Source organism: Ascaphus truei, chromosome 1 (genome assembly GCF_040206685.1).
Source record: "Ascaphus truei isolate aAscTru1 chromosome 1, aAscTru1.hap1, whole genome shotgun sequence".
In the NCBI taxonomy this organism is placed as follows: Eukaryota; Metazoa; Chordata; class Amphibia; order Anura; family Ascaphidae; genus Ascaphus; species Ascaphus truei.
This window is the reverse complement of record NC_134483.1, coordinates 455,331,869-455,403,957: the sequence shown is the minus strand read 5'-3', so window position 1 is coordinate 455,403,957 and position 72,089 is coordinate 455,331,869. Positions and strand designations below refer to the sequence as shown.

The 72,089-nt window shown below is 41.5% G+C and overlaps 2 protein-coding genes across 8 annotated transcripts; both read right to left on the bottom strand.

Annotated features, from left to right (window-relative positions):
* Window positions 1-11,464: 11,464 nt before the first annotated feature.
* Window positions 11,465-23,685, bottom strand: ODAM (odontogenic, ameloblast associated). Of its 4 annotated transcripts, XM_075578297.1 has the most exons (11): window positions 23,274-23,682; window positions 22,273-22,338; window positions 21,229-21,298; window positions 21,103-21,144; window positions 18,645-18,680; window positions 16,909-17,154; window positions 15,954-16,001; window positions 15,283-15,360; window positions 12,981-13,133; window positions 12,532-12,584; window positions 11,465-11,699 (listed from the first exon to the last, which is right to left on the bottom strand). In XM_075578297.1, exons 3-10 carry the CDS (start codon window positions 21,280-21,282, stop codon window positions 12,555-12,557), a joined length of 687 nt encoding a protein of 228 aa, XP_075434412.1. In that variant the 5' UTR covers window positions 21,283-21,298; window positions 22,273-22,338; window positions 23,274-23,682; the 3' UTR covers window positions 11,465-11,699; window positions 12,532-12,554. The 4 variants fall into 4 exon arrangements, with proteins under 4 accessions (XP_075434412.1, XP_075434402.1, XP_075434420.1 ...); XM_075578287.1 differs by lacking the exon at window positions 22,273-22,338; XM_075578305.1 differs by lacking the exon at window positions 22,273-22,338 and having other exon boundaries at window positions 21,229-21,293.
* Window positions 23,686-28,595: 4,910 nt separating this feature from the next.
* Window positions 28,596-71,691, bottom strand: LOC142462929 (uncharacterized). Of its 4 annotated transcripts, none has more exons than XM_075565148.1 (11): window positions 71,573-71,691; window positions 44,272-44,336; window positions 43,844-43,897; window positions 39,493-40,611; window positions 39,259-39,328; window positions 38,089-38,207; window positions 35,183-35,303; window positions 32,833-32,969; window positions 31,659-31,810; window positions 29,745-29,893; window positions 28,596-28,744 (listed from the first exon to the last, which is right to left on the bottom strand). In XM_075565148.1, exons 2-11 carry the CDS (start codon window positions 44,323-44,325, stop codon window positions 28,716-28,718), a joined length of 2,004 nt encoding a protein of 667 aa, XP_075421263.1. In that variant the 5' UTR covers window positions 44,326-44,336; window positions 71,573-71,691; the 3' UTR covers window positions 28,596-28,715. The 4 variants fall into 4 exon arrangements, with proteins under 4 accessions (XP_075421263.1, XP_075421269.1, XP_075421281.1 ...); XM_075565154.1 differs by lacking the exon at window positions 71,573-71,691 and adding an exon at window positions 52,689-52,845; XM_075565166.1 differs by lacking the exon at window positions 44,272-44,336.
* Window positions 71,692-72,089: the final 398 nt, after the last annotated feature.

Genomic DNA, 72,089 nt, shown 5'->3' with positions numbered 1-72,089 from the left:
GCACAACGCTATCAGGACTGTGCACAATGCTATCAGGACTGTGCACAATGCTATCAGGACTGTGCACGACGCTATCAGGACTGTGCACAACGCTATCAGGACTGTGCACAACGCTATCAGGACTGTGCACGACGCTATCAGGACTGTACACAACGCTATCAGGACTGTGTACGACGCTATCAGGACTGTACACAACGCTATCAGGACTGTGTACGATGCTATCAGGACTGTGTATGATGTACGACTCTATCAGAACTGTGTACAACAATATCAGGACTGTGTACAACAATATCAGGACTGTGCACAACGCTATCAGGACTGTGCACAACGCTATCAGGACTGTGCACAATGCTATCAGGACTGTGCACAATGCTATCAGGACTGTGCACGACGCTATCAGGACTGTGCACGACGCTATCAGGACTGTGCACGACGCTATCAGGACTGTGCACAATGCTATCAGGACTGTGCACAATGCTATCAGGACTGTGCACAACGCTATCAGGACTGTGCACAACGCTATCAGGACTGTGCACAACGCTATCAGGACTGTGCACAACGCTATCAGGACTGTGCACAACGCTATCAGGACTGTGCACGACGCTATAGAACACATTTTTTATGTTATTTACAACCACTCTTAAAAGCCTAATTTTAATGGTCTGCCTAATAAAATTTTACATTTTAAATCATTCATCACATCATGACTATTGTGCACTGATAAGGGATTTCTTTTTCTCAGTACCTCTGTGTTGTTTTTTGCTGTTCATATCATCTCCCAGGTAGCACACAGTGTATATGTATGTGTATATATTAGTAACATTATCGGGTTTAAGCGAGGTACCTCTATCTACAGTAGCTGCCATATTCAATACATTATCATTGAACTGTTGGCCATGTCCCTGGAGTCTCCTGTGGAGCCTCATGAAGGAAATGGCACGGCTGGCAGATCAGAAGTTGGACTCCTGTGCAGGTGCTCCCCCCCTGTCAGCGACCCTGGACAAAAAATCAACATCCTGCCAGGTAGCAAATTAATAAGGGGAATATTGCTTTAACGTGCCATTTTCCTTATTCATTACCTGCTGGGGGTTTGTGACAATAGGACAATAGTGCTTTATTGCAGGGGTGCAGAAATGTTTTTCAGTCTGCGCCCACTGTCTGCTCTCCCCCCTGCTCGCGCCCCCCCCCCTCCTTACCTTGTGGTTGCCATGACAACGTGACTTCACTACTCATTTGAGGCTGCATTGCCATGGCGACGCATCACCGGAGACAAGGTAAGGGAAGTTGCAGAGGCCTTGCGCGATCCCCCGGCATTTAATTTAAATGCCTTGGGGAAGAGCGCGGGACCTCTGTAACCGCCACGCCCCCCCTTGGAAAATCTTGCGCCTCCCTGTTTGCGCACCCCTGTTCTAGTGGGGAATATAAAGTTCCAGGAAATATTATAGTTTGTAAAAATAAAAAAATTATAAGTGAGAGGAATGACAAAGCATAACATTTTAATATTGGTGTTGTAATAGTATGGGTTATTGGCTCTGGGGGTAGCTTTGTGGTAGGAACACTGCCTTTGAACCAGGTAAACTTAATCCGAATCATAGTATCGGCTCTCTTATTGACCTTGGGCAAATCTTCTTCCTATACCTCAAAATATCTGATTGTCAGCCCTCCATGTCAGGTGTGATGATGGGAGGATTTCAAGTCTGCACAACAGAGACGCCATATTGTCTGTATTCACACTAACTGCATAGCTAGCACCTAAATAGTTAACTCTAGGAATAGCAGAGCATTTATGTCAGAAAGTACAAGGTCATAATACAAAGGGGCCTTAGAACAATAATGAGACGGTGAGAGAATGTTGGGGAGTACAGGGTGGGTTTTAATGAGCATACTGATAAGAGCAAAGCTAGAGAGAGATGGTTGAAATAGGGGCCAGCCTCTATTTAGGCAAGTCTGGATGTCTGTGGATGAGGTATAAATGTTTTATCTGAATGTATTAAGATAAGGTTGGTCCCAGAGGGGCCAGAAAGATCCCATATAGTGCACTCGCTGTGGAAAAATCTATATCAAGGACGGGTAGTGCAAAAGAGTCAATCTCTCTACAAGGGGGGTTACTATCCACACGCTGCTCCTGTACGTGGACGTATCCACAACTTGTCTACATAGGGACTAAAATTAAAAATAACAGCATTTTAATAACATCAAATAATAAATATAATTAACTATATACAGTGAACAAGGTAAAAATGCTCCATGGGGTGGCGGATATAGTGAGGGATAGTGCTAGGAGACTACTCGAGTAGGTAGAGGATATATTCTGAGCCTGAGATGAGTGTAGGTAAAATATAGCAATGTAGTAACTCTCTCTCCAAAAATAAATCTATGCAAAACACCTAGCGAAGCACATATCCAACAAATACTGGTACTAAGTATAGGACATTAAAAGAAACCACTGGTTCATGAGGGTTGAACCCAGAGTGGTGTAGTATACAAAGTAACACAGATAGTAATATACGTTGTTACTGGTGCATGTGTGGAAAAATATAAGCACCTATGTTACTACACGATAAGCAGTGTGATCACTGGTCCTTAGTATTGACATAATATATACTACAGATATGCACCAAATGATTGAGGAGGTGTAGAGCAGTCAAGTACAGACAAATATCGTAGTAGTCTCATGAATTGAAATGACATTCATGAGTCAATGCAACAGTGTACAGGCATACCCTGGTTTAAGGACACTCGCTTTAAGTACACTCGTGCATAAGGACATATCGCCCAATAGGCAAATGGCAGCTCACGCATGCGCCTGTCAGCACGTCCTGAACAGCAATACCATCTCCCTACCTGTACCGAAGCTGTGCGCAAGCGGGGAGACTATAGAGCCTGTTACACATGCGTTATTTACATCAGTTATGCACGTATATGACGATTGCAGTACAGTACATGCATCGATAAGTGGGAAAATGGTAGTGCTTCACTTTAAGTACATTTTCGCTTTACATACATGCTCTGGACCCATTGCGTACGTTATTGCAGCGTATGCCTGTATACAGCACCGACAAAGTTTATTGCAGCAAATGCCGCCGGTTCACCGGGATTTACTCCGGCTGGTGCTGAGGAAAGTCAGCACATCAGCCGCATCCAGCCGCGTCCCCTCCGTTCCCCCCCCCCTCCAATCCGCGCGCAATTTAAACATCTTCCCGACCCTCTAGCGGCGCCTGCTGTGCCCCTCTGCTTCCCCGCTCCCCCGCTTACCTCACTTCAAACCTTCAGGGGAGTCAGGGAAGCCGGGGAAGCCGGGGAAGCCGGGCGCTCGCTTGACTGTGACGTCACCGACGTCACGCGAACGAGCCGCTTCCCAACGCTTCTCCACGCTGCCGCCACGCATCCTGCCGAGCGGCATTTGCTCGAATAAACTTTGTCGCTACTGTATACTGGGAAAGGAAACGGCGAAGCAGCCGAATAAGCCATGATACAAGCCGTGCAACTCTTTCCAGATGGCGTCGCCACGTCCCACGGACATCACCGCCGTGACGTTGGCAGAATCCCGTCTATATTTTTCCACACACGCACCAGCAACAAAGTATACTTGTGTGATATATTGTACATTGCTAGGTTTGATTTGAGTTTTATTCTTCTCACACATGGAGGGGGAAGTGATTCGTATAGACAAACATTGATCTTAATTGAGGCTGAACCTAGTAGGTCTACGTAACTAAGATAAACCATGTTGTAGTAGCTGTCACCTTGTGTGTAGAATTTAAAATACTCAGAAAACAGTGTGAGGCAATTAGTCCATATTTTAGAAAAACATATTTACAGTTTTTAGAAATATGTGATTATTTTAAAGGGCTGTACCAGTAAGCCTCATAGTGAAGATTACTGGTTAAATTGCATCCCATATTGTCTATAAAACAAAAAAGTGAAAACCACTTTTAAAAAAATCCCAAAAATATAATGAAAAAATGAATTGCTGGTCAAGAAGTTTCAAAGGGGTGAAGTCGCCATCCATGTTAGAGACTTCAGTATTAAGAAGTGTGCTATTGAGTTTACAAACAAGTTTAGTAAGGATGTTAATAACCGTACACTACTGGGCATTTGGGCAACAAAACATCTTCTACCGTCTGCCTTCTTGGAACACCACAGATAGTTACATTTTCAAGGTTCCAGAGTGATATGTTTCAGGACGAAGCAATTTGCTCCTTGATATGCTGCTACATTTTCTATTGCATTCATTTTCTTTGGTTCAAAATGATAAAACCTGTTGTATGTAGTTATTGAGGTCAACCATCTAAAGCATAGATTACGTAACTGGAGCTAAGAAAACTTCTGCAGTTACTGACACAAACTTTGATACATCCCATTATAGTAAAGGCACAGAGGAACTCCGACCCAACTGCTCCAAGAACACGCCACCAATTTGCCCCCTTATGCAAGTTGATGCAAAGCACCATGATATACACTATATAGTATAGGTGCAACGGGTTGTAACATTAAAGTGATGTTCTTAAGTATTTTTCGGCGATAATATAGACAATAGGGCTTTCTGTGTGATAATATCACCGTTAACAGAATAAGAGCCTCAGAATCAACTCTCTCTCATAATGTCTATAGTTACTTCATATCCAGATTTCCCTGACAGACCATGCCACTTTACTTTCCAATGACATATTCTAGCAGGTCAAGCCAACTCCTGCCATGGTGACCCTATGGCAAACTAAAATACATGAGTTTGTCCAGGATGCCTTCTGCAAGTAAAAGGCAACAACACAATAAATTATATTTCTTCTAATCTTTCCTGCGCTTTCTTTAGTTTGGTTTCCAGTATGTCAAAGACTTTGCTACAGAGTACAAATAGTATTTTGTTTCTTCACTGGTTAATAATGGCAACAAATTCAAAGTGCAAACTGAACTCAAGGTGCATATAAGAAAATCAGAAAAAATAAACAGTGCAACAAAGCTAAATGTAGGTGATAAAATGATAAATGATCCAAAAACTGTACATTTCCCATTCACGTGGTGTGAGCAAAAAGCAGGCGTTTTTTACAACACATGTGGACTCCAATAGTGCCGGTAAGGTGTACTGTGATGAAGTATAGGCTTCCGTTGACTATATGAAGGAAAGAGAAATGGAGAACATAGTGCAAACATAGCTTTACTGTATATAGTTAAAAAAGGACTGGTAGAGCAGTGGAAATACACTAACATACTCCCAATCAGAAAATGCATTTAGACCACTCTGGGTGTGAAGGTACGCTGACCAGAGGCTCCACTCCTCCAAACACCGGCTCTCTGATCCTTCCATCTGCGCACGCAGCTGCGCTTCCAGATCGAACATGTCACAGAGGGAGGCAGGACGAGTCACGTTCTCGTACCGTTGCAAGGTTAGAGAATAGAAGTTGACACCTCTTGGTGGTTCAGTCCACCCTTCAAACAATTTTTTCGCTATTGTGACAAACTGCTTCCTTGCGTTGCTCTGCCATCTGTCTGGGTTCTTTATGACACAGTCTTTTAGGGTAAACAAATAAATAACACATAGCACAATATTGTATTATTCAGGCTTCTGACAGCTTTATTTCATCCCAGCAGGGGACTGCAACACTAACTGAAATACATTTGGGGCACTCCGACGTCTGCCTGTTTTATTCCGTCCCAGCAGGGCACTGCAATATTTTCATTGAAATACAACAAAGATAAACCCTGCTCAATCGAAGCACTTCATATACAGAGATTTCCTTCTCTAGGGTTGGGCGGCTTATCCACTTTCCAACTATACAAAATACAGAACATTAATAATCAGTTTCTAAATTCATAAGAAGGGTTTTTGTTACCTTGCAGGGGACGTCCTCCCCTATCTGGCTGCTGGAAGCAGCGGTGGCCCAGCCACCAGGCTCTAGGAGAGAGGCAGAGGCAGAGGCAGCAAACCAAACTGCCGTAGGCCTGTAATATAGTGCGCGCACCAATGATAATTGTGTGGGCCTCCTGTTGATATAGTTGAGACGTGCATGCACACGGCCATGAGCGTTGGCACGGCAGATCTGAAGAAAGACATGAAACTTGTCTTTTCGTGCTGCTAGCGTGCCACGTGACACTGTGAGCCAATCACAGTACGGCCTAACGCTGTGACGTCATGGCCATGTCCCCTAGCCGTCACCGTTTGCACTATAGGTACAAAACGCACGCATCATGTGCACCTCAGTGCGTGCGGCCGCACAAGCACCAGCGGTTACTATAAAACCTGCCTTAGGTACCTGTTCTTCAATTAAGGAAATTAGAACATGGTGGCTGCAATTTCTGATCTAAATAGCACAGAAAGCTGCCTAATATCCTGGGACAATGTCACACTATATAAAGCTATATTTGCACTATGTTCTCCATTTCTCTTTCCTTCATATATTCAACGGAAGCCTATACTGCATCACAGTACACCTCACAGACCATATGTGTTGGAAAAACGCCTGATTTTTCCTCACACCACCTGAGAGGGAATTTTATACTTCTTGCAACAGTTTATCACTTACTTTTAGCTTTGTTGCACTCTGTTTACTTTTTCTGCTTTTTTATATGCAACTTGAGTGAAGTTTGCACTTTGGATTTGTTGCTGTTCTGTCTTGCTGAACCTTTTCCAAGGTTGATAGTATTTTCAAGTTACATTTTTTTTTTACACTTTAGCCATTACATCTTCACTTGTTTGTCCTATTGGGGACTTTATTCACTAGCACAGAAGTGCCTACAGTACATGTATCACTTGTTCACACTTTAAGTTTTCTATTTTTCACCATTAGTGATTGCTTTGCGCTTGCCCTTATTTGCTCTGCACTGGTTAACAATGACATCAAACATCTAGATAAACATTTTACAATGTATCTATACAGTAAATAAAGAGATAGATACAAGAGAAACTGTAAATGTACTTACATTACCACAGTGTGGCACTATTGCCATATTTTAACAAATTAATTCCTGTAAGATTATAGCTTGTAAAGATTCTTTTAAAATATTGCCCTATGCTATACAATTATACAAACGTGTATTTTTAGATCAATTCAAGGCCCACCCAAAATGGAGATAGCGCTAGCCTGTGGAGTGTTAGTGCACTTAGTTGGGTACCTGCCCAGGGCTCCAGCACCTGTATATTGCAGAATGACAAAGAGGATCCATCTGATCCAACATTGTCATCCACGAAGGCGTCCGCCTCCACGTGGGGGTGAATTCCGGCGTGGACAATATCACCTTACCATCTTTCTGGTCTGGTCTTGTCCCAGTCACTGTGTGGCATCTCGCCGGTGCTTTACCTGACTATAGACAGCTATTGGGAAAGGTCCCTGACTATGGACTTTCCCTATAGCAACTACAAGCTACAGTGAGTCGGGGCCTAACTGGGGCCTAAGGGGGGAGATCTGGCCTTGTCCAGGGGAGCACTGCTCCCTGGACACTACCTACTCCTCAGAGGTCCCTCTTCCGACTGGCATGGTGCAGACGCGCCAAAAGTAACAATCTCCGGGAGCAGGGGATTGCTGCAACCCTATTGGCTGGCTCATGGCAAGGTGGCTGCTGCAACTCCATTTGTTCCTGCACATGCACGAAGCGTTGCGCATGCGCGACCACTTGCAAAATGATGGCGCCCTCCTAAGGGAGCCGCCAGGGTTCCGATCGCTGCTCCAACTGCCCGCAGACCACCCCGCACTCTCCCCCATCCTCCGGTGCCGAATGCAGCAGCAGCAGAAGGTAAGGGGCTGAAGGTGAACCCAGGGGGGACCGCATCACATTCTCCCCCTGGTGAAAAGACCAATGTCCCCAATTGGGAACAGCGTAACACATAACTATACACACAATGAATTATATAATAAAAATATGGTACAGGTATATGACTTAACACATTGCAATACTCTACATTAAATTGTACATTTGAGTGAACATTACAATAATGGAGTGTATTTTACTCCGAGACCACTGCTGAGCCTCATAGTGGGGTGCCCCAAATGAATCGTATACGATCCGGTTGGGAGGGTAGCTCATTCTTTGACTTCGGCGAAGCTCTTGTTCTACTCCCTCTGGAGAGTAATGTACATAGTCCTGAGGCTCAGCCTCTCCCTCGAGGGTATAAATGTCTCTGAAAAGTCTCGTTGTGGCATGAAGCATGGGCTTCTATGATCCAGGGGTTGGCTCGCTGGAGCCGCCCTAGTAGATGTTTTTCATCGGGGCCCTTTACCCGTAGCTCCTCCGGGAGGTGCTCCATGACTTTGGGATCCCCTTTGAGAGGGTCCCTCCATAGGATCCTCTTCAGTCCCGTTGATGGTTTCTTCACCGTCTGTATGATCATTGGTGGCCTCATTTATAGTCTCTTTGTTAGCTTCTGATAGATCCGGCTCACCGTCCAGGGGTGTAGCCGGTATTTCTAGCTCGTCGTCTCCCACTTGCAGAATAGGGAGAAGGTGGTTACGGCGCCAGACCTTTACCCGGCCATCCGCGTCTTTTATGCGGTAGACCGGGAGGCCCGGAAAGAGACATGTAGATAAATAAAATGTTGTGTTTGTAGTAATATTTGCAGAATTTCACTAAAAATTTTGTTGTTCAATAAAAATATACTGTATTTGTATTAAATGTGGCCTTTGTCAGTGGCACTCGCAATTGACACAGCACAGGGCCCCAAAAAGTCTTAAGATGGCTCGGTACGCAGCGCTCTACAACATTACTATAGGAGGTAAATAATGTACATTACAAGCAATGGGAATAAGTGTAACAAGTAAATAACATAAGGCTAAAGGAGACCCTACCCCAAAGAGCTTACAATTTAAGTGTGTGAGATTTCAAAAGCTCTGTGAATTTTTACATTTATGAACAATTCTCATTCTATTCTATTACACAGTATTGTAATCTACAATCTATCCTCCTCTACAAGCTACAGTTTTCCAGGACAAATATGGTTGCTCGAAGGTTCCACTTACTTAAGGATTGCAATGCATGATGTGATATAATGGCACAGGTGAGACATATCACAAACTACTTTTCAAATTCAACAAAAAACAGACAATGATGCCCAAAGCTACTTCCAATGTGACAAAAATACACAGTGCAATATTTATATATTTTCTTGATAAAAGGGTCATTTAGTTTAGTCCTTTGGCCAAAGCGTCTTAAGCCTGCTGCCACTTTCAAGGCAGGTCCTAACACTCACTGGGTTCAAATTCTTATTAACCTGTATAATTACGGGAAGAATGATCACATTGGATCTGTTGTAACCTGGCAAAATGAAACTGACCTGCCAACTTGGAAAGTGGGGAGGGGCAAGCTTAAACCTTGGGGGGGAGGGGCCACTACCCTCCCAAAAGCAGCTGAGACCAGCTGCATATAGTTAATAAACACACAGATACCCAAGAAACTCTGAAAAACCCCTAACATTACCACATTATGTGTGTGTGTGTGTGTGTGTGTGTGTGTGTGTGTGTGTGTGTGTGTGTGTGTGTGTGTGTGTGTGTGTGTGTGTGTGTGTGTGTGTGTGTGTGTGTGTGTGTGTGTGTGTGTGTGTGTGTGTGTGTGTGTGTGTGTGTGTGTGTGTGTGTGTGTGTGTGTGTTTCCAAGTTGGCAGGTCAGTTTCATTTTGCCAGGTTACAACAGATCCAATGTGATCATTCTTCCTGTAATTATACAGGTTAATAAGAATTTTAACCCAGGGAATGTTAGGACCTGCTCAGGTCATGCCTTGAAAGTGGCAGCAGGCTTAAAACTGCAGTTCAGGCAATATCCTGCATGTGTGTTTTTTTTAATAAATCAGTTCTGTAGTAAGAAAAAATACTTTTAGCATTTTCTGTTTTAAAAAAAACAACTTTGAAAGACCAATTTTCTTGTATTCTATTTTAACAAGCATGCTTGTTCCTATAGCAACGATTTACATTCCCCATATTTAAAGATGTCGCCAAACTTTGCCGATCAATAGACAGAGAACGAATTGACCGGCAGCTATGCAGTTCTTTAGGTAATTAGAATTGCCCACATGAAACTATTGAAGTAAAAAAATAAATAAAAATAAAAAAAAGGCTGAACTGCAGCTTTAAGACGCTTTGGCCAAAGGGTTAAACTAAATGACCCCTTTATCAAGAGAATATATAGGTATTGCACTGTGTATTTTTGTCACATTGGAAGTAGCTTTGGGCATCTTTGTCTGTTTTTTGTTGTATATATTTAGCCACGCCCACTAGCACTCCTTTTGACACTTATATACATATGTATATTATGTGGTAATGTTTGGCGTTTCTCAGAGCTTGTTGGGTATCTGTGTGTTTATTACTTTTAAAATTCACACATTTTTTGAGATCCTGTTGAGATCACGTTTTTTTGTTGTTGTCATGGCTCTTGGGCACTACCATGGTATGTTAAAATAACACCATAACAAAATATCACGTATGTTTGTGTTAGGGGCTGATCATGCACTTTGACAGAATTGAAGTGACTTAAAAAGTCAAACTGATACCATGGTTAATAGGTTCAGCAAATCAATACATGAATAAGCTGAGGCTGAACATAAAAATGCATTTTATTGCAAAGCAATGTTCTTCTTATCTCTCTTTTCAAATTGTATCACTGGAATCTCGGTGGTAAAAGGAGATTGTCTGTGTCATTGATATTATGTCTTTAACGTTAAAATCAATGAATAATTTAAGCATTTTATAGTAATGCACAATGTACTGTATGCAGTAATTTTTATTTTAATGCACAACTCACTTAAGTCATAAACTGTTTAATTTTTGGCACTGCCATGGTAATGCTTTTTGTGATGATCATTTAGAGACAACATTTTCCCACTAATGTTTGTCTGCATATATATTGAAACAGTGACATATTGGATACAATTTATATTGCTTGCCACTCTTTTGCCTTCTCATGAGCATTGTTTTTTGATGTCAGACACCAGTTAGTCCAGTGTGGAATATTGATTATTGAATAGCAAGTCATTTTGACTCTTCACGCTTCAATAGCCATGTTACATGTATGGCCTAAGAATTCACTTGAACCTTGCACTTTCTGCACCAACCTTTCTTCTGCTATGGCAAAGGCTTCCACAAAAAGGGGTGCATATGGGTGGAAAATTGCAAGAAGGAAAAGTTGACCATTATCTCATAACATAGCCTATTCATAAGTTTGGGCTTCATATTGAGTTTGTTTCAGTCACACATTCAGACTACAAGCAGCTTGTCATTCTCACCACCAATTTCATATTTGCTACAGTACAGTCCCACTTTCTATGAGGTGTACAACATATGGAAACCTCTAGAAGACAGTGTTTAGATATATACAGTGTGAGAATAGTCTATTAGCTGAATTCCATTCTTACTTTACACCCTTTTAACCTTGTTCATCAACACATACTTTAACCTGCTTCGTTAGCAAGAAAAAAAACACTACAGTTAATGCAACTCTCTTTTGTAAATACAAATTGCAGTAAGTATTTTATTGTATTATTGTATTATTGTGAAGGAGAAGACAAGTCATGCATTTCAAATTGCACAATTGACAACCAACTCCATGCATATGCAAAGTAACTACTATTGTTTGACCAGAGAACTGTGTTCTTCTGTAGATTATAAATATTTTTTTCTAAGAACTATTTTTTAAATGAATATTAGCAAACTAAGCAAAACTTAAATGAAAAGATTGTGTTGCTTGGAAGTGATATGGAAGCATCAGCAATTCTCTTCCCTCTGAAAGAAAAACAAAAGTGTGTAGTTATTTGGGGATATTTGTACACATTTCATGAGTCCTTTGATTAAACCTAATAAAGTCACCTAGAGAAAAAAAATGACAGGCACTGTTTCATATTTTGCTTTGCATCCTGTAATTTATCCTCCAAGGCTGCATACATATGAAATGTTTTGTTTCTCTAACTAAACTACTTTACAAGAGTTGTTGAGTCACTTTCAGATAGAAGAATTGAGAGAAAGGGATACACAGGTCTATGTGGGGGGATAAAAAAAAGCAACCAAATAAATCAGGAACACGTTAGCTGGACTTGTTGAAATAGGGAAGAGCTGAGAAACGGGCATGTAGTCTCTTTGGATGTGGTACTAATAGTATATACTGTAGTACTTTAATGAAAAAGATGTATTGCTTATTGCCCTTCTGCACTTTTCTTGCATCACAAGAGAAAATGCGTTAGTTTTTTATTTGATGATTGCTAGCTTACGTTGTCTTATACTGTATACATTGACTTATTATTCTGGACAGTACATCTACAGTAACTATCTTTGTGTTCAAATACAGCTTCAAGCAACTGACACACATGTAGAGGAATGAGCTTATGTAATTATTGTTTTTTGTGCACTTCATTCAGTCAGCATCCAAATAACAGAGAACAATTGCTACACTTACAACATCATATTTTCTATGCAGAATCCCTATAACACATACAATTCAACTGTTAGTCTGTGGAAGCATTCCTTCATTCTTTATGGGCGCTTACATATAACCCAAGATCATTCAAATGATAGCTATTAGTAATTTCCATAGCAATTTTAACTTGTAATAAATACTTACCAAGGGAATATTGGACCCATTATTTATGGTTCTTTAATATTAGTTGGGTATACCTAAAGCAAAAATAAGAAATACAAACATTTGAAATGACTTGAAGAAAAGGCACACATCAATTGCATGCAAGGGAAAAAAATACACTAGGTTTTACGTAATAATGTTATTTTCTTCATTAGTGTCACAATAATGACGCCATTTACCCCCAAAGATACTACAATGAGTAGTATCAAGTAAGAAAAACATTTTACTTATCTTTTTAGCTACATAAATTATATACATATAATACTGTGTAAAAAGTTAAGAAGACCCCAGGACACATGCTATGTACACAACTGCATACTGTATGACAAATGATGGTAAGAGCTCTCAGTAGGTGAGCAGTCCAAGTTGTCTACCACCTACAGTACACTCATGTTTCTGATGTTAATTGTTGTTGGTGTTAGATGGGATACCTTGTCTTCCTGGGTGTTTGGTTCAAAAGTAGGATTTTCATTCAAAGCCAAAGGATCATTAGGGGTATTAGTTGGAAGCTGAAGAGAACCAGCGGGAACCCTTTCAAAATTCAGCACTTCTCCATTAAACTGTGGAACAAAACATCCAAAAGCCTATGGTGACAAGACAAGATAAACATGTTTACTACATACATTTTTTATCACACAAATATAGCCATGCAATCACCAATAGGAGAGGAAACTTTGCAACACATTTAATTATTGAACGTTTACAACAAGACATAGTTTCAAAAGTTCAAAAGCAAAGGTCATGGAAAGAACAATGCCACTATAGTATAACGTATGGCTCTTCATATAAGTCAGTGATTCCAAGCATGGGGTTCAGGAACTGTCACGGGAGACCAGGGATTTACACCTTTTTACCAGGATCATACATTGAGCAAAACAGGTAAATGAAATAAATTGTAAATGTATTCACAGGAAAGGCATACACACAATGCTACACAAACAACATAAGAAAAGACACACACGTACTGGGGGTCTGGGGGTGAAAACGAGAATTTCCTAAGTGCTGGGGCTTCTAAATCCAAAGTTTACCCTGACAGGGACCTAGCCTGAAATGTCCTGGAACTGAAATCAGCCTGCAATTCCAGACACCACCGCTCCCCTCTCTCCAGAGGACTGGAATTTACTTGCTGGACTTGGTGCTTAGAATCTACAAATCTGATTGGCTCAGGGTTTTATAATACTTCTGAGTTTCATTCACAAAACCCTGCAGCCAATCCGGGCGTGGGAGTTTCCTAACCAGCCAATCAGATCGATAATGTTCTTGTGAAGCCAGGCAAGTGGGGGTGCTGCATCTGCCCAGGGCATGTGCAAGGTTGCCACCTCAGCCACTTGCTATTCAGAAGCCACATGCTGGGTTGGGCTCCTCCAAGGCTGGTGGGGCAAATGGAAATTCAGAGAACTTCCATTCATCCCAGGACGTGGGTACTTGAGCTTTTCCCTTCTGCCCAAATGGCCTTGACACCTCAGACATCCTCTGTGGCTTTCATCTCCGATGTCCTGTCAGACTTACTGGCACCACGTTGGTAGCCCCAGTGGCCTGTCAGAACATTGGTTCTGAAAGTCCCAGCTCATTTACTGTGCACAAAGCTTATCTGTACTTAACACACTTTGCTAATAAAATATACACTTTAACAAAGTATTTCTGGTATGGGAAATAGAATAAAAAGCTGCACTTTATTTTTCACTAGTCATATTCCCCACACACTATTGCATAAACTTAGTGGGGATTCTAAATTCTAAGACTCCCCTCACAACCTTATATGTATGGTTGGAGAACCTCAGAACCCCTATACCGGTTCTGGGTGACCTGGGCATTTACGGGGTATCCCCACTAACCTAGGGACCCCTTGACTGTTTCAGGGACATCTAACATCTCTATGCCCCTTTTACCTTTCTGGTCTGTGCTGAAGCAGGGAACCCCTAGTGGTGAGTCGCGAAAGCGTTTTCAAGGGGAGGTATTGCTGGGACAATGTGCCTACATGTATCCAGGAATCACTCATGATTCCCGGGTACATTTTTGGGGTATGCAGCAACTCTGGACCCCGGCTACCTTGGCACATTCTGACAACAGTTTCTCAGCAAACCCCCCCTTGAAACTCATACCACAGCAATCTCTGCTTGCTGGCACTCCTGGAAAGGTAAAAACACATAAAATACTTTATTACCGCACATTACAGGTTATCCATGTACAAACCCAGGGCTCAAGAACTGATACTCTGGAACCCCAATACATGGATCAGAGGTAACCAAACAGGCTAAACCTTTATTGTGAACTTGGTTACCCTCTCACTGTCAAAGGAACCCCTAAGGGTTTGCGAAGGGTCTCCAAAGCGTTTGGCCGAAAATATGTAATGTCGGATCCCCGGCAGTATAGTGAGTTTCTAAGCCCGTGTGGGGACTGCGCACTTAGTAAGGCCCCAAACTGCACCTTAGTGTGGGTGGTAAAGTTATCAGTTAAAGCAGGGGCTTCCAAAGTGACTCCCCACAATGCTTTGCATTCACAGCAGCAAGGCTTTGTGGGGCATCACTTGCGAAGCTCCCTCTGTAATTGACAGCTACATTACCCATGGTGTCCGCACACACCAGGGTGCAGTTCGGGGCCTTATGTGTGTTCCTCCCACGAGCTCAGGACACTATACTGCCTGAGATCAGCAATAGTCTGATGAGTAGACAATACAATTTATCAATTAGGGGCCTGTGGAAAAAATAGTTTTACAGTAAAACATTATTTTACCGGTTCCTGGGGCTGATGGGGCTGATGGGGCTGATGGGGCTGTTGCTGTGGATTCATCAACAGTGGATAGTATTGCATCTGACAAAAAGAAGGCAAAACCAATAAGTTATTTAAACTCATGAAACAGACTTGTGTCATTTTGGGGCCTAATGCAAACAGTAGTGTTATTACATTTGGTAACCCTGTGCTGCTTTTAAGGAATGGTGCCATATACACTGATACAGGTAGGCACTGAAGTCAGATTAACAACAAATATGTTTCATTTGAATTTGTTTCTTATCCTAATGTAAAAGTTTGAAGTGAGTAAGTGAGCATTAAATCGACGAACGAAATAAAAGTTATCGTTTGTGATGTAAATAACCTGTTATTACCAACCTAAATTAACAACTTTTAATGGACCAACAATACAGTTATTCATTGTTCTTCACATGTTTATACACATGGGAGGTTTCAAAAAGCTCTGTATATGATATTCTCATCTATGAGGAACTTGAATGTTGGTCTGTTAAAAGGTACCAGACCCTGCAACAAATCTACAGCATCTCCATAATCAATAAGGCTGCTAGAAGCTTGAACTAGATAATCAGATGCCATGTTTTTTTATATTATGGCATATTATAGAGCAACCTGGCAAAATGACACAAGCTAAAATAATTACTAGTTGTCATTACCTGTCCTTGTTTTTGAGGTATTCCATATGAAATCATGTAAGGCGTCATCTACCAAAGGAAAGATACGTTTTTAATTTGAAACACTATCTAGATATTTGAAAGAGTATAGACATGTCTTTATTTGAAATTCAGGTGAAATAATTGTTTTTGATTGCTTTCAATATCTGTTAACATATCCAGGATGCTTAAACATAAAGGTAAACTCCTTGGCTTGGCTATCTATCTGTCTGTACAGTATCTATCTATTCATCTACTCTTTCTATTATTTATCTGTGCAAACTTTAAATTGTGTTGGATTGTTATCATTTGTCTTATCCACTTTTCATTACTATGAATTTTAATTATTTTTACTAAGTGCTAAAAGCACCATTGCCATGTTAGATATAACCGTTGAGTGATTATCAGCCATGCACAGAGGAATAGTATGTTGAAGTACGGTTTAACCTTACTCAGTGCTTATACAAGTCTGGCACCCCAGTGGCCCTTATAATTATAACATACAGAAAATGCCATGACACTTTTCCGTGTTTCTTGGGATGATCATGTTCCCCGCATCTTATGGCGCTGTGAATGCGATTTGAACAGAAGAGGACAGGACGTTCTTTGCCTTCATGATGTCAGGGGTGGGTTACAAACCTGTGGTTTCTATACAAGTAATAACTCTACTGACATGGACTTTCCAGAAGGGAAATGGTTAATGGGCCAACAACAAAGTTTTTCATACAGTAATTGTAATAATCTGTAGGGTGCTTTTGAATAACTCAGGTGTCTCCTAACTTTACTATATGTGTAACAGTAGTAACAGTACTCAGTGCTGGATCTATGAGAATTCTCTGGTTTATTAACAGTTCATTACAACCTATACCAAGTCTATGCTTCTTCATAACCAATCTGGAATATTGCATATTTTGCCACACTAATGTGAGAAATACCAGAACAGTTGCACTGTACTTACTTGGTTAGGTCGCTGATGGCTTTGATGAGGCATCTGCAATATAGGATCTAGTAGAACTGACTGCACTGCCAGATTAGGAGGCAGCATTGGCTGAATTTGCCCATGGACAGGCACTTGATTGGGAATTGGAGCAGTTAAGCCTGTGTGTGCTCCAAATGGGACCTGAGACAATCCTATTATCTTCGGCTGAAGAAGCTGCTGCTGCTGCTGAAGGATTCCCGGAAGTAGAATATTCATTGCGCTGCCCTGTGCAACATAGAAGATACGTTCTCATGTCTAGTTTATAGACATGTGAGTTTATTTGATTCTTTCTACTACAGACAAGCAGAATCACATGAATTTATTATCTAGACAAATTGTGTCCTGATGGTGTCAATAGTACAACCAATATAGCCTGTATTGTAAGTGCTTACAAAAAAGATAGGAATTAAGACACTGATTCGTCAGTCCACTGCTCACTTGTATGTGGTATTTTTTTCTAAAAACATACTGACATTTTTTTCTTAACATAAGCAATAGCCGTTTTGATGGAACACTAAATGGTATATTTTTCAATAAACCAACACTTTATTTTTCCATTGTCACTTATCACATATTTACATTGGGATTGCACTAAACCAGGAGTGACCATCCCGTGGCACAAGGGCCACATGTGGCACTTCAGTGCTTCAGGTGTGGCCCCTGAAGGGGGGGAAAATGGGGACTCTGACTGCAGACAGTGCAGAGAGATCATAGAGACATGGAAGAGGAGAAGCCAGATTGCCCCCTAACCAGCGCCTCCCCTGGGCTCCTAGGGACCAGCGACCCCTGGTGGGCTCCCCAGGCAGCACATGGTACAGTGAGTATACACCCTGTCTGCTGATAGCTCAATATTGTGCTGGCTGTGGAAACTGGAGAGTAAGGTAGGGGGCAATCACCCCACTGCCCCCCTTGTCCCTCCTGTCATCACCTTGTTCCCCTGTGCCCCCAACTGCCCCTTGTCTCACACTGCTCCATCTTACCATGTCAACCCCTATTCCCCCTCCCAATGTGTCACCCCCTCTTCCCCCCGCCCAATGTGTCATCCCGCTCCCCCCCCCCCCTGTACTCTGTTTCAGGTTTACCCTGTGTCAATGTATAGTGCTGTCAGGTTATGTCCCGTGTTCGTGTGTTGTGCCACTGGCTACATACTCTGTCAGTGTATGGTATAACAGTCTAGTGCCATCAAGTTATACTCCGCACTATACACAGACACAGAGTATAACCTGACGGCACTATACAATGACACAGAGTACTGTATGTAGCCAGGCGGTACTACACACTGACACAAAGCATAACCTGACGGCACTATACAATGACTCAGAGTACTGAATGTAGCCAGGCGGTACTACACACTGACACAAAGCATAACCTGACGGCACTATACAATGACACAGAGTATGTAGCCAGATGGTACTACACACTGACACAAAGCATAACCTGACAGCACTATACACTGACACGGTCAGGTTACGCTCTGTGTCAGTGTATACAGGTATTCATTTGAATGTTTTTCTTATTGTGGCCCTTTGACAATCAGGCAGGTAAACTCTGTCTCCACCTCTCAGTCAGGTTGGCCACACCTGGTATAGACATATAAAACTACGATGGAACTTTTACATCTACATTTCATCTGAGTTTTTTCCAACTCAAATGCAATGTTGTAAACATAATTTCTGTTCATACTAACATGCTAATTATGACTGGTTTAATATTACCTGAGGTAGATTAGGATTAATCAGTCCCACCAGCAACTAAAAACAATAAAGTTAGGATATTACTGATGCAATGTATAGGTAAAATATGTCATATTTTTTAAAGTTAAATACAACGTAAATATATATATATATATATACTATAGAATACTAAGTGCGCAAAAAGATACAATTTACATCCAAAATATTAACAGTTGCTGCCTAATGTTCAGCTACACACAATAGCATATATATGGGGAAAGGGGGGAAACAACGGCGCAAATGACTGTTAACTGTATAATAAATTTGAGCATAAGTAGAATGGGGGTATGGTTTGCCAATGATTAAAGTAGCAGATGTAAACAAGCATGTAGGATATTATAATCCTCTCCGTCCTGCTGCCTGGAGTTGCTGTATGGATCCTTCACGTGGAACGCCAAGAAGCGCCGTGCTGGTTCTCCTCTGCCTCCTCTGCCTGCAGCCCTTCTCCGTGACTTCCTGGTTGATCCTCTGGTCTCGCGACACTAGCCCGCTGACGTCACTCCGCCGAGATTTTGGCCGAAATTTGGATATAATGTCCAGTAATGAGCAGGGGGTTCTGCTGGCATGTGATGTTGGATAGGGATGCTGAAAGTTTGTCTTAGAGCCTCCTCCCTACTAGTTTCGTCCTGGAACTAGGACTTCATCTGGGGAATGTGTGTGTCTAACTGGTTGTTACTTAAATAGCATATACATGTCCCTGATAGGTTAATTAGATAACCAGTACTAGGATATATATCACAGGTGGACACAATTAGTTCTGATATCAATATACAAAATGCTGAAACCCATCTTTTATACATATTGGTAAATAAAATGACACATGATCATAAAATTTATATTTAAAGACATAAAATAAATAGATTATAATAATATAAAATATATATATATTCTGTATAGATTTATAAAGATTTTTTCAAAAAGATTCTAATAATCTCATAGATGTTAAATTTATCAAAAATGGCAATTGGTAAGATGTTAATTGAATGTGATAGTTTCAAGATACGTTATTTCAATATAAATATATATGATAAAGATACCTTGTTTTAAGGTGATCAATTTCATCAATAGGTTACTATTTTCAAAATATATATATATTAGGTATTGTTAAATTGGAAAGATCCTTGTTAACAAATTGAAAAGATCCTTGTTAACAAATTGAAAAGATCCTTATTAGCATATATGGTATATTAGCAGGTTCAATCTACATCATTTTAACTGGTAATAGACTGATTTTATTAAATGCAGGAATATTTAGCAGAGAAAAGCACCTAAGCCTATGTCTGTATTCAAACCAAGTGGAACTAAGGTTTTAATTGTATGTATCCCCTTGGTTTCCAGTTTGGAGATGGCATTAATATTATCACCTCCTCTCCAATATATATATATATAACTTGTGAGCACATTCACATGTCTTAGACATGTCTGCAACCCTGCTTTTCACCATTATCACCTAGCATACAGTGCTTCCACTGTAGCAAGGGATTCTGCGAAATGACATGCAAATGAGCACACCGTGTCTCCTTTTGCCTGACATCCATTTTTATATGGAACCTTTATAAACTAATGCTCGCTGTTAAAACAGCTTTTAAGCACAGCATGGGAATCAGATGCAAAGCCAGAGAAACCACTCACAGACATGTTTCAACCTTAATGGGTCTCATCAGTGTGAGGCTGGTTGTACTGCTGGCTTTGCAATTTTCAAGGCTTTAGGATTTACCATCACATTTCAAGTTATGGTGGGTGAAAAAGGCAACAAGAAACCGCCACCGTATAGCATATAGCAAATAAAAAGATCACTTGGGAGCACATTCACATGTCTTAGGCAGGTCTGCAACACTGCCTTGAAAATTGCAAAGCCAGTACAACCAACCTCACACTGATGAGACAAATATAACAGGTATTTTAATGCTAAGCATCTCTAAAGCACCAGGTAGGCAGCGTTATTAGGATAGGTAGTAAATAAATTCAACTTGCCATACGGACACCAAGAGCAATAATTAAGTTAAACCTAGAAAAATGTTTTTCAGAGAAAAATGACCACATGATTGTTATTGATGTGCATTTCTTTTAATATGTAAGGTCTTCTTATTAGTGCATGAATCATATAACGCAAGATTTAATTAATGTTCTTGACAGGGATTTGATGCTAAATTACATTGTTATTTTCCAGTATCACATACGTGACATTCATGATGATGATGATGATGATGATGATGATGATGATGATGATGATGATGATGATGATGATGATGATGATGATGATGATGATGATGATGATGATGATGATGCCGATATTAATAATTCGGCAAATGATGAAGATATACATTCAAAAACATTAACAATTCAGTCCAGCCATTCTATACTATTTGTCTAAATAACTTCAAATCTAAAAAGAAAACATAAATATTCCTTTATGATGTGTATAAAATATTTGACAAACCTCGTTGCTGTTGCTTGCAGAAACAATGCGTTGCGGGACGAGCTGAAAGCAATGGGGAACTCAGTGTTAGGAGTTTTGTGTACAATCAGTATTGAATCTACAGAAATCAACATTAAACACACTTACAGGAACTGCACACACTGCACCAACGAGTTGGACAAGGATAGCAAAGGCTTTCATTGTCACAGAACCTATTCTGAAAAAAGAAAGGTACAGTATTTATGTTTTTTATGGATTAAGGAAAATCTGTCTGACCTTGTTATTAAATTGCATTCATTAGAATATCCAGCCATAAAGCTTCTGCACACATATTTCAATTGGCACTAGGAGCTGGGTATCTTTGGAGCTGCTATGGAAAACAATGGGAAACAGCGGGATATGTATGTGCTGTTAGTGTACATGTATGTATATTTTTTATTTTTACAGCGCCAACAATGTACGCATCGCTTTACAAAAGATGTAGATGTTTCAAGATGGCTCAATTAGCTGCAAAACAGGGATCCAACATTTCCATCAGGGTCAATTTGTGACAGTGACATCTGTATGAAGCTTGTTCGTCTGCCCTGGCAGGTTTATGTGAAATTCAGACAAAGGATAACGGCACCAGGTTTAAATGTTAATTTCTGTGGGTACTGTACTTTCCCTCGTGTTTTATATTTTGGATTTGGACATAGTTTTGGTTGTACAAATTTGCCATATTTGGCCTTTGCCAAAACTCTGTTTGTTTGGTTTTGAATTTTTACCAAATTATTGCAAAAACTCATAATACAGTGTAAGCAGTAAAAATGCTAAAGTAACATAATAATGCATGAAACATGCTTATAATAAGAATACAATTATAAAAATTGATTAGGCAACTAATATAATATAACTCAAAAAAGGCAAATAATAAAAAAAGATACGGTCGAGAAAAACGTAGAAATTGGCACTTGGCCCCGGTATGCGGGTTTTGTAATCTTAGGTTCTGGTAGATTCTGATTTAAAACACCCAGTATTGCTTATCTCTCATTTTTATTAATCTTATTATATGTCATGGACTATATCCTCTTCCAACTTCTCCTATAACCATTCCTGAAAACGCTCATTGTCGCACGTGGAGCAAAATTAGGGCAAATGTACCTTGATACACTGACACAAGGGGACTCAGAGTCAAAATGATGCAATTTGTACCTGTTTGCGACACTTGATACATATCTTCCTTACGCTAATATTCTGTAGGGATTCGTTCCAGGGAACCTAATGATGCATTGTGAATAAGGTTAGTATTATTTTTTACGTTGTAAGAACTATTAAGATACAATGTTGGCATTTGTTTTTCATTTAGTTAATTAAAATCTATTTTAGAATTAAATTTTTATTGAGATGTTTATCTAATTTTCCAATATGGGTTGGGTGACAGAAGCATTATATTTAGATAACTGTCTAAACGGTAATTTCCAGGGATTCTATGAAATGTTATAAAATATTGTAAGTTGCCAAGTTCTGGTTCTTTTCATACAAATAGCTTTGTAGGTATTAATTAGTCAAATATTGTTACGTTTATCAGACAATATTCTCCTATACTGTTTCATGGTTGGATAATACATACAGTAGCATAAAACAGCCTCATTACAAAGTCTATTGTTTCATTGTTTAACCCCTTGAGATACGTGAGGACACGCGTATCTCATCCACGTAATCTCTTGGGGTAGTGATTCTGTGGTTGTGGGCAGTGCCCCCAGAATGTGTACTGAAGTGGAGTATACTCCCGTTCTGTTCTGTTCGTGTTCACCACTCCTCTTAGCACCTTTTCAGCCCTGCACATCAAATTACAGTATTTATATTGTTGATATGCTAAGTAAAGAAACATATGTCGCATGAAGAAAATTTCAAAGAGATTCCAGTCTACTGTCAAAGATCAGCAAATTCTCAAATTTGTTGGACTTCTGCAACTTACAGTATTCTTCACTAAGTTTCCATCTGAGGGCCAGCCAATAATTCATCTGCTGGCCCATAACTTGTTGTTATTGTTCTGCAAGTTCCTGATGTCTCTGATTGCTTTCATTTGAGAAAGACAGTCTATTGATGCTGAGTTATTTGCAAATCAAACTGGCACATTTCTACTCTTAAATATAGCTCTACTGGTAAAAACGATGGTTAAATACGAACCATAGAAAAGTTTTACACGTTACCTTAGGATTGCTTCTTGAAACGCGTTGCGACACTGAGCAATGATTTTATTCCTCAATCTCTAGTCCTAATCATTCGGCTCCTTTTATATTGTGGTTCCTGCTCCCATGGACCAATGATCCAACAAATAAAATGACTCAGCTGTTAGGCTATCATTAAGACAACCACCTCTTCTCTTATCATTAAGGTATTTTGTGAATTCCCTTACTTTACCAGAATGCATAATTCAGGCATTTTATAATATTATAGAACATGAATATAAATTAATTGCTATTTTGTGTTTTAAGTTTTTAGCTTTTGTTTTTCCATTTTGAATTACATTGTTTTGAAAAGTTGTAGAGTTTTCATGATGTTAGTGGATGATCCATGATGGTACATTTTCCCAGATTCATCAATTTGCATCCAAACGGGCATTAACTAACAAACTAAAGTTGTCCCACATTTTAATCTGGTCTGTAACCGTTACATACGCCTTTAACATATATTATCTCTTACTGTCCATGCAATGTCTTGTATATAATGTATAACCTTGCTCACTTAATGTAACTATGTATTTGTAACCATGTATTATTTGTCATCATAACTCTATGCCCAGGACATACTTGAAAACAAGAGATAACTCTCAATATATTACGTCCTGATAAAAAACTTTTTAAAATAAATTAATTAAATGAATTCTTATTGACTTGAAAGAGAGGGAACACCCGTTAGAGTGTATTAACCTGTAAAAAAAGCTAGATTAATTGCTCAGTTATACAACGTTTACCACATTCAATGGAGCATGGTGACTTTGCTTTAAGGACTTGGCACTGATCTCTCAAGCTGATTATCTATGTCGTGCCTTAGAAAAACTGATATTTCTATTAGCCAAATCTATACATTTTTTGACTCTGTATATAGTGGAGTACACCTGCACATCTGTGTATATATAGTGGAGTAATAAGAGATACTTACATTCCCGTAATAGTTATGTTTGTTTTTACACACAAAGAAACAAGATTTTTTGCCAAAAAATGTTGTCCCAGAGATGTTTAGGGACATCAGAAGGGAACATTCACCCATTAATAAATATGCATCCCATATGATAGATGAATGGGGCCCTAGATTCACATAAAATTGCACACATATTTCGCCATCTTGCCTTGACATAAGATGGTCTTTCATGAGTTAGTATCATGTAATTGTATCATCTATAAACACAAAATATGTGACTGCATACAGTCGAAAACTGAATTTGCCTGATATGATGGAATTCATTTCAAATCTATTAAGACTGGAAAACTATAGTTTAATAGCTGAATACTATGCCTACCTACAAATGAAAAATATAAACAGGTGAAAGTCACAGTTAGACACTCTGAATTAAAAACACAGTATTTGCACGCACATTACCCACATGATAATGAACAAAAGAATATAATCAAATGTAAACACACTGACGTCATGTACAAAATGTAAGGCCCCTCATATTTATTTTTCTTGCAAATTGTTTTTCAGGTTTGCCTCGGTATAAGAAGACCTGATTTACCATCCGGATTGTGAATAAATCAATCGGAGACGTTTTAGTAATCAGTATTAGGTGATACCTTTTTTATTTAGAGTAACAGTAGTTAGTATAAGACAAACTTTCAGGAGCTCTCCTCTCTTCCTCAGCTCAGCAATACTTGTAGACCACGAAATACCTGTCTGTAAAAAGAAAATCTAAACTCCTCTCTTAACAAGCACAAAAAACCTTCCTAATAAATACTATAAACTGCTCTTAAATGTTCGATCGGGGATAACTCATTAAATGTTCATAAAACACCCCTCCTTTGTTCACTTCCACGTAGTTTAGAAAAATCTGGTGGTCTAAAAATGACAGAAAAACCTTCAGTAAAACCGCGGTGTACAAATGGCAGCAAAATCTTTTGCAATCTTCTGGCGCTTTGAACTTTGCTTCAGTTTGTAATATTGGCTTAATTACGAGCCCCATTTTCTCACCTGGACATTTATACTATAATCCATATTTTTAGAGGACAGCAATTGATACATGGTGGATCGTGGGCTTGTTCTTCCACTTTATTCATAAATAATGGATCCTGAAGATCACAATAACATATCATGTCAGAGGGCTAAAAACGTGGTCTACTGTATTTGGTGTGTGAAATTGGCAATAGTTATAGTTTTAACATACAGTGAACAAATACTGTGTAGGATAGAGCTTCCACATAGCAATTGTTAGACTGCAGTGGTATTGATATTGAGTAATGAAGTATAAGCCACGTCTTACCTTTAATGAAATCAAGTGTCTGAATTTCGATTTACAGTACTCATGCAATTCACATAATCTCCATAATATACACCAGATTACATCATTTGGTTTCAATTTATAGAGCACCGTCTTTCTTTTATGCTAATAATATCAAACAATACATGATTTGTATAGGCATTTGGGGGAGGTGAGTCAAAAAAGTACTTCTTAATAACCAGCAAAAAACTGCTACAAACTTTATGGATTTCAATCTTTACATTAAATGTTTATAAGATAATAAAAAAAAATGTAGATTCAAGTTGTCTGAGACTAGGATAAAGAAATAATTGGCACTTTACCTGTCTACCTAGGCACCTGTTATTAAAATGAGCAGGGTTTTTTTGGTTTAGCGTAAATACATTTAGGACATTAAGAAAAATGTTATGACTGCCTTTTATCGTGGTCTATAGCCCAACGAGTCTGCTCAGTAATTGTGGTATGAAGATAGTTAATTATTTTAGTGGGAAGTGCATTATTGATGTTCAGGGCAAGGCAATTTTGGCGGTTCTAGCCGGAACAGCAAAGTGGTGCATTTAAAAAAAGAGACATTGTAGTATATATTGAATTCATCGTATTTTTTTAATCAAAATTAGAAATCTGTGCAAGGTATGAGTATATGTCTCTAGTAGACATGTACAAATGCTTTGGAAAATGTAAATGCATTTTTTCCTAAATGGCAATTTTTTTCCAACATTTCAGCTGAAATTTGACTTGCTTAGAAATTTGACAATTTCACTAATTTCGCTAAAATGGCACCAGAATTGTATACAAAATATCAGTATATAAAAGGCTGCATGACTTTGCCCATTGACCAAACAGGGCAGATGTTCGTGGGTCTTTCTGCCTTAAGTTTTGTCTTCAGCAAGTGAAATGCATGCTCGACCGGGTTGAGATCAGGTGATTGACTCGGCCATTGCAGAATATTCCACTTCTTTACCTTAAAAAACTCCTGGGTTGCTTTCGCAGTATGTTTTGGGTCATTGTCCATCTGTAAAGTGAAGCACCGTCCAATCAACTTCGCTGAATTTGGCTGAATCTGAGCTGACAATATATCCCTATACACTTCAGAATTCATCCGGCTGCTTCTGTCTTCTGTCACATCATCAATAAACACTAGTGACCCAGTGCCATTGTAAGCCATGCATGCCCATGCCATCACACTGCCTCCACCGTGTTTTACAGATCATGTGGTATGCTTCGGATCATGAGCCGTTCCAAGCCTTCTCCTTACTTTTTTCATCCTATCATTCTGGTACAGGTTGATCTTAGTTTCATCTGTCCAAAGAATGCTGTTCCAGAACTGGGCTGGCTTTTTTAGATATTGTTTGGCAAAGTCTAATCTGGCCTTTCTATTTTTGAGTCTTATGAATGGTTTACACCTTGTGGTGAACCCTCTGTATTTGCTCTCGTGAAGTCTTCTCTTTATGTTAGACTTGGATAATGATATGCCTACCTCCTGGAGAGTGTTCTTCACTTGGCTGGATGTTGTGAAGGGGTTTTTCTTTACCATGGAAAGGATCCTACGATCATCCACTACTGTTGTCTTCCGTGGACGTTCAGGCCTTTTTGTGTTGCAGAGCTCACCAGTGCGTTCTTGTTTTCTCAGAATGTACCAAACTGTTGAATTGGCCACTCCTAATGTTCCTGTTATGTCTCTGATGGATTTTTTTTTCTGCAGCCTAAGGATGCCCTGTTTTACTTGCATTGACAGCTCCTTTGACCGCATTTTGTGGGTTCACAGCAACAGCTTCCAAATGCGAATGCCACACCTGGAATCAACTCCAGACCTTTTACCTGCTTAATTGATGATGAAATAACGAAGGAATAGTCCACACCTGTCCATGAAACCGCTTTTGAGTCAATTGTCCAATAACTTTTGGTCCCTTGAAAAAGAGGGGGCTACATATTAAAGAGATGTAATTCCTAAACCCATCCTCCAATTTGGATGTGAATACCCTCAAATTGAAGCTGCTAGACTGCACTTTAAGCCTATATTCATTATTTAACGGTAACTTGAATTTATTACACAGCCGAAATAACAAAACTTGTATCAGTGTCCAATTATTTCCGGACCTAACTGTATATATCACGAATAGTATCAGTATATAATATGCCTGTGTTTCACCACCATTTCTCTTTTTATTTTCTCACATTGTGGATTGCCCTTGCGCCCTGGAATGTCCAACTTTTCTTTGCCAAGACTTTCTGGGGGATTTGGTAATCCCTCTTGTTTGGACTTTGGCTACAGGACTACCACTTTTGTGCATTTTAGGTTGTGTTATTAACTTGAGTGTCACCTGCTGTTTTGATCTTATACATATCCATACTTGTTAAGGTGTTTTAGCGCTTTCAATTTTTGTTTTACCGGAATTAAAACTTGGATCACCCACTTCAAAGGCAGTATTGTTACCGTTGGACACTCCTTCAGGTCCTATATACACAAACATGGCAGCAATGTATCAATAATGGTTACAAATGGCTGACATGGGTTAGTGCTGTAACTTTATTTAAGTTGCAATTTGGTGTTTAACTCTCATGTTATAGAACTTTGAAACACTTTACATACAGTAACAAAGGATTCAAACTTTATGAATCATTATGGTAACTCTACAGGACTTTAATACATCTAAACACATAGTTTACAATCTAAATGCAATAATGGGAGATTTACAGCAGGACCGGCTTGATGGCAGTGCCATCGATTCAGTCGCATGAGCCCCGCGCTCTCCCTCACATCATTTAAACTGATTGCTGGGGGGAGAATGCAGGGCCTCTGTAAGCTCCGACATGTTCTCCTGCTCCTCATCTCCGGCATCTTCTCCTCGTGACGACGTGTTGCGTCGTCACATGATGCTGCATCGCCATGACAACGTTACATCACATGGCGACGCAACATCATGACAAGGCAACGTAGCTGCAGGAGAAGGTAAGAGGCACCAAGCCCAGCCAAACTTCCAGCCACCCCTGCTTAAAAAATACAATAGGAGCAGGATACAATAGGAAAACATAAAACATATTTAATGGGGCACCAGTGTATTCAATAAGAATTATTTATTCATAAATGGGTAGCAACATTCAATGAAAAGCACATACAAAAATAGTGGTAACTAAATAGCTCTAGCTTTCTGTATCTGTATCATGTGTTTCTTTGGGTTCAGAACAGAAGATCTTCATCTATATCTTCTGCAAAACAAAAATACAAAAGGGAGACAGAAATCAGATTTTAATAAGAGGACAACATTGAAAAAAAGAAGAAAAAAAGAAGAAAAAAAAAGAATTGCTTTAGTGAAAGTTTTAAATGTTAGTTAAGTCTATGTAGACTTTTTTGCATGTTGGATTAATTCCAGCATTGAAGTGGTAACGTTTTTCACCCATTTAATTAATATATACCTTGAGAGCAGTTTAACGTTCAATAGCTGGTATATGTGACTTACCACTAAGGAGCAGGGCTTCTGCAAGCTTTATGTCATTAGAGGGCAGTCTGATAGAAAAGATGTGGTACCTCATGTTCAGGATTTATTTATGCCTACGAAAGGTACCTTAAGAGCCATCTATACTTATATGAAAATGTATTTCTACCATTATCTTCGTAAAGTATATCCCTAGGATTGTTTGCCACTATATGTGAAAAGATAATAATTACAGGCAGTTGAAAGAAGGTACAGTTATCTGTAGCTGTATGCTTAAAGGGGTACATTCCTAGAGTACTTTGGTATAAAATAAAATTCATTATATTCTAATGGTATCACAATGAAAATGTATATCTTGGTTTATAGGCTTGTAGCTTTGATACTGTACTCATTCCACTATCCCATGATAAATTAAGAGCAGGTGACAGGACCAGAGATCAAGGACTCATTTCAGATTTTGTAATCAGTCTTCCAATTTTCCCACAAGTGGGATGGTAACACTGGGTTCCAGCAGGAGATCACTATTACTGGAGACATATTTATGAAACAATTTGTTGTTTTCACACTCAAAATCCACCTTTTCCACCCGTTACTGAGCCTTCTACTACATCGTTTCAAGAAGTTATCTTGATTTTAGTACTATAGGGTACAGTATGTGTTCACCCCACAATCGTGGATTCTGAGATTAAATGTAAAAAAATAGCCTTTTCACCTGATGGTAATGCATTGAAAATCTTGAATTTGCCTGCTAGTTTATTCTATACTCTTCCTACCTTCTCGAATTCCAAAACAATGGCACCACTCCTTCAAAGAGATATGTTTATCCTTGTTAGCATTGCATCCCTGGAAGAATGCTGTTACACAGTGCTCCATTGGAATCAGGGGAGCACGCAGATGTGCAAGCTCTGAGCGTGTGAGCAGCCTGCAACAAAACCAAAGCATTATAAACCATTGTTAACTAAGAAAAAACTGTCACAATGGGGTTAGGTACTAAGGACCAGATACACAAAAGTATGCTAAGGTTTAGCACGCCTTTACTCCCATTCCTCTGGTGCTCTACTGCTAAAACTCTAACACAGGCCCTCATTCTATCCCATCTCAACTATTGTAACCTTCTACTGTCCGGCCCTCCAGCCTTTCACCTGTCTCCCCTGCAATATACCCTCAACCTACAAAAAAAATAGCTACAGTGTTATATTGAACTTAAACATAGTGTGTGTACAGTATATACATATATATGTAATATATATAATAGCTATATTGTGGAGAAGGACATGGCAAGACTTTGCAACAGTGTAATTAAACATATTTTGATACCCCTGTGAGGCGTGAAAGCTTGTAGAAATTAAACTATTGTTGGTCCAATAAAAGGGGCCATACTATCTTTTTTATTTTCATTTTTTTCAAGACAGTGTAAACATTTGAGGTGAACGAGGAGACAAAAGTTTACACTACTTCAGACTTGGTGCACTCATATTTTACACAAATACTGTACAAGATAAAGAATTAATGGACTGAGACATCATTTTATACATATAAATATATTCTGTGCATCATGAACTCTCCCTAATTCCCCCTATTGATACCATGTAAATCGCAAGCTGTAAAAATTCGGGCAAACACCTTGATATGTTGAAGCAAAGAGACTCAAAAGGAAGATGATGCAATTTGAGTACATTTCACTCAGAATATGCTGTGATATATCTCTTACATGGAAGTAGCACAATCTTTTATTATTTTTTTTAAACGTACCTGAAATGGGGGAATCGGCTCAGCTGATCCATTGACCCATGCCAATCCGGGGACCCTCGATTCCTGGTCACCAAATTGTTTTGTATTTTAGCCCGGTGGACACAAATAGATTGTGAGGTCAGTGCTCACTCCTGCAAAATGATGTTGCAACTTTCTATTTGTGACCACACAGACATATTTATCAAAATGGGCATGCAAAAAAACAAAAAATATCTCAGGAACTGGGGATCCCTGGATGAACTTTGAGGAACCCCCTAAATCAGGTGCACATGAAAAAAAATTGGGGTGTTTTCTTTAAGTTTTATTGAATGTTTATGAATGCCCATCCAGCATGATATTGCTCAGAGGCATTTACAAACTTGGATGGGGTGGCAGCTGTACGTTCACAAGGTTACTACATATATTTGAGTGTCTGCTTTGTAATGGTTACACTGTACTGTACTTACAACCAAAGGGAGTTTGGGAGATGACCAAGTGAAATTGTATAGAGAGCGAATAGGAGATAGCCCAGAGGTAAACCCATAGATAGACCCACATGGGGAAAAAATACGCCAAGTGAGTGGGAAATGTGAAAGACGACAGTATGAAAAGCTACAGTACAGAGAGTGCGAGTATAATATGGGAGTAGTGACCTTGTAAATTACCAGTCTGGACATTATGGAATAATTCATCAAAGTAGTCAATACCATCATCACATACAAACAGAATATAGTACTGTAAGTGCTATATAACAGTGCGCATGTATACTGTATGTCAATGATATCAATACACTATATACAATTAATCATACTGTTCCCCTTATCCATAATTATTTCCTACTGACGTTATTTGCAGACATTTTTGTCTAGATTCAGATTATTTACCTGTGGATTTCCAGTTTTATAACAACTACACAACATGCACCTATACACAACATGCACCTATACACAACCTACCTGTCCACTGAATGTTGGTCAAGCTCATTAAACTGCCAGTGAACTGGATAAACATACATGTCATAATTCTTCTCAAAATCTCTTATTAACAAGAGGTCGATGTGGTGATCACCCTCCAGGAAATGTTTCTCATTTTGGTAGAGTTTCTTCACCTGCATCAACAAATAAATGAAGACTTCCTAATCCTTTAAAATGATCATATTGACTGCAGTCATTTCTACCTCTTATATAATGAAAGATAATGGTGTAGCTTTCGAGCCTTTGTGTTTTGTTGCTCTGGTTTTTATAAACATCGGAAATAGACATTTTGTAAAACGAAAGATTAGTAATGCTTAATTTTTCAGAGCCCAGAATAATAGCTCAATGTATGTAAACAGGAGCACAAACGTTTCACTCTTAGCATACACAATAACGTACAATTCGTACTGTATACGCAAACCTATATCTTCACTATATTGACCCCATATCATTTTATCACAAATAAGTTGTTCATTTTTCTAAGATAGGAACAGAAGTGGGAAGGGGGGGGAGGGGTGGAGGAAATTATCTTGGGAAAGTTAGCAACTGAGTTAGTTTGTTCAATGACAGCTAAACCTTACAGTAATAATTAATCAGTAAAGAGCAGTGTGCGGATAAGTTATTAAGGGCCATATGTACTATGGGCTGTAAGATGTTTTCCAGCACAAGAAGTTGCCTTACGGTTGAAGACTGCTTAATAAATATAACTAACCACCCTCCCCTTTTTTGTACAGGAATGGATCCTGGAGGGGGTCCCCTAGAGTTGAACCAGGTACCCCCAGTTCCCGTGATACTGACTCGTGATGTTACCAGTATTATGTCCTGGTTTTTAAATGGGATTTAAATTGGCTGTCTGATAGGAAGCTGCAACTGGTGATGTTGCAGCTTCCTGTTGGCCAGAGATTTGGCAGCCATTTTGTTTCCCCTGGTGGAAGATTTAAACCCAGTAACTTCACCAGTATGTATGTCAAGAATACGGGGAACCAGTTGAAAAAACAAGTAGGGGCCGGGGGGATTACAGTTTTTAAATTTTTTTTTATTAAGCAGAGAAATGCTCCAAACATCAGTATTTCTATATTAAATGAATTTATCATTAGGACATAATGTGTGCATAGAGTCACTGTTATAAACGTGGTGCTATATTTTATTAGCTCACCTTGTTTGTTTGCTTCTCTGATAGAATCCCAGATGTTTCCAAATCCCTCTCATATAATTGCATCAGCACATTTTTTAGCCAGTCTCTCATTCGAAAAGGGAAATGAGCTAGTTCATAGTCAGAGCATGGAGGGATATCTGTTTCAAAAATAGTAACAGAATAATACTCTTTTCAAATAATAATGAGTTATGTCCATAATAAATATGAAAAGGCAATAATGTGGTAAGCTGTATTTTTGTCCCATACATTATTTTAACGTGATCTTGTATTACATTATTAGGTTTATATAACTGTATATTGAGATGTTTACAGCCAGCAGCTCTCCTACTGACAGACCCTTGACTACGGATATAACAGTGCACACGTACTATAGTCCCCTCTTTACTGGCCCACCTTTAATTAAAACACATGTTAAACTACCTCTTAAACTACTGTAGTGCCGACGAGTATTCTAAAACAAATCTGGGGCAATCACCAACAAGACCCAGGTACATGCTGGGTACATGCTGGGTACATGCTGGGTACATGCTGGGTACATGCTGCAACATTTCAGTGAAATTTCTGCAGAGACTAATGGCCCATCGGATTAACAGCGGGGGTCCCTGGCAGTCCCATTCAAACTGAATGGGACTGCCAGGGACCCCTGCTGTGTTAATCCGATGGGCCATTAGTCTCTGCAGAAATATCACTGAAATGTTTACAGTATGTACCCAGCATGTACCCAGCATGTACCCAGCATGTACCTGGGTCTTGTTGGTGATAGCTCCAGATTTTCCAAGGCAAGTTTTAGAATACTCGTCGGTGCACCTGTACATGTCATGTCTATGTTTGGGTTGAAAATCAGCTTCTTTGAACAGATATCTTTATAAAGCACAGTTGCCCTGTTTTTAGTCTTCTGCCGTGTTTAATTTCAAACACTATCAGCTTTATTTCTACTATTAGTAGAGCGAAGGGCAGGAAGGGTGTCCTAGCAAATTATTAATACAGCAGTACTGATTGCAAAGGATTCCAAACTAGGTTCCATTAAGCTGCATGCAAGAGTACTGTAAGCCACCAGCATTATACTTGGAGTCAGAGATAGGAATGGCAGTGACTGTCACTTGAATGGAAAGATCATTCTAAAGTGGACACCTGTGTTGTGGGTTATCAAATGTTCTGTAAGTATTCTTTAAAAAATAAAGTAAATGTAGCTCACAATCTAGACAATCCACATATCTCCACGTGCGTACTGCATGACTAATACAGATCACAGAATACCAACGATATACAAAACATGAGATGCATAACACCAGGCGTCCTCAAGAGCTTAATAAATAGTGCCATTACTTTCCTGGAATATTTGTTTAATACCTTGCCCTAAAATATTAAATATACAGTAGAGTTTTCTGCAATGTGTGGTAGTTTCTGATGTTTCTCTTAAAATAAATATTTACTACCGACTGTCAAAAAAGCAAAATTAAAGGCTTATATTGATCATTCTTTGTGCACATAATTCAGTGGCAAACCCATAAAGAAAGTTTTGGCTTTTTACAATTACTGAAAAAATAGCTAATTCATTATTACGCCCCTAAAAACATTGTCTTCAATACATTGAAAGCATTCAATCTTGATCACTTCTTTTTGTAAACACTGTATGAAAAGCAAAATAAAATAAAATCCTGGTTTTAACCCTAAATGTGGATCTAATTTCACTTAAAATCATACTTCCACAACATTGATTTCTACGCAGTTTGTGATTTTGCCAAAGAAAAAACAATGAGGGCAGTGCAAAGTTCTACCCTTTGTGCATATTTGTTGTACTGTAAGTTGTGAAACAATCTAATGAACCAATGTGAGTCTTTAGCAATGCAATTTTGTTAAACCCTACAAGTGTCTCGAGCACATAACAGTACCTACAGTATGAAGAAGAAGCATGTGAGGTTTTAAAAGGTCTGTACACTACATTTGCACCTACTGTATCAATAATTCTCATTTTGATACTCTTGGAGATGTCACAGCCTGTAACAAATCTGAATCAAACCAAATAAAAGTTTATGCATCTCTACTTGTCATGCTTCATCTTCCCAAATGATGGGTTAGTTATATATAATAGCGACATCCTATGTATAGAGTATCACATTAATCTGTGCTAACTTCAGTATGAAAATGTCCTCCTTTGAACTTTAATGTTGTGTTTTGCATACAGTACATAGCACTCATACATATTTGAAAATTCTCTCCACAATGATGTTGAGCATATGTTAATGGACTTCTGTTCATTTTTTAAACATTTTTTCTAGGTGCCTTTTCAAGTCAGGGCTACGTCAATGGATTGTCTCCATACAACATTCTTTTTTCCAACTTGTCTCACGTTTACAGGGTCCCTGGTAATCGAGGTGGAGGTGACTGCCCTCTTTGGCTCGCTCAAGTTTACACTTAGTACCCAATAGATGACACGGACTGTCATACGTTGTGTTATCAGTGCCGCAAATCTGTACAAAGTAAAAGAAAACACATGGTGGCATTTATGCGACAGTTTGAAGCCCTGAAGACAGTCCACATTGGGACTGAAACATTGGTCCATTTTGTTTATTCTTTCATGCATAATACACTTTTTTGAACATACATTTTTGGGCCTCTGTACCCTTTTTTTCTGTTTTCAATACTTAGTTAGAGAAAGTGGAAAAAAAATTATGTTAATTTTATTTTCTGTAGAATAAAACCCCCACAAGTAAAATGAAATAAACATACACTAAATATTTGCCAAACAAGTCACCCTGTACAGTAATCTACATGGCAAAGCGGGAGATGGGTGAAGATCTAGGTCTATTTTGTATGCGGATGTAGGAAGAAGCGGCCTACAAGGTTGGTGTTATATGAAAACAAAAGAATAGCTAATTCGTAAAGACAAAAATAATAGTTTGTCAAGACAAAGTTAAAGTGAACTGAATTAACTATTGCTTAAGGTGTTAGACTCATAAGGGCTTATTCACTAAACCACGATAAGTGACTTATAGCACTATAAATGCCCTTTTAGTGCGTTATTGCCTGTGTAGCTATTCAGAAAGCCCTGCCAATATCGCACTTAACCGGCTTTTTATATTAGTGTAGCCCTGGGTAGTTTTGGGCTATAGGTCTGCCCTCCTCCTGGAAGTAATACCTAGTAAGGGCAGGTTTGCCAGGACAATCATGGTTTTTTTCCCACACATGCAGTGTAGTGAGTCAGTGAAGTTAGTGTCATCAGGCCTTGTGTCCAATTAGAGACACTGGGGTGGTGGTTACTGGAGCTGTACTTAATGCACTGCACTTCCTGATTTAGTCAGTCTGCCTCTACAGTGAGAGGGGCAAGGTTTACCCTACTAAGATGTCAGGGCTCTGACAGGCTTGAGGCCCTCCCTCCGGGGAGCGGTGAGGAAAACTTGTACCTCCTATCCCACAAGGGGATAGGGGAAGAGCTAGGACCACTCTTGGTGCCCTTTGGCTGGGAGTAGGATCCAGGGACATCCTGAGGGTGAAGACCTTCTAAGAACTGCTGTGATCTGTGGCTGCTGAATCAAGGAAGATTAAATAAAGCATCCTGAGTTTTACCTATACCCTCCTGGCCTAAGACTGAAGTCTATTGGGAGGAGGGGGACGAGAGTTCTTTTGCAGAGACTTCACCCCACACATCTGGGGGCTGCACAAGATGAAGGCGCTGCACCTGTGAGTAGAATTTGGGCAAGACCCCAGAAGCCTGTCCTGTTATTCCCCTACAACACCATGCAGGAAACCCAGGGCCCCTTGTTACCAGCAGGTATGCACCACACAAAGCTATTTATCCGGAGTAGCATTTCCCCTAGGAGACCTTATGTGAGATTGGGTAGGGGAAACAGGGTTACATTTGGAGGCGCTGCTGAGATAAATCAGGACAGGCTTTCAGTGAAGCAGAACTGGAAGAGTAAAGTATACTTCCAGAGCAAGTGATGGAGAGAGAGGGAGTCTAGGTGTAGTCAGGGGGTCCCTGAACCTCGCAAAGCACAACCTAAGACTGGCCTAAAGGGGTGAACAGAGTTGGCGGCTGACCTATAGCTGTTCTAGTCCCTTGATGCGAGTGATCGTAGGATGCCTGAAGGAAGTATACTGGGTAACGTGAGTCAGCAACTTCTGGAGAGGGTCTGCGGTACTGGCAGCTAAAAGTATGTGATGCCCCAGTGCTGCGGGGGGGGGGGGAGAAGAACCCCAAAAGCACTTCTAGCCGGCAGCCAGTCTATCACCACAGAGCACTTGTAATTTAAACATGGCGGAGATACCGGCATCACATAACGGGGCCTGTAACTTGGGAAACACGGGTCCCCGAGACTGAAATTAATGTGGTTCAGACAGGAGACCCCCTGTTCCCATACTCAATATTATTAAAATGCACATTAAAGCAGCTTAATTACCTGAGCGGCTAGCTGCTACGGTAATGAAGCTTTTTTAAATTTATTTTAATAACATTGTATGAAAGCAGGGGGTCTCTAGAGCTGAACCGCATTCATTTCAGGTCTGGGGACCCCTGCTTCCCGAGTTACAGGCCCCGTTATGTGGTGCCGGTATCTCCAGTGTGTTTAAATCTCCTGCGTGACGTGACCGTGGGATTTAAATGCACAGGGGGAAATGGACACCCCATACCGGGGCCTGAAACTCAGGAAGCAGGGGGTCCCCGGACCTGAAATCAATGCGGCTCAGCTCCGGAGACCCCCTGCTTCCGTACATAAAATGTACATTAAAACTGCACGATCGCCTGTAAGAGCTGTGCATGGAGATGCAGCTGTCTGCATGCAGCTCTTCCAGGCTGCAGTTTAAACAAACATTTTCAGTGCGATAACACTTGGGTGGGTTGGGGGGGAAGGAAAAGTAGTGCGATGTTTAATTTTTTTACCGAACTTGAAAGAAATGGTGATTTTTCTTGGTGAATACCGTTTTTACACACATTTTATTATAGTGCTGTAAGACAATGCAAAATCACTCGGCAATACACTGAACTTATGGAAGTTTAGTGAATAAGCCCCATAGCATGTAATTTCTTGGTTACAGTTTGAATATAGATTTCTTTTATTTTTTGTATTCAAGAACTAACAGGGTCCAAAAGGGGCCGTGTTAGAAGTAAAAATATTTAACTTCTATAATACTGCCAGGGGAATTTCATGTATTGTTTTCTGAATATATATTAAAGGATTGTGCTAAATAATCCTGTTTATGACAAATAACAATATTCCCAAGAATCATTCCAGTCTCTTTCTTCCTATTATGACTCACATGATCATTCACAGCAGCAGCAGGGCAGATAGCTGGATCCTGGCAAACACACATAGGGTTTCCTTGTTCATCAATCTCACATGTTTTTCCCCGTTTACAGTGGAAGCTTCTGCAAGGATCTGAAAATGTGTATTAAATCCAGCTATGAACGTCACACTGTTGCCAATTGTAAAACAATGTCATGATAACTCGCTCATCTGCATTAAAAGGACACAAACTGTAGCTGAGGTTTAGTGCAGAGTACCATTCCTATCAATAATATTCACTTAAATGGCTCTACTGAGCTTTAGCACTTAAAGCCCAAAGAATTATATTTTAAACATCTATAATGAAACAATGCTGAGAAATCATTACTGAGAAACGACAGTAATTTAAAAGGATGTAGCCACTAAGATTCATGCCTCGGACATAGTGACTTTTCCCGTGCGGAGGCTGAGGGAAAGCGGGTGCTTTCCCTTGCCATACTAGACGGGCCGTGGGGGGTATACCTGGGGCGTGCCGAGGGGCGTCACGGAGCTAGTTCGTCCTCATTGTTTGAACTGATTTATTGCGCAACGTGCGCCCTCTCCCGCTTCCGCCCGCACGCCGAATGGACACGAACACGGCCTTATGGCAGTCTGTTCGCTCAGTCTGAGGACGCGTCCGCACGGTCTGCAGTACCATGTCCGTGGCCTAAGGCCGCGCTTATAAGCGGGATGACGTCGCTTCAAAACAAATGTATTGAATCCGTCGTGTGCGCTTATAGTAGGAACGGCGCGACTCAGTGACGGCCTGGTTGCAATTGCTGGAAGTAAATTAAATTTGATTTTTCAGCGACTGCAGCGTGACGTCAGCGTCGCCGTAGCAAGGACTATAAGCGCGGCCTAAGGGGCATTTTCAACAACTATTATTATTATTCAATAAGCCGGAAACTTCCATTCAAGCCAATTGCATAAACCCACAACCTGTTGGTGCAGGGTAGAAAGCACTGTTCGCATGGAGTCACACAATAATCGCAGTACTGTTTTGGCCACACTCAAGACACTTCGATAGATACCAGGAATGTACAGCTACAGTTTTCTCACAAGAACAATGCACATACTGTAAATTAATGAACACCCATTCGAAAGATGTTAATGTAATGCAAATAATTAATGCGGAAAAAAGTCAGTTTGTGCAAGAAACACTTACCAGGAAATAATTTCTTCACATTGCTCTTATCAAGACTCTCATTTGCATTGTCCAAAGTGGTATTTGCAGCCTTAACAATAACAAAAAATAACAATAAATAAGACATTTTAATCAATTTAAATCTATTGTATAACAACTTCGTTTTTTGTTTCTGAATTTTCAATGCAAGTTAAGGAACAATGTGGCAAATTTGCCCAGGTCAGATTTAACTTTGTCCAATTTTAATACACTTACATCATCTTTGTGTCCAGTTTGACTTTCACTGTTTTGCTGGAGGCTTGTGTATTTCTCTAGTTTATTAGTAGTTGGACTGTGAGGTCCATAACTCAAGTCCTCAAGGTTAAGCTGTATTTTCTCTCTGCTGCCTTCATTTCTGACAGTATCACCTGTCTCATTGGTATCGGCACCTTTCTCTGCATCACCTCCTATTTTATCATCATCTGTACTAGTAATGTCCTTCTCATCAAGTTCTCGAATTCTCTCCTCTGCTTGCACACTTTCCTCCTGACTCATATTAACATCACTGGCGTGAGTGTTCACTTCAGTATCACGTTTTTCATGACCAAAATACGTATTTTCAGACTTCTGCCCATTGTCACTATAATCACCGTCATCTTTATTATCCCCATTATTTATTTCCGAGGAACTGAAAAAAATAGCATCTTGATGACTTTGTTCTTCAAGTTCCATGTCAATCAGCACTCTATCACTGTCATTTTTGCTCTTTAGTTCATTATCCTTTTCCTGTTGGGTAATATTAAAACTATATTGGAGTACTTTGTCTTCATAGGGCTCTCCAGGCATATTAATGTCATCTTTTTTGTTGTTATCATCCAGTTCTTCACTTTGGATTAGAGTTTTCATTAGAGAATGGTCATATTCCTCTGAAGTTTCATTAGAAGAAAGACTTTCTTCATTTTGTTGTTCATCGCTAACAAACTGTGGATTTTCTTGAATTGAGACACTCGACTCCCGAGTTTGACCAGTTGTGACATTATATTCTCCATTTTCTTCATTCTTTTCTTGTACCTGATTTGGTGTAGTCCCTTGAACGTTTTGATCTTGATCTGCAGTATGGGTATGTTCATTACGTTTTTGGTGTCTTTCCTCAGTATCCAAGGTATGTGTCCCTTTGTTATCACTTTCACCCATGTTCAGATTTAGTGTACGTTGAATGTGAAAGTTGGATCTATCGCCTTCCATTTGGAGATCACCAATGTTAATTTTATGGTTTTCAGTATCAATACTTTGTAGCTCATGGTCAGTGTCAATGGCTCTGTGCTCCTCACTTATATTTTTCTCCCGGTTGCCTCCTTTGTTTATCTTTTGCTGCCACATACTTTCACTGTTGAACTGAAATGAAAGCCTCATCATTATTAAAGAAAGTATGATCATAAACAGTGCTTTTTTTATTTCCTTTTTGTAGTAGTAAAATTGTTATCAGTCTACAAATTATATATGGTATTTGCACCAATTGACACATTAGTATGATGGTTACATAATACAAATAAATTAATAACTAAAAAGCAAAGAGGTAAGTAAATGAGGAATGGCATTACAGTTAAATACAGGAAATAATATAACACGGACAAGAAGAGTTTATTGGAATTAGCTCACTCAGACCGTATAGAGAGTTCCAAAGAGACTAGTAAGAACTGTTGTATGGTCATTATACAGAAGAAACAGAGAAGTGATACACAATAGCAACAGTTTCATTGTGGCAGACATTTTACTTCTCATTTGTATTAATTTTACTCTAATTTGGGGGATTTGTTTGGGATACTTAGTCTGTATTGGCCTGCATTGATACTTTCATTGCTGTTTCCTTTATCTTTTACCCATGTCCATCTAATTTGTTGCAAGCTTTCTATGAGCATGCGGGAAAGAGAGGGTTGGTGACAGGTTTGACATTACCTGTGCCTTGCTCTAACCAAATTGTGGTGTTAAGTAGGGTGTCACAACAAAATCTAGACCAAGCATGAGGATTTCGTTTTGTATTAACTTTCAAGCAGTGTGTGGGGCCTATTGACAAAGCAGTGATAAAATCAGTGCATTGTCGCCCGACTTTGCATTGATTTATTGCGTTGTAAGAGATGTGTGCAGAGGTTAAGGTTAATGGAGACCAATTAGGGTGAAAGTAAAACTTGCTTTATTGAGCCTGTTCCTTTAAACAATGCAAACAAAAATATACAAAAGCAACAAACACCTATCCCTTTGTAAGGGATAACCGACTTCCCCCAGTCCCTCTCTTACAAGACTTGGAGGATAAGCCCCTTTCCAGTCTACAACCCCAAAGTCTCAGTGGTACCTTAAAGCAGGTGGCCCTTCAAGTCAGTGGTGTCCAGTGTGCTTGAGGGTCCAGCCTCAGGCAGGTTACTGGGTCCTCTGCGTCCAGGAAAAGAGGTCTGGTACACTTGTGTCTTGCTGTCAATACACACCCTCTCCTCATGTCAGCACCGTTGTGTGCTAGGGAAAAATCTCTCTCTCTGTTACCCACATGAGGCTTTTTCTCAGAGTCCTAATTAGCCAGGTGGAGTCTGGTTAATTGCCTAGCTTAAATTAACCAGCTCTCTGCTGGATTTAGGGGCAGTTTCTCTTAAACAGGGATAAGTCCCTGTTACACGCGCACTAAAACATGAGGGCAAAATGGTATTTACTAAGAATGAAGGTTATTTTTTTAAAGGCCGATAAAACAAAGCACTATCGGCCAACCAGTTTTTTTTATCAGTGCTATCACGCTATAAATCCTAGCACGCGGCAAAAATTGCAGCCTGGAAGAGCTGCATGGAGATGCTGTGTCTCCATGCACGGCTCTTGCAGGCGATCGTGCAGTAAAAATATTGATTTTGATAATAGTGTGAGGGAGCAGGGGGTCTCCTGAGCTGAACCGCATTGATGTCATCCTCGGGGACACCCTACTTTCCGAGATACAGGTCCCGTTATGGAGTGCCAGTATCCCCTGTACTTTTACATTTCCTGTGTCACGTGACCATGGGATTTAAATCCTGCACTGGGATACTGGCGCCCCATAACTGGACCTGTATCTCGGGAATTAGGGGGTCTCCGAGGCTGAAATCAATGCGGCATACTTAAAGACTGTGCCAATCAATGGGTAGTGGGGGTAGTGTCCCTGGGGTGGGTGGTTAGGCCTCCGGGTGAGTAGTGGGAGAGGGTGGGTTAGCCCCATAATGACTATAGTGCTTACTGACCGCTACGGTGATTAAGGGGTTAGGGGCCATTAGTTTGTATTTTATTATTGTACTGTTGCTGCCCACGGAGGACGACGGTGATGAGGATGAGGACAACCTTCATCATGGCAAGTGCAAGTTTTATTTACTTTGTGCTGGCTGATGTTTTATTTTTAAATGGGCAAATGCACAATTAACCATATCTGGGTAATAGTAATTTTGCCCATTATTGTACTGTATGTATTGGGGGGACCAGGGGTGTATTTATTTCAATGTATTGCACCTTTTTTTTCTGCACCCAAGGACCCCCTTACACCCATGGGGCCCTCGGACACCCATGGGAACCACCCGAGGACCCCCGGACACCCGTGGGGCTCCAAGAAACCCAAGAGGACCACCCAAGGAACCCAAGACACCCGCGGGGACCACCGGAGGCCCCCAGACTCCTGCCGGCCTCAGGCATCAATTCTGTGACGGAAAAAAAATGCTTTTATGCATCTCTCAATATTTTTAGCACCAACCTTCAGCTAGTGCTAAAATATCGAGAGATTTTACTGGCCGATAAGCTTGTCACTGCTTTGTGAATAGCTATTACTGGTTAAAAAAATGAGAGCCTTTGGACGACGCTTTTATCTCTGGCTGTTAATGGGCGTTAAAAAGCCATTGTAGCGCGATACTGCACTATTATCACTGGTTTGTGAATTGCAGCTCAGGCAGTATCGCGCATTCATCGCGCTATAGGACCATTTATCGCCCATTAACCCACTTAATACTGCTTTGTGAATCTAACACTGTGTGTCCTTGTACCGGACTGCCTTTCATTGTATAAGTTGGAGAAACCCATAAACAGAAAAATTATTCTACACTGGGAGAAAAGTTTATGCACCATATTCACGATGTGGTGCTATTTATTTATTTTAAAAACCTCCACTTGAATGGACCATAAGATGTCTTCCAGTACTGGAAGGTGTCTTAAAGAATAGCATCACTTAGTAAATATTGGCTTATATCAACCTTTTAGCCCTCACCTTGATAAAGGCTGCATGATGCAGCGAAAACGACAGATCACTTTGGCTTATTAAATATTCTTTGATTCAGAAGACTGTCTGTACCTTCCTCTGAGAAACCTATATCAACCTACTACCTCTCAAACTAACCACGATCTCAGATTTACAAAGACACTATCCTTTTCAACTGCCCATTGCAAAAAAAAACAACTTGCAACTTGAATGCTATTTGCTGTACCTTTTAGTCAAATAATACATTGCAGGAGTTGTATTTTCTGTCACAAGTGTTTGTTTATTTATTTAGAATAGCATATGAATTGTTATTTGCAAATCTGCATACATTGATCTATCATTGCAAGCGAATTACCAATTAGCTTCTCAAATGCATACCTTTTCTTCTTGCTTCTGTCCATGTCTTCCATGTCTCACTGTGAAAGAACTCACCTGGAAAGAGAAAGTATGCCTTATGTGAAATAATTGGAAAAGACATTCACTATTCCAAACATGTTTTTTAAAAGAATTATACAAGTACATGTAATTACACCTCACATTTTAAAAATTCATCAATAAAGAAAACAAAAATTAAATGTAGCACTCCTTAGAAATCATACAAAACAAATCTAAATGTTTGTAAGTACTTTCAACAGGAGAACACGCTGTGTGTATATGTTTGTGTACATACATAGTATAGTTTAAAGTTTAAATACAATATTTAACAACTAAAATTAAATATCGGTTTCCTATCCAAAAATAGATCATTGCAGATGTACACGATACAGCTATTATCGGTGAAGAAATAGATTGTAAAAATCACTTACTGGCAAAGCAAAATGCACTCCAATAAGCCAAGTTATGAGAAATATTTTGTTCATGATTTCCACACCTGCAATTAAAAGTCAGTACGAGATAATGACACTAGGTTACACAACAAAACCTGTATAATAATCCATATGTGGTAATAGACTAGGTATTCGGATTATCTAATTAACTATACAGGTCACAGAAGAAACCCCTACAATATAAAAGTAATTGAAGTAAGAATAAAGGTACTGTATGTATTTAAAAAAAAAAAAAAAAAAATTTTAGGGGCATCTATCCCGACTGCAGGGGTGATGGTCAATGAATAGATTATAGGTACACATGGAATGATTGGCTAGAAATGGAACGGCAGAATCCGCTTATTCTGAAGGGTACAACAGTAAAAGACTGGTGATCCCACGAGGAGAAGGAGGAATGGAGCACAGCCGTGCAATGGAAAAAGGCAAATCGGGGCTACAGTATGGTGTTTAATGAAAAAATCTTTTAATGGTCAGCAGACAACATGGTGCAGAAGAATTAAAAGCCACTCTTACGCGTTTCACGCTGTAGACAGTGCCTCGTCAGAGAGTATACTATTACACTACTTACTGTAATGCCTGTATGCCCGCAGACCTGGCCAGTCCCCAGTACTGAGGTAGGTAAGGGTATACCACGCACCCAAAGCAGTGAGGGCGTGCCCGGAGTGTGGTAAATTGCGTTGCCGGGACTGGTGAGTAAGTGTTAACATTAAACTTGCTGAGTCCGGGGTGCCAGAGGTCGGAGGGTTAATGTCCAAGAGCCAGAGTTCAGGGGCAGGAGAGAGCAAATATTTTAAAATCTATTTCAGAGACAATTGCTGCTTTAACCACCACTATATAAGAACAAAGATAATGCTATAGATCATTCTGCCTTATTGCTTGCATATCATAAATCGATAACGTCTCTGTATGCCGAGTGAGAATTTGTAGATGTTTTATTAGTGAGATCTTTAGAGCTAAAATAGTGTTTATATAGCCAGTACTGTTTCTCTGGCTACCAGTCTGCCCTCCTGGCAGCAAGCCCTGGTAAGAGCAGGCTGCCAGTAGTAATCCTGGGTTTTCCCCACTCCTTGTAGTGTTCTTAAGTGACAGTAGGAGGCGGTGTCTCTGGGCCCCAGCATACCCAATCAAGGGTCAGACCTAGTGCCCTCCTCCTGACTGTACTTAAGGGGATTGCCGCCCAAACTCTGTAGGTGTTCCTCTCCCCACTGAGAGAGGCAGGTCACACAGCAGAGTGCCTGAGATTGGGGCCTTCTCTGTTCCCCTTGGGGGAGAGTGAGTGTGCACCTATACCCTGGCTCCTGATAGAGGGGTTGGGAAGAGCTAGGACAGCTGCGGTGCCCTTGGCCGTAGTGGTTGTACAGGGACCATCTTCAAGCTGGTTAACTGATCCAGAGGGACTGTATTGGGCAGACTACTGCCGTTCTGTGAGTGCTGACCCAATAAAGACCGTTCCTGTTTGCATATACCTCCTGCCTGGTGTGTGATCTTACTGGGAGGAGAGGGAGTAATTCTACCGTAGGAGATCGCCTCCATTCATCTTGGAGCCTGCGGCAGATGGAGGCGCTGCACTGCTAAAGAACCACGTGGGTAATGTACCCCAGAAACCTGAACCTGTGTCCCCACTACCATCAGCGGACAGCTCAGCCCTCCTGTTACCAGCAGGTATCATGCACCACATACGTAGTAATGGTCAAATCTCCCACAGGTGGGGGAAACACCGTTACATTTACAAGCATTTGAAAAGGAAATATGTTTCTATTGATTGTATAAATAATGAGTGATCTAATACACTCTCACTGTACATGTTATACATTTAAAAAAATCAACTATTCCTATAATATTCACCACTGTTCATTGCTTGTTTTACAATGCCTTTTCACAATCCAATAATGATGATCATTTCACCTATGAGTCATACTGAAATTGGGATAAATATTGATATATTTATGAAAATGTTCTGACACAGAGTCCAGAGCCCATATTGTTGAGTGCCACCAATATTATGCATTATTTAAATCATCAACATGTTTGTTATGTAATGACAATCTTTTTCACTGCAAGCATTGTATACACATTTCTCTCAAAGTTCTTTCCACATTGCTGCTATACCAAGCTTGAATTACAGCCTCATATTCTACTTAAAAACACAGTTATCCACAATTAGCATTGCAACCTTTACAGTTTAGTCAGTGAAGGTTTTCTTTTCACATCATGTGTGAAGCTATGCATGTGAAAGCTCCAATCAAAGGGATGTTAGAGATAAATAAGCGAGACCTCTTCATATTCCATAGAATTCATTGATATAAAATATATTTCTATTTCTGGCCCTTTATCTGATATTCTGTGAAGCCACTACCCTGTGCTGGAGAAGATCTTCATCTCATTAATTTGAGTGTATTGGAGGTAAATCAATTCCCAGCACAAGAAAGTAGCTTCACAGCATCTGGATTCTGGAATTGGGGGTCCGTGAGAGATTCAGTAGAAAGGGATGACAAGGATAAGCATTTTTTTAAGCTATACAGTAAGTTTAATAGTTGAAAGTAGTCATCACTAGATCTGTTATTTACTTTGTGCAATTTATATTTATATAACTATGTATGGATGATTTTTTTTTCTCCCATTGGTCTTTTTATTGACTTTTCTACACTTATTATATTTTTTTTGTTTCAAATGGTTTTATTAGGCAGTAATACAACAATAATTCGTCATACACACTGTACAGCCTAATACAAGAACATTTTTGCATTTTGGGGAAAAAAGATTGACAACCTTGATTGTCGTACAGGGGGGCCTTCAGAGAGAGAAGACAAGAGAGGAGAGGACATGGAGGGGGGAAGAAGGGGGGGAGGAGGGGAGGGTAGCAACTGGGGGACAGGGGTGAGGGAGCCGAGTTCCTGGTTTTATCAGTTGTTAGGCTTAGCCTCGGAGTGTCATGATACTCCTTGTCTGGGTGTACGATTTCCCTTTCTAGTATATGTGGGATGCCTTCATCTTATAAAAAGTAACCAGGGCTCCCATATTCTGTAAAATGTAAATAGGTTTTGCTTAAGGAGAGCCGTCAATTTCTCCATAAGCATCACCTCGTTGATCCTCTTTTTAATAGTTCTTTTGGAGGGAGTGGTTAGTTTCTTCCAGGAGGCCGCTATCTCACATCTAGCCACTGTAAGAATAAAGGAGATTCATTTCCTAACTGGATGGTCAATTTCGTTCATTGGCCTGGCAAGTAGGAAGGTCAGTGGATCAATAGGTAACTCCAGGCCGGTGACCTCTTTTATCAAATTTTGGACCTTGGTCCAGTATTTCACAATTTCTGGACATGTCCACCAGATATGGGCCATGTCCCCTCTATATCCACAGCCTCTCCAGCAAAGATCAGATGCCAGGGGGTAAATTGATTTAATCGCACAGGAGTAAGGTACCAGTGATATAAGATTTTATATATGTTCTCCTTTGTTGTGGTGCATATGGAAGTTCCTGAGGCTGCTTCCCAGATTTCGTCCCAATTCTCTCTCTCTATAGTAATATTCATGTCTGCTGCCCACTTGAGCATGTAGTCATGGTTTGGAGGGTCCACTGATTTCTCTAATTCAGCGTAGATTTCTGAAATTAGACCCTTTTGATGGGTGTTAACTTTACATAAGTGCTCAAACTTGGTGAGAGAAGGGAATTCTGGATTTGGGCATGTTTTTTGGATGAAATGTCGGATTTGAAGATATTTAAATGTGTCTAATTCTCTAATATCGTATTTAGCCCATAGGTCTTGGTAGCTCAGGAGCTTCCCAAAGCTTAAGAGATCCGCAATTGCCCCGATTCCCCTCATCTTTAATTGACCGAACAGCTTGGATCCACATCCCGGGGAAAATTTTGGATTGTTGAATATAGGCGTAAGTTGTGAGCTAGATGAAGATAGCCCAAATCTAGTCTTACATTTTGACCAGACCTCCCAAGTGTGTGACAAGGTGAAGAGAAAGTGCGCAACTATTAAATTCTAACACACACGTGATGTGATTAATTAGTGATAAAAAATAAGTAAAATACGTGACCTATTTTCATCAATTCTAAATGGAGCGTCTGCAGCTGTGGTACCAGGGATGGCTCAGAGCACCCCCTAGAACGTTAGACAAATAGACAAAAAAACAACAAAACAACACAGCGCACAACGCTCATAGTGCATTAAATATATTAATTCAAAAATTCAATAAGGTAAGTAATGTGCGTACATCAAGTTAAATACAAGTGAGCATGTTAGGGATATGTTACCCATACACCAACAGATGTCATCAGTGGAAACCGGTTTGGATTTCACCAGCAGGAACCCTCTGTGGTGCCAGGTTCTGTAGCATCAATTGGGGGGAGTCTTTATGAGATGACTAGTGTCCCGTGTTTTCAGTTCTCAAAGAAGCAGCCCTGTCTCTGGGACATGCACGGCAGCTTCAATCCTCCTCCAAACCTCCGTTGCGGCAGGCACTTCCGGGTTGTGACGTCATCCGTCTATAGCAGCGCTGCTCGCGTGACTGTCCTCCGGTAGCCAGATAGAGAGTGCCAACGGGGTGGGTAACGGGTCTCGGGATACTTTCTTATTCCAACGCGTTTCGAAACCGAAGAGGTTTCTTCATCAGGGAATGTAGAATGGTGCAATAGCTAACTTTAACATACCCCGCGCTGATAGTCCATTGGTCCGTCACACGGACTTGTTAGCGAATGGGGAAGCAGCAGGGGAGAATCCATATTGAAAGAAAAAAACCTATCAACAACAACTTTATTTAACATAACCAAAAATGACATACAATATAAAAAAGCAGCGATTCTAAAACAAAGAAGAAAGATAGTATTACTGCAACATATTAAAAAACAACAATTACTAATCTTCTCATGTTAATGGAATAAAATATTGAACTAAACCTATGAATTTTCAAAGAAGAAGCACGACCTAAAAACAAATCCTGAACCAGAGGCACAACCTCTAATCAATATCAACTATAGCAGCTTTCATAATTATAGATCAATAAATATAGACCTATATACCTATCACTTCATATTACTCACATATTTTGACTACTATAAAAATATATATGTATATAAATTATAGACTTTAAATTAAAATGTTTATTAAAATGTAATAGCAAAATATATAAAAATGACCAATAATTATTAAAATCAATAAAGAGACCAAATATCGATATCCTCGTTTAAACCCCCTGGATGTAGTGTATTTAATTTATGTATCCAGAAGGTTTCCTGAATTGACAATTCCTTAACCCTGTCCCCTCCTCTCCTATTTCTATGTACATGTTTAATACCTTTGAATAAAAGTGAGGAAGGGTCTTTATTGTGATGCAGAGCATAGTGTTTAGATAAACTATGTTGCATATATCCAATTCTTATATTCCGCAAGTGCTCTTGGATCCTTATTTTTAAAAGACGTTTAGTGCGTCCCACATATTGCAATGCGCATGGGCATTCAATAACATATACGATGTAGTCTGAATTACACAATATAATAGTGTACATGATAGTGTATTTTTTAAATTCTTTGCTCTCCTGTAGATGAATTTGGGATATTTTGAAATATGGGCACTTAGTATCGGATCATTGGCAAGAATAGCCCAATGTTTTTTCACAATCTGTTCTATTTGAGTTGTCCTTGAGTTAAAACTGGTAATAAATGCCACACTACATTTATCCTCATCGATAAAAAATACACTATCACCCAGTGATATTAAAATAAAAGAAAACTTGACTGGGGAAAAAAGGTGGCTAAACACCAAACCTGTAGGGAACTTTAAGTGTGGGAAATGCTCGGTGTGTAAGCACATGCATTCTGCTAAGAAATCAATTAAATGCAACTCCACAGGGGAGGAGTATGAGATTACTGATTTTATATTGTGTAATTCAGACTACATCGTATATGTTATTGAATGCCCATGCGCATTGCAATATGTGGGACGCACTAAACGTCTTTTAAAAATAAGGATCCAAGAGCACTTGCGGAATATAAGAATTGGATATATGCAACATAGTTTATCTAAACACTATGCTCTGCATCACAATAAAGACCCTTCCTCACTTTTATTCAAAGGTATTAAACATGTACATAGAAATAGGAGAGGAGGGGACAGGGTTAAGGAATTGTCAATTCAGGAAACCTTCTGGATACATAAATTAAATACACTACATCCAGGGGGTTTAAACGAGGATATCGATATTTGGTCTCTTTATTGATTTTAATAATTATTGGTCATTTTTATATATTTTGCTATTACATTTTAATAAACATTTTAATTTAAAGTCTATAATTTATATACATATATATTTTTATAGTAGTCGAAATATGTGAGTAATATGAAGTGATAGGTATATAGGTCTATATTTATTGATCTATAATTATGAAAGCTGCTATAGTTGATATTGATTAGAGGTTGTGCCTCTGGTTCAGGATTTGTTTTTAGGTCGTGCTTCTTCTTTGAAAATTCATAGGTTTAGTTCAATATTTTATTCCATTAACATGAGCAGATTAGTAATTGTTGTTTTTTAATATGTTGCAGTAATACTATCTTTCTTCTTTGTTTTAGAATCGCTGCTTTTTTATATTGTATGTCATTTTTGGTTATGTTAAATAAAGTTGTTGTTGATAGGTTTTTTTCTTTCAATATGGATTCTCCCCTGCTGCTTCCCCATTCGCTAACAAGTCCGTGTGACGGACCAATGGACTATCAGCGCGGGGTATGTTAAAGTTAGCTATTGCACCATTCTACATTCCCTGATGAAGAAACCTCTTCGGTTTCGAAACGCGTTGGAATAAGAAAGTATCCCGAGACCCGTTACCCACCCCGTTGGCACTCTCTATCTGGCTACCGGAGGACAGTCACGCGAGCAGCGCTGCTATAGACGGATGACGTCACAACCCGGAAGTGCCTGCCGCAACGGAGGTTTGGAGGAGGATTGAAGCTGCCGTGCATGTCCCAGAGACAGGGCTGCTTCTTTGAGAACTGAAAACACGGGACACTAGTCATCTCATAAAGACTCCCCCCAATTGATGCTACAGAACCTGGCACCACAGAGGGTTCCTGCTGGTGAAATCCAAACCGGTTTCCACTGATGACATCTGTTGGTGTATGGGTAACATATCCCTAACATGCTCACTTGTATTTAACTTGATGTACGCACATTACTTACCTTATTGAATTTTTGAATTAATATATTTAATGCACTATGAGCGTTGTGCGCTGTGTTTTTTTGTCTATTTCTCCCAAGTGTGTATTGCCGCCTTTAATTTTAGATTATGTGATTGCCTATCTCCTCTGTCTAAACTCCAGAGGCAAGCTAGTAGAGAAGGCATTCTGGCGTAATATGACTCTATTTTGATCCAGCAGCACTGGGGTGGGTCTGTGTTCCACATTACTGCTTGTTTTAATTGGGCAGCAAGGTAATATTTATATATATCTGGGACACCCATGCCCCCCCGCCCCCCTTGTTCTTGGTGCCAACAGGACCGATCTTGCGACTCTGGGTCTCTTGCCCTGCCAAATGAAATTAAACAGCCTCTTTTGAATGTTTGAATGTTTTTCAGATCAGTGCCAGGGACATGGACCGGAAGTGTTTGAAAAAAATATAATAATCCGGGGAGTATATTCATCTTAATTGATGTCATTCTTCCGATCCATGAAATCTGGTAACCTTCCCACTGATCCAGATCTTTTTTGATTTTTTTCCCAGAGAGCTGGATAGTTATCATGATATAAAGCCCGTTATTGCCTTGATACATTTACTCCCAAATATTTAATGCATGAAGAGCACCATCTATAGCTAAAATTCAATTTGAGTAGTTTCACTTCTAGGTCTGGGAGGCTAAGATTTAGGGCTTCAGATTTTTCTATACTTATTATATTAAACAACAGGATAAAACAATACAAAAATACAGACATACTGTACCATACAAAAACATATGCATTAAAGCTAAGCATTAAACATTAAAAGTTATACACTTTTACACCAATACTAAATCGAATACAAATAAAATATTTCCTCAATTCAATTTTCTTAACTCTGAACTAGTCTAAGGCACAGACAATATCCTCAGGCCCTGGTAATATCTCCAGAAATGTGGAGGATTTTTTTAATGACCATTATTTTCTAACAATAATTATGCACACTTTTATTTTTACTATGTAATAATTATACATATTATATTATTGAAACATTATGAAAAAATCCATGACTGAAACAACGGTGAACATCTTAGAAATGTATATTTAAGTCATAAAAAAAACATTTTCAAAAGTTGTATCTTCCGTTATGGACTGTTCTTGTCTATGGTTTTAACGATCATTTCAATAGAAGAAAAAATTGTAATATTGCCAAAAGATAATCAATAGACAAAAGAATAGCAATATTACCTTAATTAGCTTGTCGGAGTCCAAAGAATAATAAGGTTGAAGTGGAACGTAAAGGTAAAACCACAATGTTGCTTTTCCTCTGGACCAGTCAGAAAATCATAAAATTGATAGTACTAACAAGGATAGGGGACACTCAGGCGCATAGAAATGAATTAGAATTATGTGGTGTATTGATAGTAACCCAAGAATTTTTTTCTAAATCCCTCTCCCTTTTATTCTTGCTTCTTTGGCTGGAAGTTAATTGAAGCCCAGCGACGTTGACATTTTGCTGACCTGTCAGACGCCAATTGTTTGCAATGCAGAAACAGTGTAATGGCTCTGTTGCAGGAACTTTTCTTTTGCAAAGTTATTGCACATACTTATAATTAGTAAAACATTCAATTGTTTCATTTTGGGACATGCAAGTTTGAGTAATTGTGAAAGATTCACTAAGTGCCGATGGGGAGTATGTCACCGCCAATCCGGCATTACCTGCCATTGAAGTTAATTAAGTAATAATCCCCGAAGAACAGGGCATTACTGGTTAATAATGCCCTGGCTGGAAGAGTTGAAGGCCCGAGGCGAAGCCGAGGGACTTTAACCCAGCCAGGGCATTATTGGCTAGTAATGCCCTGTTCTGACGGGATTATTACTGTTATAGGTGTAACGGGTATTCCCCCACCCAATCGCATATATGGCGTATGTATAGGGAATCTAATGTTACCTGGTGTGGTGCTTTACCTGTTAGACTCACAGGAGGGCTGAGCTTCCGCCATGGGGAACCTGGGGCAAGTATAATATGAGTAACCCTGTACTCGGTGCAGCGCCTCCACCTGCGATGGCTCCCACCAGAGGGGGAGTGGTTCCTCGCAGGACAATATATATCACTCAACACACAGTATGGATAACAACTAATGCCTTTACTAGTGTGACCGTACTCATGCATCACAATCAACAAATCAACAGGTGTCCCTCCCTAGAGGAGACACTAACTAATCTGTCTCGCAGGACGCTACCTCCACCCGCACTTCCACCGGATGATCCCACCCAGTGTCCAGTACCCCCAAACAGTATCACCCCACCCTCAAGTGAGATAGATATGTGTGACTGCGCAGCCACTATGTCCCGTGTGAATGTGATATGACTCGTTGGTGCACTTGTTGATTGTTACCTGCCGGGCATTCCGGTGCCCGGGCCTGCCACGGAACTTCACAAAGGATCCTGATGTCGGCTGAACACAGGAACTGCCGTCCGGGGTGATCCCACCCGGATGACTGCTGCAGCAACCATGAAGTCCTGAGCCCAAACCTCTAGATGAACGCGCCGCGTCCGCTGGGTCCCTAACTGGTTCTGAATAGTAAGGGGCATGGTCCCTAACCTGGGGCCTGTCCCTGACACAACTCACTCTACTGGGTGGCTCAGGGCTATCTCGGGTCTCGGGGGCTGCTGGCCTAGTGCAGGGAGTCACTGACTCCTGCACCCTACCTCCTTCCCCTGGCTGCTCCTGGCGCTGACTGACTAACGTGCTCCAAGCCCGCAAAATGTATCTAATCTCCTCTGCAGGGAGATGCTGTAACCCTATTGGCTCCCTGGTGTCACATGGGGTGCTGCTGAGGCTCATGGGACTTGTAGTCCCTTCAAAGAGCCTTCCCTGGTAGGCTAGCGTTCGCGCCTTATCACTGCGCATGCGCGAACTTCCCGTCCGGTCCCCGCGCCGAAATCCCCACTGCGCATACGCGCGCAATTCACTATGGCGGTGCCCTGCACCGGGACCCGCCGGAGCCCTAGCGATGCTCCCGCGGCCCTAACAACCAGCCGCTCACGTCCCCAGCAACCTCCGCTCCGGTTCCCGTCTGCCCCTCACCCTGGCAATCGCCGACGGGTCCACCATTGGGCTCGGCGGCACCCGCGATCGCCAGCCAGGTGAGGAAGGACAATGGGCAGAGGGAGACCTGGCTACATCCTCCCCCTAGTGAAAACCCCAACGTCCTCGCGTGGGACACAACTCAACCATGTACACAAACGTTATATAATCAAAATGCAGTACATAGAATATACAACTTATCACATGGTCTTTATATGACTTGGTACACCACATAACACCCACAGTAATACCCGAGGCCAGCTGAGTGATTGCTGTTTGCCGAGACCAAGCGTGGGGTGCCCCTTACTGATCATGTGGGGGTACCTCACTTTGACTTCTGTGAGCCTCCGCCAGGATAATCTCTTGGAGAGCATGCTCGGGGGTAACAGTCACAGGGTCCTTACTACTTCCTCCCCCTGGTGGAAGGAGTAGTACAATGTCTCTTGGCCAGACCCTTACCCGGCCATCTGCGGCATGGATTCGGTAGGCCAGGAGGCCTTGACCTTTTCCGCGGTCCACCACATGGTGAATGGAGCGCTCCTTTTTGGGCTTAAAGGAGGCAATTTTCACTGAATCACTCGCAACACAGTCCTTGGCCCTAGGAACTTGGGAGGCTCCCACTGGGAAGCGAGCAAGAAGCAATGTCTCTTTACTCAAAGTCTCTGTTTCATCCTGCAGGGGGTAAAGGGTTGATTCCTTACCACTGCGGTGACTCATGGTGGCCAACAGGTCCTCGGGGATGCTGTCAGTTCCCACCTCGGCTATCTTGAGACCTGTCCCCGGCACTGCTGGGGCAGTCCTCTCACTGTCTCGAAACTCAGAGCGTTGGATCCCAGTCCTGGGTTGGAGCGCACGGGCTCACACTCAGGTCAGCAGCCTTTTCCACGGCCGCCTCCATCGGAGCCTGTGGGGAGTAAGGAGGTTCCTCACCACTCCGCTGTCTTGCGATGGGTTCCGGTTCATCTGGAACACTGTCAGGTACCATCTGTGCTTCACGGGACATCACGATGGGGCTGACTTTTCTCTCCACCTGGACGATAGTGTCACGCTTGTGCGAGCCCACAGACAAGTCCTGACCCCGGCACTGAGGTGGGAAGGACAGTGCCACACACCCACAGTAGCGAAGGCGGGCCCAGTAGGTGGTTTGTAGCGTTGCTGGGTCTGGGTATGAAGAAAAAGGGTTAATCCAATACTCACCAGGTTCCAAGGGTAGGAGAGGTACACGTAGTCGTTATCGGTAAGCCAGGGGTCACGAGCCAGAGAGAATCCAAATCCAAAGCCAGGTCGGTACACGGGAGGTAACTGTAGAAAACAAAGCAAGACAGAGCTGGACAAGCCAGGCACACACAAGGCTACACAAAGTCAATGTTCAGCAAGGTATGCCAGGAAGAGGCAGTCTTATATAGGAGACAGGAACCAGTAGGGGAGGGAGCGGAGGCGGGGCCTCCGCAGATGCCAAGATAGGCTGCAGGAGACAAGGCTCATAGCAAAGCTTGACACGTAGCTGGGGCTCGTTGCACGCCGTCATGCACGTGCACCGCGCACAGCGGAGGTGCGGCGCGTCCCGAGGGGGCGGAGCTATGCTCAGTGACCATGCATAGAAAGAGCGGGTGCTCGCACGCTCTGTAACAGGAATGGTGATGCGCACATCAGCGGGGGACGAATCTTCGGCAGCTGCCGCTGTAGTACTATAGATAGGCGAGGAGGGAACGTGCCGCAAGGGACGCACTCCCCAATTCCTCACAGATAGGCAGTATGTACTGGTCCACTCGCACCACTGGACAGCTATCTTCTAAGGGGGACACCTCCGCCAGGACGCAATGCCGAGTGGAGCCAATCGCCCTGGTGGCCAGACTTAAGAAGCTACCGTGCTCCGCGGCCACCTGGAAGCTCACACCCAACACCCCTGGGGCAGTCAACTCACCCTTGTCATCGTTAGGTACTGCTCCCCAGCCTAGGACCGATGGTACCATTGTAGTAGGCCGGACTGGCCGTTGTAGGGCACACGGGCCCATACCAGGATCCGCAGCAGATGGGATAAATGTCTCTTTATCTCCAACTTCACTTGTGTGGTCCGTCGGCGGGCGCATCACCACAGCTGTTTGTGGGTCGCTGGAATCACTAAGAGATGATGGGGGTAGAAACACCTTACCCTGTGATTCCGGAATCTGCGGTTCTGAGTGTGGAACCAAGTCTAGAACCGGAGTACACGGACCCCCTGGAACATCCGTTATAGCACACTGACTCGGGGTGACCACAGCATCGCAGCTGTCCCTTGTGGTCAACGTAGCTTGAAACGTTGGTGGTTCTAGAGCTGAGTCTAGAACCGTGGTTATAGCACGTGGAGCCTCCGAATCTTCTGTGGTTGAGGTAGAGGGGTTAACAGCATCGATTACCCCAGTAGAGAGGTCATTCACAACTTTCTCTGCTGGTTCTGGCTCTGGAACCGAATCTAGCACCGAGTCTAGAACCATGACTAGAGTGTTCAAGCTCTCTGAAATTTCTGTGAGAGGGGTGGATTGGTTACCTGTATTGCCCCGTCCACTTTTGAAGTCGACCGCTTCCTTCTTGGCAGGTTCCGTAGGCCGCTGCCACACGGGCCTCAGGAACTGTGCTCCGTAGTGAGCACAATCTGGTCCCCAGGTCAGCTGGCCAACTGGGCAGTTACACTTGAGATCGTAGCATTGTACACACGTCTCCCCGCTCACGGTTGTCATATGGCATCTTAGTGGTAGCTGAGAGAGATCTGAACGCATGACAACAGACATATCTACACTTTGCTGTAAGCACGGACACAAGAGAAAGGGTACAGTCATTCCTTGTAACTGCCAGCACACATACAGCTGGGGGTGTGGTTTTCTGCATCTTTTACCTTTCTTATGGGGAACAGAAGTTGCTGATTGCTGCTCAATGTGCTCACTCCCCCTGGTGGAATTTAAAGGAGGGGTGGCACACTCTTTCAAAAATGGTTTCTGGCTCTTTGCATATATAAGGGAGTAGCCTTCAGGTGGGGCCTCTGGGGCCTTCAACCTCCGAGGGGCCTTTTCCTGGCATATTTCCTGATCTACCGCCCATAATATGGTACACCAGTACAAGGTGGGGTCATAATTTTCTCCTATCGCTCGCACTTTGCCTAAGCCTAGAAGTTTCCCTAGGAATTCCTGAAGTACACTCCCCTCCTCAGGCCTGGGTACATTCCCTACTGCTACCACATGACTAGGCCGCTCCTGCAGCCTGACGGCCCAGTCATGAACCTCCTGGCTTGTGGGGAGTAACATATTGCTGCTGTCCCCGCAGGGTTGGGGCTCTGGTGTTTGCACCAGACCAGGACAGATTTTTGCGGCACATTTCGGTTCAGGTTGAAGACAAGCAACACGTGCGCTCTCCTGCTTTGGCGGGAGATGCCATTTTACCAGGTCTGCGTAGACTAAGGGGTACCCCTCAGACAGGGCCCCTGGCATAAACAGTGTGGATGGTGCTTCTGACAGGCATATATCTTCAGTGTGGGTTGCCACAAAAAGTATCGTTTTCCATGTGGACGTGGGATCGTGTTCTTCAGCTAAGACACAGGCGTGCGGTCACCCAGGAATTTTACGCATATAATACCTGACCCTGACCGCGGGTATAGTTGCGGGAAGGCCTCCTACCGCCACCACCTGGCCGGGTTCAATATATTGCCTCAAGGCCCAGGCAAGGACCTTGTGTCCGGACTTTACAACCATGATGGACAAGTTGACAAAAAAATAGAATAGGGCACCCCAGGTCTGCTCTCAGCAGCGCCTCCAAATTTAACGGGAATTTCCCCACCCAATCGCATACTGCACCGACACACTTTATTCGAGCAAATACCCAGTATGTACCTGGCAGATACCTGGAATGCGCCGCTCCTCACCTCTGACAAGCCCCGTTGCGTTTGCCTTCCCAGCCTGGGTTCATGCCTGGCTGATGGGCGGCTGATCTGTTAAATGATAATGATTAGGATTTAATAGGCTGCAATGCTTCGCGTGTCTACCAGATGGCATAAATTCATGAATTGTAATGCAGTATATATATATATACTGTGCAGTATTGCAGCCAGCGGGAATAAAATGCTTCAATCCCTGCCTGGAAAATACCTCAATGCACTCGGGCAGAAAACAGTCACAAACCTCAATACACCCGGGTATACCCGAATTCGTGGGACTAGCCAAGCTCGAATAAAGTGTGTCGCCAGTGTATATGGCGTATGTATAGGGAATCTAATGTTACCTGGTGTGGTGCTTTACCTGTTAGACTCACAGGAGGGCTGAGCTTCCGCCATGGGGAACCTGGGGCAAGTATAATATGAGTAACCCTGTACTCTGTGCAGCGCCTCCACCTGCGATGGCTCCTACCAGAGGGGGAGTGGTTCCTCGCAGGACAATATATATCACTCAACACACAGTATGGATAACAACTAATGCCTTTACTAGTGTGACCGTACTCATGCATCACAATGGCTCAGGGGCTTACAACACTTTGGCCAAAATGTTAAACTAAAAGACCATTTTATTTAATAGATATCTATACACATATATTTAGGCACTGTACCGTGTATAAGTTTCACTGGATGTGCATTGAGCTCTGTCTGTGTTTTATGTTCTGTCTCTGGTTTTATATATATTGCCATGCTCAGTAGCACTCCTCTGTGACACTTATATGCTTATATATATGTTGTGGTTATTTTGGGGGTTCAATATGAGCTTGCAGGTGTCCTGTATGTTTTACATCATACACCATGACCCACAATGCAGGAAACCTACAACAGTAACCAGCCAAAGTCCCACATGCTGCTGTAGCCTTGTGGATATCACCCTTGACCATATTGGTCACTTAACAGCTATGAGTCTGCGACCAAGGCCATCACTTTGGCCCTGCCCACTGACAGGCAAGCTGGCAACCCAACCTTTTAAAACCTTTTTTCCTCCACAATATTACAAAGATACGCCCTTTCCTCTGTTGCTCGACTGCTAAAACTCTGACTCAGGCCCTTATTCTCTCACACCTCGATTACTGTAACCTCCTGCTGTCCGGCCTTCCTGCCTCTCACCTGTCTCCCCTGCAATCTATCCTAAACGCTGCTGCCAGAATCACTCTACTCTTTCCTAAATCTGTCTCAGCGTCCCCCCTGCTGAAATCCCTCTCCTGGCTTCCTATCAAATCCTGTATCACACACTCCATTCTCCTCCTCACTTTTAAAGCTTTACATTCTTCTGCCCCTCCTTACATCTCAGCACTAATTTCTCGCTATGCACCATCCCGACTCTTGCGTTTTGCTCAAGGATGTCTTTGCTCTACCCCTTTTGTGTCTAAAGTACTCTCCCATATTAAACCTTTCTCACTTACTGCTCCACACATCTGAACGGCCCGTCCCCTCTATTTTCGACTAGCACCCTCTCTATCCACCTTTAAGACCCATCTTACAACACACCTCCTTAATGAAGCATATGAGTAGCTCCGTGGCTAATACTTTATATCTCATACATCGACCTTGACCCCTTGCAGACGCACTTACCAGAACGCCATCCTACTGTCCCTGTACGTTCTTCCTACCAACCAATTAGATTTTAAACTCTACGGGGCAGAGACTCCTTTTCCTAAATATTACTTTTATGTCTGAAGCACTTCTTCCCATTACTGTATGTGTTATTTGTATTATTTGTTATTTATTATGTCACGTGTATTACTGCTGTGAAGCGCTATTTAGCTCAATGACGCTATATAAATATATACATACAAATAAAAGTTCAAATCCATACTCTTATTCTCTTGAATCTCTATTTTAAAATATTTTTTTCCTTCTTACCTTTAAAAAACAAAAAATGAAAATCAAGCAAATATTGAACATTGAAAGCAAACAGGTCTGGAGGGCGGGGTATCCTCTGTTGCAGAACAAGAGGTACGCGAGTTCCTTCAGCGAGATCACCCCTTTTACAGCCCCACTATCCTTCTATCCCCTCGGCTATCCCACACTTCCTACCTATTGACCAATTTACTACCAAGCTCCCTATGAACTCCCAGGCTCACACACACAGGGAAGGTGTCCCGTCCATCCCTGCCATGCTGCTCCCTCCCAAAAAGGTCCTATCAGAGGAGAGACAGGACTTCCGAGTAAACACTACTTAAAAAAAAAATAATAATAAACTTCAGCCTTATCATGTTTTGAGAACCAGCAATCGTACATTGTAAAATCTTTCACACATACTTGAAAGTAACCAATAAAGGGAGACTACGTGTCATTTAAGGCCACATTTATAAGCAGCGTTAAGCCATATAGCTCTTTATGCTCCATTCATTTCAAATGTTGACTTCATCTTTTAGGGTATCACACTTGACATCTCGGAGAAAGATCTGTGATTAACGAATATTTGTTCCCATGACTTTATACCAAACTTGTTTGTAACAATTAGCCAGATGGTTATAATGTGTGGTTTATGCAGATGTACGCACATCCTATTCAGTTACATCTTATCAAAAGAAAACACCCCACACGTAGTTACAACCACAAGCATTTGCTCTATATTTTTTATTTCTGCATTATATATGCAACTGCAAATTACATATCTTGCTAACCACATTTAAGTAACTACTCGTCATATAACAAATAAAGCTTTATTAAAGTATGATTTTGCAACATAATATTGGGGAAGATTTATAATACAACAATGAATGATTATAGCTCAATCCATTTAAGGAGAATTCCCAGATTTTTTCTATTATTTATTTTGTAACTCTTACCTCAACTGAAGTTGCCCGGACCTCATCAGTACTCCTCCAATGTCTGGGGACCCCTGGTTCAAGAGCGGAAAGCCTGTTCATGATAGGGGTCCAGTCGGAATATCAATATGGCAATGTTGGAATATCAATACAGTATGGCCGCCAGGCTCAGGATTCAACCGGCAATGGAAAAGATGGAAAAGCCATGACTGTCTCTGCTTTATATCTGTGACCAGACGGCCACAAAAAAAAATACAAATATCCCTGGAACCTGGTGGGAAGGGGTGTTCACGTAACCTTCCCCCTCCCCCCCCCCCCGGGTTCAGGTAGGATTACAAAAAAGAGGCTATCAGGGAATGCCTCTCAAATAATGGACAATTCACTTTCTTAAAAACATCTACTTGTTACACTGGTAAATTCAAATGAGTACTTTTTCTACAGATACACAAGTTAAAGATGTGGTTCAGTCTACAATGTTGTTATTTTTATTATAGCATAGGTGGGAAGCAGGTGGTCTCCAGAGCAGAACTGTGTTCAAAAATGAGGATTGTCACATGCAGTAAACTGATACGGTACACTGCCGAGAGATTATCTACTGTATGTATATTATGTACTGAACAAAATAAAAAAATTTAAGTTGAAAAAAAAAAAATACTTCTGAAGTACGTACTTACTTCTGCCCCTGGTAGCATCCCCTGCTGGGGAAACAAAATGGAATTAAAATCTCCCACAGCATGTGGGCCAATAGAAAGCCGCAACGTCATCCGCCGGTTTCCTATTGTCCCACGTGCCGCAGGAGATTTAAGAACCAGAAAGTACCGGTAGCACCTACAGTAGTAAGTATCTCAGGAAGTAGGGGGACACTGGAACTGGAATTGATGCTGTTCAGGTCCAGAGACTCCCTGCTTCCCACCTATGCTGAAAAAAAGTCATTTACTTGGAATGCTCTTTTCCGGTTCTTGAAACAAACATTTCCCCGTAATGTAGAATGTGTGCACAAGTTATAGAAAGATAGTAAAATAAAAAAGATTGTTTGACCAACTCTGCCTGCTAATAAAATGAAACTATACAAGGTCTATATAGCTTTCTCTTGGAATCTCATATTTATTATTTATTTATCAAATGTTTTACCAGGAAGTAATACCTCTCATTTTCAAGTATGTCCTGGGCACAGAGTTATGATAACAAATGCATGGATACAAAAACATGGTTACATTAAGTGAACAGAGCTATACATTACATATAAAGACATTGCATGAACAGTTTAACATATTTTATATTTTAGGCGTATGAAACAATTACAGCCCAGATTAAGATGTGAGACAGCTTTAGTCTTGAAAGATCTTAGACTGGTGGTAGCTTTGATCACTTATTTAGTTTGGAGTTGCCTGGCTATTTTTTCCCTTCTCTGGATACCAGAAGCAGGATTTCCCTGGCTGTGCTCTATCTACATCTCCTACAACTCTGAACCTACACCTGGATGGACTGCACGCCACAGACGATGGGAGTGTCCCTTGGAGTGTACAGGTAAAGAGCCGCAGTGACTTATGATATATCCTGTACAAAACGGACATTATTATACATATATCCATATTCTGGTTGGGTGCTTATTGAAGTGTCAATTGATGTGGGTGTCACGTGGACTCCACTAGACACATCCCCTCTAGCTCAATTATATTTTTATACTGTGGACACTCCATCTTCATCTGGATACTCATTTATATATTCTCTACAGACGGAACCGGGTCTGATTGTTGAGCACTACACTCACTCTAGGATGGTATTAGAGCTGGTTCTGATCTGAAGTTCCGTCATTGGTAGCTTTAGAAATTTAGCCTTGGTCCCAAACACCACTGTTACAGTCTTGTCAGTGTTTAAAAATAGTTTGTTTTGGGAAATTCAAATTGCAAGTCTCAAAAAATCAGATTGAACGTGTTTTTTGCATATTTAAGTTTTACTTTTATTTTTATCCTTCTCATCAGGTCTCAAGCGGGACTGTCTGGTCTCATTAAGCAAAACAGGGTCATACTCAGAGGCTCACTATGGTATCATTACTAATTCTGCTTTGTTTTTCACATTAAGTGACTACAGGAGCCTTCACTACATCAGCATTGAGCTGCTGCTATGACCACCAGGAGCGCAACTTCCACGCTTTCCTGGATTACTGTCTATCAGCATTGACAGCTTTAACTATGGGCAGGGAGATCGGGACCTCGCACATGCGCAGAGACACTCCCCACGAGCAGTGGAGTAGGACAGATGACGCATGAGCAGCGTGCAAGCGCTACGTGGACAGCAGTAAGCCTGTACTCTGAGAGGCTCTGTTTGATGACGTCACCTGCACTACATGGCGGAACGGCAGCCCGATCCACTATATATACCTGTGTATACAACTACTTCAGTCCCCAGCACACCACAGAGCACGAGGAGCAGAGGACAGAGGGTTTGGTTACCTTTTTATTGACTATTTTGGATTCCTTGTGCTTGTATGCGAGCTCCTCCTAGCCCATATTAAATGACTGTTAGCATTTTTTTGTGGTGTTTGGCTTGACTTTAGACTGGGGACGGAAGGCTTAGGGAAGTACCTTTTGGACCAGGGGGAATGGGCCTGATGAAGAGGTAGTCCCTCGAAACGTCGCCCCCCTAGCACACCTTATTTTCTCCTTATTGTGTTTTTTCCTTATGTTTCATGTGTTTTTTCCCTTCTCCTTCTTTCCCCCCCTTCCCTCACTTTGAGACATTTTTTTCTTTTCCATTGTGACACTTCGTTGTTTTTGCATTTACAATTGCTTTAATTCCGGTTTGTTTATAGTGTTATTAAAATTCATTTATCTTTATGACATTTGCATTCAGTAGATCATTAAGCCAATAGACAGTGAGTGCTGGTACTTCCATAGGTAGGTTAGTGCTCAGAGGGGAATAAGGGTCCCCTTTTGTTCCGTGCACCCTGCAACCCCATTAATTATTCTAGTCTGAGTGCTGTCTATCTCCACCCCCCCCCCCCCCTTAGATTGAAGTATGTGTTCAAGGTCAGAGAGGCGAGGGCTCTGTGCATATAGGATTGTGTCATTCGCATACATGTGTATTGCAGCTCCCCTACAAGCTGTAGGAAGATCATTGATGAAGAGTAAGAGTAGGGGCCCCAGAACAGAGCCTTGCTCTGATCAACAGTGATCAACAGTATCAAAAGCCTTTGCAAAATCTAGGTATATTGCACCAGTGAGTTGTCCCCGATCCATTCCACACTGGATCTCATTGCAAAACTTTTAGGAGGGTAATTACTGTGGAGTGTTTAGGGTGAAAGCCAGATTGGAATTGGCTAGGGAAATTTGTCTTGGTATAGTAATCGCTTAATTGGGATTGAACACATTTTCCCATGATTTTGGATAGAATTGGGAGAAGTGAGATTGACCTGTAGTTTGAGACAGTGTTTTTGTCCCCACTTTTGAAGATTGGGACAACTCTGGCAGTTTTCCAGGTCTTAAGGATATGGCCTGCAGGCAGAATAGTTGACTGTGGAAGCAATTGGTTTGGCAATGGCTGGGGCACCAAGTCTTAGGAACTTAGATTGCAGTAAGTCAGGTCCACATTGGCTGCTTAGTTTTAGTTTGAGGTGCGCTTGTGTAATCTCCTCTTCGAATACTGGGACAAATTGAAAATTGTGAGCAGTGTTGGGAGAGGGTGGGGATATAGGGGTACTCTCACAATGAGGTTCATGTTTGTGGTTTGGGTTGTGTTTCTCTAATAAATTAGTAGCACATCCCACAAAGTAATCATTGAATGCATTTGCAATAACAGTGGGGTTTGTCAGAGTAATATCCTCCTTAATGATATTACATGGTTGTTGATGGCTAGAAGGCTGGAATATATTGTTGATAACTTTCCAGAATTTAGCTGGGTTTGATGTATTATAGTGGAGATTGTCAGAGTAATATTGTGCTTTTGCGTGTCATGTTTGCCTTGTGCACATATTCCGCAAGCATCTGTAGTGATTGAGATCCTTGGTAGTGCCAGTTACTTTGTAGCTTTTCCACAAGACATCCCTGAAATGGTAGAGAGCTATAAGGTCAGTTGCAACTCACGGAAGGTGTGCCCCCCCGTACCCTTATTCTGCATAGTGGAGCATGGGTATCACAGAATTTTAAGAACTCGGATTGGAAATAGTCGAGCGAAGAATCAGGGTCGGGAATTAAGTTGATTCTGTACCAAGGGCAGTTGGTAAGGTCAGCCAGAAACTGTTGTGGGTTAAAGTTTCTAAATGTTCTAGTGAGGAGAACTTTATGGCTTGATTGGGGTGGTTTAATTTTCCTTACACAGTACACTATTGCATGGTCACTGAAAATGTCAGGAAGGATGCTAGTGAATTGGATTCTGCTTGGATTTGAGGAGAGAATCCAGTCTAGCAAGGAATGGTTGTGTGATTTCAGGTTTGTCTGTGTGGGTTGGGAAATGAGTTGCGTTAGGTTAAGTGACTTGAGTTGTGTCAGGATTTTGTATTTTTTAGGGTCGAGCCAATTGTAGTTGAAATCCCCAAGAACTAGCAGCTTACTTTTCTCATTCAGAGATAAAATGGAGCCAAGAAACTGGGTGATATCAGTCGGACTATAGAAGCTTTAGGGGGGTGGTAGATGTTTCTACGGTGTTCAAGAAATCGTATGCTCAGTGTCCTGGTAGTTTGCCTGATGCACCGAAGGCCACATACAGTATGCACGACACCATGTACACTACATAGGTAGACAGGCAATTAATATTGCCAATAATTGTATGTGTTGTTCCATTAGCATTAGATGTCACCTTATTTGTTCTTGTTAGATGTATGTGTAACACCTAAATGCCCGCAGACCTGGCCAGTCCCCAATACTGAGGTGGGTAAGGGTATAACACGCACCCACAGCAGTGAGGGCGTGCCCGGAGTGTGGTATGATGCGTTGCCGGGCCTGGTGAGAAAGGGTTAACTTGATACTTGCTGAGTCCGGGGTGCCAGAAGTCCGAGGGTAGACATCCAAGAGCCGTAGGTCAGGGGCAGGAGAGAGCAGCGTAGTAAGGTCCAAAGCCGAGTCCAGGGAGTAGCAAGGTACACGAAGTCAACGAGAGCCAAGAACAAATCCAAGGGTATCCAACGGGGGCAGGACAGGAACTAGAGCTGTAATACAGAAGAGAGCCAGGCATAGACGACCGAACAACTGAAGCCACAGAAGAACTATGCAGAGCGAGGAAGGAGAGGGCAGACTGGGGTTATATATGCAGGAGGACCAATGAGAGCAAGAGGTGGAGCGGAGGCCTGTCTGAGCAAGCCCAGGGATAGGTTCAGGTGCCCAGGGTGGGATTCAGCCAGGTGAGTGGTGGAGACAGCCTGTAGCTGATGGGAGGCGGAGCCAGCGGTGCGGGAGGACAGCAAAGAGGATCGGGTGCGCGCGCGCCTTGTAAGGTTCCCGTGCGCGTGCCCCGGCCGCGTGTGGGAGGATGCGGCGTGCGCCGCGGAGGAGCGGCATGGCGTCCGACCGAAGGACGTAAGGAGCCGACGGGTAGGCGGTCTGGGACGAGCGGCCGCACTGGGAGCCTGGGTGACGGGGACCCACTGAGAGGCGCGTGTCCCCCCGATCCCTTACAGTATGCAAGTAGTGCATCGATCCCACCCACAGGAGAAGTTTCCCTCGGTTGTTGACCTACCGTGTTTGTTGTCCCTATTTTCAGATTTTACTTTGCTCGCGTCAATATGGTTTTAATGTTTCTTGCCTTCCTATAGACTATTGGGGTCTGTAAGGGTAACTGGTACCCAATAATTGGGTCACCCAGCATGATGCTCCAATGCCTATTCAGCACACTTCTAATCTGATGGGCAAACTGATTTCTATTGAGTCACAAACTTTGGAGTCTCATAGATAATTTTAACCCTTTCTCCTATATTTGTTGCTTCCAGAGTTAAACTAAATTTATTTTTAGATTTCTCTACTAGATGTTTGCGCTGCATTCGCTTTGCCTGATCAAAGGCTTCATTGATGATTTTGTCTTAATAGCCCTTGGCTTGGAATCTTTCTATCAATAATTGGCCCTGATCTAGAAAATCGGAATCCAAGGAACAATTTCATCTAATTCTAAAGAATTGACTCTTGGGCACATTATCTAGCCATTTCTTATAGTGATTACTACTATATTCAAGATACAGCTGTACAACAACTGTATTCAACAACTGTAGCTGTTGGCCGCTACCAATTTGAACTGTGTTTTCGTACAAATACCATTATTTCCACTAATAGTTAACTCTAAATCTAGAAAAGGCACCGTCTGTGGGTCAATGATATGTGTGAATATTAGTCCCATATCGTTGTTGTTGAACGACATAAGAATATCATTCAATTCTTCCCTATCACCATCCAAAATTATAATAAGATCATCTATGAAATGGCCATAGAACACCAGACTGCCCCCAGACGAGCATTCCCACAAACGTGGAGGTTCTCCCACAACCCTATGTAGAGGTTTGCATAGCTGGGGGCAAATCTGGTGCCCATTGCCCTTCTACAGATTTGTAAATAATTTGCATCATTAAAATAAAAATAATTGTGTTCAAGTAAAAACGTGATGCATGATAAAATAAATCCTCTTTGTGCCTGATGTAATGTTGAATCTAATTGTAAAAAGTGATTTATAGTTTGTACCCCTTTAAGATGGTCTATGCACATGTACAACGAAGAAAAAATCACACGTGGCCCAAAAATATGTTTCTTTTCGAAATGATACCGGAGGTGGAGTCAATGACATGCAGCGTGACCCTTATGTATGATTTTAATTTGGTAACATATGGCTGTAGGAAATAGTCCACATATTGGGACACGCTGGACGTCATCGACTCCACCCCCGAAACTATAGGTTGACCCAGGGGGTTTCTTATGTCCTTGTGGAGTTTCGGAATGTGATAAAACACAGCTGTTCTAGGATATTTAATAATGAGAAAATGATACTCCAACTTGGTGATAATTCCCACTTTTTGTGCTTCTTGACAGTGGTTCTTGTATTCTAATTGGTATTTGACCACCGGATCTTTATCCAGTGTACGATAGGAGGATATGTCCTGCAGAAGACGATTGGCCTATGACAGATAATCTAATCTGTCCTGAAAGATAACACCCCCCCCCCTTTGACAGCCTGTCTTATGATGAGATCTCCATTGTCCCTTAGGTCCCTCAAAGCTATATGCTCTTCCTTACTCATGTTCTTTTTGGTCAGAGTTGTAGTTTTTACGCATAATTGCTCAAGATCTTCTAAAACTACTGTATAGAATATTTCTATATAAAATTCCCAAACATACAGGACACCTACAAGCTCATATCGAACCCCCAAAATAACCACAACATATATATAAGCATATAAGTGTCACAGAGAAGTGCTACTGAGCATGGCAATATATATTTAAAACCAGAGACAGAACATGAAACACAGACAGAGCTCAGTGCACATCCAGTGAAACTTCTGCACGGTACAGTGCCTAAATATATATGTATAGATATCTATTAAATAAAATGGTCTTTTAGTTTAACATTTTAGCCAAAGTGTTGTAAGCCCCTGAGCCACTACACGGCAGACCACATCTCAAGGGTCCCTAACACTAATATAAATTCTTAATAACCTGTGCATTACCAGGAAGAATGATTTATAATAAATCTGTCAAAATTAGTTGCATAGTTCTAAGTCTGATTGAAGCTTTTATTAACCTGTACATTACCAGGAAAAGCACTCTGTATTAGATTTCTCACAATCATACTGCAAGCAAGCAAGTTCCCCTGAGAGTGGGAGATGCTATGGAGTGAGCTTTAAACCATTTAAATGTGGGAGGGGGTGAGCTTCAATTAGGTAGGAGGTTGCCACCCTCCAATCAGCTAAGACCAGCTGAACAAGAATTGTAAAACATACAGGACACCTACAAGCTCATATTGAACCCCCAAAATAACCACAACATATATATAAGCATATAAGTGTCACAGAGGAGTGCTACTGAGCATGGCAATATATATAAAACCAGAGACAGAAAATAAAAACAGACAGAGCTCAGTGCACATCCAGTGAAACTTCTACACAGTGCAGTGCCTAAATATATATGTATAGATATCTATTAAATAAAATTGTCTTTTAGTTTATCATTTTGGCCAAAGTGTTGTAAGCCCCTGAGCCACTACACGGCAGACCACATCTCAAGGGTCCCTAACACTAATATAAATTCTTAATAACCGGTGCATTACCAGGAAGAATTATTTATAATAAATCTGTCAAAATTAGTTGCATAGTTCTAAGTCTTTTATTTAATAGATATCTATACATATATATTTAGGCACTGTACCGTCTATATAAAATTCCCTTTAGATTGATAGGGAAAGTATATTGATTTAGGTGCAAATGGAGAATGTTGAAATGTTGTTTCTGTACAGATCAGTTAATTAGGCCTACTACTCACGAGGGTGTTAGCCGTAATTCCAGCTAGTAATATATTATCAATATTCAAGGACGGGTCCATATGAATACTACACCCCAATTCAGACTCAACTAACGTATTTCTCCTTATTAAGGGAGCAAGAAAGTAATTTGCTAGATCCTGATCAGGTGTATTTGTCAACCCTTAATGGGATCACCAGACCCAGCTAATAATGATGTAAGGGCTTTAATACACTCCCTTTCCTGTGTATTGGGTTTGTGTCAGGAGTTGGAGTGTCCGTTCATGCTGTGGAGATCCTGCACTCTGTTGCCAGATAGCTTAGGCTGAGGCCCCGCATGCAACTGCAGCGCCCGCTGTGGCGAACGCTGCAGGGACGAGAGCCCTCCCCTCAATGGCACCAGGCCTGCTGCGAGGGGGGGGCGCAGCGCTGTGGCGAGAGTTTCTCCTGCTCTCAATAGAATTGAGAGCAGGACTTGCGACGGAGCACTAGGCCACGCCCCCCGGGCGGTTCAGCCAATGAGGGCAAACCTGCCGGGTGACGTCATGGCCGCGCCCCCGTCACTCCCCCGCAACGCCCCCCGGTCTCTCTTCCTGCAGCTCACTGCAGACCGGGGAATCGGCTGCACGCGCCGCCAGCCTCGCGGGCGCGTGTGCAGCGGAGGCACTGGGGCCTCAGCCTTACACAGTGCATCCGGGTTCCTGCATCCTGGTTTCGCAAGCGCCGTCGGGGGTGATGTCACGACGGAGCAGCGAGGCAGCCAGAGAACAGGTAGCAAGGACTCAGTTTGTAACTACAACAAACTTCTATCGGCACACAACTGAGGTCTTTACCTGGGACCAGGAGAGTGCACGAGCCAGATACCATATCAATCATATTGCCATTCAACATCCTATGTTTGTGAGTGTAAAACTGTTCCTTATCAAATACAACTATTTGTAATAGAATTACACTATTGTATTTATTTTCCCTCTATCTCAAGGGAACCCATTCCAGTATCCCAGCTTCTACCTACTGCTATAGTGTAAGCCATTCCTATTCACTTTATTTTTTCACTATTTGTTTGGTTGTGTTTGCGCCCCATATTTGTTTTTTCACTTCCATCGTGCATCTGCTGAGCTGTGTACATTCCAACATGACAGTACATACAATTAGCAGATTTAATCTGTGTACACCTTACTTTTTCAAGTGTAATACTGCAGCTGTGAAGCAAATATACTGTTTTAGTATCTCAAATTCATTGGACACTGCCACATTTCTCATGATCTACAGAACTACAATATGGATATCTCTTTTTATTTAGGGGCAGTAAAATTGGTACCAGTACAGGGAATATTTGCATCCACCCAAATTGGGCATTTTGTGGGCTTCAGATTATAATATGTAATGCGCTTATTTGACAGGATCACCGTTTAAAATGCAGGTCTTAGTTTCACTGGGCAGGAGTACTGTCAATCCAGTGCTGGACATCGAGTGGATGAACTTGAGTGGATTTAAAATACCTATAGGGAGGGATCAATACAAATATGACCGGAGACCTCACTTAGATATCTAAAGCAGTGTTTCCCAATAAAATTTAGTCGTGGAACTCTTAAATATTTTTAACGTAGCACATGGGGGGAAAAAAAGGAAATGCGCCGCAGGTGAAAAATTTTCTTTTTTTCGCAGAACACTTAATTTTACCTCACGGAACACCAGGGTTTTTTTTACAAGACCCCCACTGCCCCGATACATTTTAAAAGACCTCCACTACCCCAATACATTTTAAAAGACCTCCACTGCCCCAATACATTTTTACAAGACCCCCACCTCCCCAATACATTTTTAAAAGACCCCAACCGCCCCAATACATATATCTCCCCCAGCACCCCTCAGCCTACCTCAGGGGGGAGGAGAGGCTGGTATGTTGCCGGCAGGGGGGCAGATGTGGCGGCGTCAGGGGGGCGAAGGAAGCGGCGTCAGTGGGGCGAAGGAAGCGGCGTCAGGGGGGAGAAGGAAGCGGTGTCAGGGGGGAGAAGGAAGCGGCGTCAGTGGGGCGAAGGAAGCGGCGTCAGGGGGGAGAAGGAAGGCTGGTGGGCGAAGGAGGCAGGGCAGGAGGCAGTCAGGGCTGCACGCACGCGCTCTAGCAGGCACCGGAAGTGCCACACTGCTAGAACACACTCCTCCTGTCCTGACCTGAGAGCGGGCTCGGGGGGAGCGGGGGGAGGAAGAGCCACGACAGCGGGCTCAGGAAAGGTTGAGGGGGAAATCCGGCACAGTGAGTAGGCGGAACCCCTGGGACGGGTCCACGGAACCACAGGGGTCCACTGACCCCCATTTGGGAAATGCTGATCTAAAGCATAAATTAAAGACTTAATGAAGATATTTCACAGTCTCTAATTGTTTCAAACCTGTATG

What these genes read in the sequence shown, in the direction of transcription:
- ODAM (XM_075578297.1), bottom strand. Translation starts at nt 21,282, where the DNA reads ATGAAAGCCTTTGCTATCCTTGTCCAACTCGTTGGTGCAGTGTGTGCA. An exon ending in GTGCAGTGTGTGCAGTTCCT is followed by an intron (nt 21,145 to 21,228) that starts GTAAGTGTGTTT and finishes CATTGCTTTCAG; the next exon opens with CTCGTCCCGCAACGCATTGT. An exon ending in GCCATCAGCGACCTAACCAA is followed by an intron (nt 16,002 to 16,908) that starts GTAAGTACAGTG and finishes TTCCTTTGGTAG; the next exon opens with ATGACGCCTTACATGATTTC.
- LOC142462929 (XM_075565148.1), bottom strand. Translation starts at nt 44,325, where the DNA reads ATGAACAAAATATTTCTCATAACTTGGCTTATTGGAGTGCATTTTGCT. An exon ending in TGTGAAGAAATTATTTCCTG is followed by an intron (nt 38,208 to 39,258) that starts GTAAGTGTTTCT and finishes ACACATTTTCAG; the next exon opens with ATCCTTGCAGAAGCTTCCAC. An exon ending in CTGCTGCTGTGAATGATCAT is followed by an intron (nt 35,304 to 38,088) that starts GTGAGTCATAAT and finishes TACTTTGTACAG; the next exon opens with ATTTGCGGCACTGATAACAC.